This window comes from Triticum dicoccoides, chromosome 1B (assembly GCF_002162155.2).
Source record: "Triticum dicoccoides isolate Atlit2015 ecotype Zavitan chromosome 1B, WEW_v2.0, whole genome shotgun sequence".
In the NCBI taxonomy this organism is placed as follows: Eukaryota; Viridiplantae; Streptophyta; class Magnoliopsida; order Poales; family Poaceae; genus Triticum; species Triticum dicoccoides.
Genome location: NC_041381.1, coordinates 565,035,249 through 565,088,540, shown reverse-complemented (window position 1 = coordinate 565,088,540; position 53,292 = coordinate 565,035,249). Strand labels below are relative to the sequence as shown.

At 46.4% G+C, this 53,292-nt stretch overlaps 1 protein-coding gene across 1 annotated transcript; it reads right to left on the bottom strand.

The window, feature by feature from the left end:
* Positions 1 to 2,282: 2,282 nt before the first annotated feature.
* Positions 2,283 to 6,792, bottom strand: LOC119348794 (cytochrome P450 98A1). The gene is made up of 3 exons (XM_037616780.1): positions 6,193 to 6,792; positions 3,795 to 4,189; positions 2,283 to 3,207 (listed from the first exon to the last, which is right to left on the bottom strand). The coding sequence occupies exons 1-3, from the start codon at positions 6,686 to 6,688 to the stop codon at positions 2,560 to 2,562; spliced, it is 1,539 nt and encodes a 512-aa protein (XP_037472677.1). The 5' UTR covers positions 6,689 to 6,792; the 3' UTR covers positions 2,283 to 2,559.
* Positions 6,793 to 53,292: the final 46,500 nt, after the last annotated feature.

Below are 53,292 nucleotides of genomic sequence, written 5' to 3'. Positions count from 1 at the left end.
GCCTCCCGGGTCGCACGCGCGTGCGGCTCCGGAGGCCCCCCATCCCTCCGCGGCAGAGCTCCAGATCCGTGGCTCCTCGGCCGCTGCCGCCGCCGGCGCCGGCGGTGGTGGCGGCGGGCAGGGGTGGCGCGCCCCGACGCACCTCCTTCGCGCGGGGGAGCTGCGTCTAGCGGGCGGCGCGCTGCCTAGGCGCGGGCGGCGTGGTCTGGCGCGGCGTTCTTCTCGCGGGCGGTGCGGGGGCTCGCGGTGCGGTTGGAGGCACTGCGGGGGCACGACGAGGGCGTTCGCCGGATCCTGGCGAGGAGCGCTACTGGTAGGTGTCTGCAGGTGGAGCGGCAGCAACGGCGGTGCCGGCGGCGTTGGATCAGCCATGGGGCGGTGGCGCCTAGATGGCACTGCCAGGAAGGTGTCCTGGCGTGCAGCGCGCTTCCGGCCGCCTCTGTGTGAGGGGATCGCGGCGATGCCCCGGTGGAGATGGCGCCGGAGTGAGGTTGGAGGGGCGGGCCAGATCCAATCTGGCGGCAGTCTCTCGGTGTCGATGAAGGCCGATGGAGCGGATCTGGCTTTTGCTCCACTTGGAGGATGTGGTTGCTTCTCGACGGTGATGTTGGTGGAGGTCTGGTTCGCGCTCTCTCGGCAGTGCGGGTGGTGTTGGACCACGGCTACGCGGCTTCGGCGGATTTGCTGCGGTGACGGCGGTGCGAGGCTTCAGGACCGGTGCTGCCCGGTACCTCGTCGGAGTGGAGATGCGCAACATTACGGATGAAATCCTGTCCGGTTTTGGCCGGCTGTCGTTGATGGCACCCGCGGGTGTCGTTCCCCTCTCTGGAGGCGACGTCGAGTGTGTCGCCATCTCCCTCGTGGTTGGTGTTGGCAGTTGTCTCCGGGCGAAAGCCTTGGTCCTCTGAAGCAGCATGATGGCGACGTCTGCGACGTCGTTTCTCTGTTGGGAGCATCGTGCGAGGAGACTGAGTTCCTGTTGGCGCTCCTCCGGTGTTCGTCGTGGCCCTGATCGCGCACATCTGGCGCTATGTATGGTCGTCGCGGATGAATCCAAAGGAAGCTGGAGTTGCTGTTCTTGGGAGGTGTTCGGCGTCGATCAAGACGCGGCGAGGTGTTTCGGTTTTGGGCAGGTTTTTCCATGTTGTAGTTGTGTTGTTGTGTGTGGTTGTCTTGAGGATATTCGGATGTTGTGTCGTGCTATGCTTGTTGTTCGCAGCGAGTGATAAATGTCATGTACTAATTTTCTCTCTTTCTATAAAGCTATGGTACGCAATTTGCGTACTCTCGAAGAAAAGATCAGTTTGCACGGGACCACTGCTACTTCGCCTTCGACCCCGGGGCGCCCTTCAGCGGGTACAAGATGAGCGGCTTCGGCTGGGGATGATGGCCATCCACAAGTACATTAAACCCAAGCTATGCATGAAGGGAGGCCAACCAACTATGTCATGTGGCGCAAGTTGGTTGGCCGCGGTGAGAATTTTTTTGGAAAAGAATTTAGATGAAGGCGTGGATTAATTTTTAAATGTATTTTTAGATGAAGGTGAGGACCTCTGATATTTTTTAAATGAAGGGTTATGCAAAGTGGCACTCGCTGGTACGTTGCGGTGGTAATTTTTTTCCTTTTTACTTCTTTTTTTAGACGAACGTGAGGATTTTTTTTTCTGAGATGTTTTTTTAGACGGAGACGAGAACTTTATGTATTTTTTAAAATGAAATTATGCGCACAGTTTTGTTTCAAGCGGCACCATAGGATGGCGCCCCAACCACTAGTGCAGGTCAAGAGCGCCATCACTGCAGTCCCTCACTTGCCTTGGTATTAGATAGCCAAGACAGTGCAAGTTTCTGTATTTTGTGCATTGTACATGCGTGTTGAGTTGGCTGGTACCTGTGTAGCCGTCCTTTGTTTGTGCCTGCTACGTTGCATGTGTGCCAAAATAAATAAATTTGGAGGTTCCAGGAGATGTGCTTGGCCGCCGCCGTGGGAGAGCTTGGCGCGTGCTACCGATTTCATTCCTGTATTCGTTTGAATTGGGAGTTCAGGAAAACACCAAATCCAATTCGGGACCTCAATACAATACAGACATCCAAACGCAACACAGAGGATAAGGACATTTCACTACACTTGGTTCCAAAACAAACACACCCTTAGAGGATAACGATAAACATTGCGGTGAGAGAAGAAACGAAATTGAAATGGAATAGCTTCCCATGAACAACAAAACAAACCTCAGGTCTCCAAAGCTTCTTAGCAGGGCCTAAAATGTGCAATCGGGGCAGAATTTCAGTCCAGAAGAGATATATTATGTGGAGAAATACATTGTCTAGAATGATTTGCTGTGTTAAACTGTTATTAACAGAAAAACAAAACTATTATATCCGAAGGAACACCTAATAAAGGGAGAAACGATCTGCGATCTGCCGTCGTCGCTTTATGAGATTCATTCAAAAGGCAGTCAAACACCTCATCACAATTTACAACAACACGAGCTCCATCCAGCACCTAGCCGAAAGCAGCGAGCGGGGCAACAGCCCAAGCAGAGCAGCACAGGCTGCCGCTCAGATCTCGACCGGGACCCTCTTGTACAGCTCCTCATTCTCCAGGCGTGGCGTGGCGACGGCCTGCAGCGGCGTGCCCATGAAGGTGACGAGCCCGGGGGACTCCATCATGCTGATGTCCTCCGGCCTGGCGCCCTCCGGCAGAGACCACTCGAAGTGGTGCAGCATGTGCCCGATCATGGAGGCGACGAGGTTGATCCCGAGCTGCGCGCCGGGGCACACCCTCCGGCCCGCGCCGAAGGGCAGCACCCTGAAGTCGCTGCCCTTGATGTCGATGCTCTCCTCCAGGAACCGCTCCGGCCGGAACTCCAGCGGGCTGCTCCACACCTTGGGGTCCCGGGCCACCGCCCACACGTTCACCATCACGTTGGCGCCCTTGGGGATGCTGTAGCCGCCGACCTTGACGCTCGCGCTGGCCTTGTGGGGCAGCATGAGCGGCGTCGGCGGGTGCAGGCGGAGGGACTCCTTCACGACGGCCATCAGGTAGGGCAGGTTCTGGAAGTCGGTCTCGGACATGACACGGTCGCGGCCGACCACGCTGTCCAGCTCCTCCTGCAGCTTCTTCTGCACCCTGGGGTTCCTGACCAGCTCTGCCATGGCCCACTCGACTGATATGACTGTCGTGTCCATTCCGGCGGTGATCATGTCCTGAACATAAGAAAGGGGTGGTATTTGGTAAGAGCTAAGAACGTATAAAAAGCCAAATGAGATGATCAGGCTTGAAGTACAGTAAATAGCATATATTGTGTACTTCTATCAGGACTTCCATGGTATTGATTTGCCGGCATGAACAAGTTTATTAAGTTTGGCATGTGCAAGATAGAAATATGAAGAGGCATCCAATGACAAAAATTAATAAATAGCTGAGTAGCCTACAAACTCTTGCAAAGCATTTTTGGTAGTTGTATAATTGTAACGATAAAGCACTACCTAATTCCCAACTCAAAAGTAAACATACATTTTCCAATCCCAGCATCTTACACCAACCTTGAGATAGTGGCATCTCACCTAAATTGATCTACCGAATCTAACTAAACTTAATGAAATTTCTCTTGATCCATAAATCAATCAATTTAATAAAAGCTATATAGCATTTGTGCGAAGAATGGAAGAACTACGAAGGCATTGCTATCTCATTCCATATTAAAAATTAGCAGGGCATCTCATTTGAAACCAAAAGGATAATGGAATATAAGAAGATAAATTACTTAGTTATAAAAGGGCATCCTACATACCCATAGAAGTCCGAAAACTGTGTCATCACTAAGGTCATACTTCTCTCTGAGAGTAAACAGTGCGTCCACAAAGTGCTGTTTGGCACCTCTCTCCTGGAGGGCCTGTGCATGCTCTTCAATGATCTTCTTGGTCAGACGATCTCTCCTCTCATTGTGGGTCTTGTAAAGCTCCTCATTAAGTGGACACAGCCATCTCAAGTACCAAATGTATTCAGCAACAGAGAGAGATGCACCAATTTTGATTCCGTTGTTCACAATAATCTTGAATTCCTGCCCTTCTTCATCAATGTCACCATTTGCATTCATGAACCGCTTCCCAAAAGCTAGCCTTGTTATATTGTTGAAGGACACCATAGCAAGGTGATTCCTCACTACCAATGGCTTTCCTTCATTACCTGAAAAAACATATTAATAGTTAATTTAAAACTCAATAGTCAATACTGTTGGTTAGTGTTTTCAACAACCGCAAAAACCTAAACATTGGCGCAAAGGATCCATGTGGATATCAAGTTGAACACAAGCAAACCCACACACCAGGCACAAATGTTGGCGTTCACTGACAAAGAATGCTACATTAATACTGAAACACACATTGAATATGAAATTAAACGCGATGCCAGATGTATTTGGAAGAAAGAGAAGGGTGAAAAATAAGTTGAAATATTCCTAAAAAGGTTGAAATAACCGGGTCGAGGCAGAGGGAAGCATCAAATGACGTTTAATTCGTCTAGCATATTCCTGATGAGACACCATGCATTTGGAGCATAATGCACAGTACAATAAGTGAAAGCAAGTTGTAATTAGTGTGCGTGCCACTGACCACGGACCAGAGACCATCAATGAGACGTAATAGGAAGGATGTGTTGCCACTTCTTTATGTCTAATGCACACCAAGCATTCCACTTTGCGTACTGAACAAAGATTCCTTGCCATGTCGTCGCGCTAGTACCATGATAAACTATTTCACATACTTGGACTCCACTTGTGATACCAGTTAACTCAATGAAATAACGGTCAGGACTAACTGCTCTCAATCAAATACCAATAACCCATATGGTATAGTAAGACTGCCTAAGGACTAAGGCCTATATTGATTGCAGTCAAACTCACACCTGAAGCTATGATCAATCTGATCCGTTCTAGCACGTATACCATTATACGTCCATTGCTATTAATAAAAGCTCTGTCTGTCGGACATCAACATAAGATTTTTGGGCAGATAAAACATGGGTATTGTTGCCAAGCAGTACAAGGTAAGCTGCTCCTAAACTCACAACATATAAATTTGTCCCAAATTGTACACCAAAACTACATCAGTTCTGTGCCAATATAGAGATACAACCGTTGAATGGGTGAAATTTCAAGATAAGATAAAAATAGCACTCTATAATTCCATATATGATTTGTGTGGCCATGATAGTCAAGTCAAGATTTCCGGCTTGACAAAACAGGTATTATGCTACAAGACAATGCTTGGGCCTCAAAAAGCATAGTGTCATTAAAAATCCCTCATTACCACAAGTCCACAAGTAGTGTGCTTATCATAACACTGACTTACTGGAAGGCCAAAATGTCATACAGTTCTTCAAGTACCAGATCCTCCGCTTGGCACTAGTACACAATAAGACAAACTGTTCTACCAATAAAGGGATCGAGTAGCGTCATGGTCTATTTGTGGCATCGAATTATCTGAACTTACAGTAATGCAGAAAGCAGCAAGCTGTTTTAGCCTGAAGCTTAAATGGCATGTAGAATCAAGATTACTATTACTACCTCCATGTGTACAAAGCCTCATGTGAAGCGCAACCTACTTGTACAACTTGCAACCACCATGATCGTCTTGAGATCTAATCTGAGGAATAATAAAATAAACTCAAGGCTCCCCAACACGTTAGAGCTGACCAATGGTGATTTATTGGTGTCACTGCCTTTTACGTTTAATTAATCTATACCTCAATTAACGATTCGGTACTCTAGCAACGTGCTTGTCATGTGGCTGGCCACTCAACAGGAATGCACCCCATGGAGGCATTTCAACAGACCAGCTCGTCTACTGTACCACCAAATCGGTAAGAGTTAGACATTGTTCCTGCGATCCGTTGCAAATTTGGCCAAGGAACAATCAAGATTAGTACGAAATGACCAAGGAACAGCTACGCATCGTCGGCACCGTCAACACGACGGTCGACCAAACCCACCAAACACGAGGACACCACCTCCACTCGCCTAACATTTCTTCAGACAGAAGATACCTCCCTCCCTGTATTTTGCAGCAACCACCCCCGCTTTCTCCGAAATGGCACGCACACACGCACACTGTCTGTCTTCGAAATGTACGGTGGAGGAAAAAGGGGAAAAAGAAAAGACGAGGGGCGTGCGATCTGGGTTGGCAGCTTACCGGGGCCGGCGGCGGCGCGGTGGACGGACTCGACCATGGCGGTGACCTCGTCCTCGCGGATGGGGCGCAGCGCCTCGAGGCGCTTCTGGGTGAAGAGCTCGAGGTTGCAGAGCTTGCGCACCTTGATGTAGTGCGGGCCGTAGTCGGCCCAGATGAGGTCCTGGCCGTTGCGGCTGAAGCGCTGGGTGGAGCGGTTCCGGGGCCGGTCGGCGAGCTGCTGGTCGTGCTCCTTGAGCACCTCCTTGGCCAGCTCGGAGGTGGAGACGACGACGGTGAGCGAGGAGCCGAACCAGACGGAGATGATGGGCCCGTACCGCTCCGCCCACTCCTGGAAGCAGCGGCACCGCACCGGCTTGATCTGCCGCAGGTTGCCCAGCACCGGCCACGGGCGCGGGCCCGGCGGCAGCCGGCCCAGCCGCAGCCGGTCCAGCAGCGCCAGCGAGATCGGGATCGCCACCAGCGCGATGGCGAACGGGAGCAGCGACGCCACGTCCATTGTGCCTGCCGCGACTCTGCTCTGGGGTTGGTGGAGACGGTGGTGGAGCTGGTGGTGCTCCCGGACCTCGGTGACTTTATACGGTGGAGGAACGGAAGAAAGCCGATGGGAGCGGTTGGTGGTAGGTGAGTGGGGTCCGAGACGCAGGGGCCAGGCAGACTGAACTTCTTCGGCTGCTTCTTCTGAGTTCTAAATTGTGGTACTGCTACTGGTGTATGGCTTCTTTGGATCACAGGATTTGCAAAACAAAGGAATAGGAAAAATGGAGGATTTGATTGCCATGACATAGCCAATTCTGTGGATTTTTTCAGAGGTCAGACCTCATGTGTAAATTCCTTTGGAATCAGCATCTTGAAGACCCAATCCTGAGGAATTTTAATGGCCCAATCCTTTGATCCAAATGCGTTTCATAGGAAACAATCCTGAGAATTGACATCCCATGAAAATCCTCCAATCCAAAGAAGACCGTAGTGGATCAGTAGTGATGGCATCCATGGGATTATCACCATGTTGGTGTTCATTTGTGCCAACCTTCATAAGAAATCATTTGCAAAGAGTTGTGATGTTCGTTTGCAAAGAGGAAAAACAGCTGGTGTCTAAATTACTCTGTTTTTGCAGAGGGTTCACCAACCAACTGCTAGGAGGGAGATACCAGGTGCTGCTGCTGATTTCGTTTCGAGGGCCCTGGAAACTTCGGTGGCCTGGTTGACTAAAAAGCAGCCGGAGATGTCAAGCATCGCCAGACCACTTCCCGTGTTGGTACTGTGATTCTGATTCAGCCATTCAGGTCGCATACACACTGTGTAAAGCGTATATTCAGACCGTAAGAGTAACTCCAACGGGGTGACCCAAATGGACATCGATTTTGTTCGTTTTTTGTCCGTTTGGGTCTGCTCGTTCCCCTGTCCGCATCCATTTTTTCATTTAGGTCGGCATGTGTGCCCAACGAGAGGCGGACGCTTTTTGCATGTTCGTCTCGACATTTCCTCGAACACGTAGCATGTAGGGTAGCTCGCACTGGGGTGCACGTTGACCATGGCCGGGGCAAGTTGTGTTGAGTAACGTGATTGTATTAGGAAACATTATTAGAAGGGAGAGAGGGATTTGGTGGAATAGTCGTTGTATTGCTTGAGCCTCGTGGGCATATATATATATATATATATATATATATATATATATATATATATATATATATATATGAGTACAATGATCTACTTGGAGTACAAGACAAGCCAGAACAAATCCTAGTCTATCTCGTCTTTCCTAATAAACATTATACTCAACATCCCCCCGCAGTCACAACGGTAGCGACGCAGACGGTGAGACTGGAGAAGAATCCGAAGGCAAGCCGACGGACAAACCCCCACAGTCGTAAAGGTCGACGCATCGCGGAGTCGTGGCTGGAGTGGCAACCGACGAGGTTGCTCAAGCAAGGCGATAGCCCTTTGTGCCGTTTGTCGAGGTAGCCGAGAGCGTGGGTGGTGGAGCCGTGGTCGAGGTAGCCGTGCGAAGAATGCCGTGGTCGATGTCGAGTCAGGGTGGCCGGTGTCGAGGAAGTCGTCGTGGAGCCGCGGGCGCAAGGGGGCGCCGAGTTAGCATGGGCGCAGTGGTGTCGAAGTAGGGGTGCATCAGGAAGATGATGTTGTTGACGACGCGTCACGGCGGGTTTGCCAAGCCCGGGGACACATCGTGGACGAAGGCACGCACTGGTGTTGCCAGCACCGGGCATGCGTAGACTGACGAAGACGAAGTTGACGAAGCGCCGCGCCAGGCTTGCCAGGCCCGGGGACACGTCATGGACGAAGGCACGCGGCGGTGTTGCCAGCACCGGGCATGCATAGACTGGGACCTGCACAAGCTGTACGCCATGTCGAAGAAGTCAGAGAGGCCAGCAGAGAACGACTCGACGACGGTTGCGGCGCCAATCGGCGCGGGGCCAATGTCGCCCGCGGTTGTCGAAGTAGATGAAGCGGTCGGGGTAGATGATGGCGACGCTGGCGACGGGCTGGTGTGGGATGAAGACGAACGGGGTGGACGGGCGGCGGCGGCAGCTACGGGGGTAGCAGCGGCGGCGACTGAAGAAGAGCGGCGGCGGCGGTTAGGTTATGAGCGTGGCGGCAATGCTCGAAGTAGGCGAAGAACCCTGACAGCGTGACGAAGACCGGCGCGGACGGTGGCGTTCCCGCGCCAAAGGAGGTGGTGCGGCGCATGCCACAGGAAGTCGACACGCAGGGACGACGGTGGACCGCGGGTCGCAGCCTACGGCCCGAAGGGGCGATGCAGCGGTGGTGGGCAGGTCGGGGCGACGACGGAAGACCTCGAGACGGTCGCAGGGACCGCGCGCCGCGGTGCTACAACCCGAAGGGGCGGCGCAGTGGCAGAGCGTGGGGTTGTGCAACCGCGTGGACGGCCTCGAGACGGCGGCGTGGACCGCGTGCCACGCTCGCTACGACCCGACGGGGCGACGCAACGGCGGCGCGAGGGTCGGTGCAGCCACAGGGACAGCCTGGAGCGGACGGCCTCGGTGCGGCGGTAGACCGCGGGCCGCGACACTATGGCCCGAAGGGGCGACGCAGCGGTGACGCGGGTCGGTGCAGCCGGGAGAAGAACCACGGGGCGGCGGCGCTGCGGCCCGACGGGGCGACGCAGCGGCAGCCCGTTGCTCGATCGGCGGAGGGGCGCGCTGAACTCGGAGACGATCTTCACGGGACCTGCGGAGGCGCGCGTAACTGACGGGCCAGGTCGGTCGCGCGGCGTAGATGAGGCGGATCGCGACGGCGAGCGGGTGATCAAGCCGATCGCGCGCGAGGTCGGGGACGCCGCTCGGTGGAGACGGGGTGGTGGCGGAGTCCGAGATGAAGCCGGCGACGACGGGCGACAGGGCGGCTATGATTGGCCGCCGCATGGCGCGAGGCCGCCGGGTCGGATGATGCAGGAGTCCCGGTTGGAGCAGGGCGACGGGCGGGCCGGCGCGCGGACGACGGCCTTGAGGGCTGCCTGTCACGCGAGGCCGCCGGGTCGGTGAAGTAGCCGGCCGGTCGCGCAGATGTCGGAGTAGAGGCGCCAGGTGTCGACGGCGGCGATGGGCGACGCAAACCGATCTTAGATCGGAAAACCAAAAAAGTAGACGCTGATCAAAGCGACCGGCGAGAAAGAGAAAAAACCCGGATCAAAGGATCGAGAAAAAGACTGTCTAGGGCAGCCGACCAACACAACCGACGGACGAACCCTAGGTACGGGCGGCGCGGCCCCCGACGGCGGTCATGGAGGCCGACCGCCCCGGGGGCGGCGCGCGGGTGCGGAAGCGGCGGCGGCCCCGTCCTCGCCTCCGCTGCGCTTGGCCGGCGCTCGTCTTGCCGCATCTGCCTTGTCCCCGCCGCCCGCCCAACCTGGCCTTGCCTGCTCCCGTGCCGCCGCGGAGCCGCGTGCGCCGGCAATGAGAAGCGTGGCCGCGTCGAGCGCGGCGTGGACGGTTGTGCCGTCTCTGGGCCCGGTCAGACACGGAGGACACGAGCTCGCGGTGAGCGTGGCCAAACAGCGGGGCGTCGGGCAGGGGCAGAGCAGCGGCAAGCTGCGGCGTGGAGGGGGCGGCAGCGCGCACGAGGCACGATGAGCTGCAGCGTGAGGCGGGCGGGCGGGTGCGGGGCGTGGTGGCGTTGAGCGCGGCGCGGATGATTGTGCCGTCGCCGGGCGCGGCCGGGCAAAGAGGACAATGAAGGCGGGAGCACAGCGGCGCCGCCGGAGCCGCGCCGTGTGCTGGCCCTTCCTCGGCGGCCTATGGCTGCCTCGTGTTCTGGCTGGGTGGGTGGGTGGTCGTGGTGGGCCAGGGAGAGAAAAGGAGGAGAGAGACGGGATGGGCAAATGGATGGATGGCAAGTGGGCCAGCCGGCACATGCAGTCGGATAGAGGGGGGCGAAGAAGGCACAAAGAACGTCCGTTTTGTGTCCGCTTTTGACCCAAATTTTTCCAGATTTGAGTCCAAAATGGATTCGAGCGAACACCAAACAGACAGCAGGCGGACGCTGTGTCCGTTTAAATTGCCCCGTTGGACTGAATTTTGTGTCCATATGACCCAAACGGACAAAATGAATCGCATCGTTGAAGTTGCTCTAACACGCGTGCATAGATTCAGATTGTATCTTCCTCTGATCCGGTGTGTAGATGGCCATTTTCTCGCGCCTCCTTCCGCTGCCTCCATGGTTGGTGTTTGGTGGGATAGCGATGGGTGTGTGTTACCGTGGGCATGATTTTCTGTGGGGCGAGCGGCTGGATCAGCGGCGTCACTGACTGACTGGTATCCTTTGGCTTTGCGGTTCGGTACGTGGTCTCCTCTGGTGCCCCGAGCCGAGGTGCACGTCCGTTTCGCCCATTCTCTTATCGGTGCCATTATATCTCAGCTCTACTACTCCCTCTATCCTAAAATGCTTGTCAGAAAAATGAATATTTCAAAAGGAGGCACTACTTACTAGTAGAACGCCTGAGCGTTGCTACGGGCTACGATACATATAAATAAATCAAACAAATAATTAAAGGTCGTGACCAAAGTCGAAGCTCATTTCTTTCTTATATGTCCGAGGGTGTTCAGACATCAAACATGCATGTAATGAGTTCCTCAAAATCCAACTCATTTCTTCCTTATATGTCCGAGCGTGTTTGGACATCAAACATGCATCTAATGGGCTCCTCAAAATCCAACCTTTTGGATAGTCCGGGCTCCCCTAAATTCAGCCCATGTGTCTGGGAGAAATGTATATGTCCGGACTATCCGTCATGTTATCGTCAAACATGTGGTCCCAATACAAAAACCCACCCTACAACACACCCTTCTTTTTTTTGTCGGCCCACGCCTTCCCACTCGGTATCCCACCGTAACGAGACATTTCTCGCTGGAGCCCTCTCATCTAAAACCGGTTGACACCCAGCTCGCTTTTGCCATGGTGCCCTGTCTCCTTCATACCGTAGTTTCCCACGGACCGCCAAGGAAGAGCCCCCTGCCAATCGCCCGCTCTCAGCCCTAATCCCCTCCCCCTGCGTTTGTGTCGATCCACCACCGCCATGAAAGGGACGGTGGGTCGAGCATGGGAGGAAATATGCGGCGACCTCCCTAGTAGAGTAACCCTACACCCGAAGGGAGTCCAAGACATAACGGCTAGAGATGAGGACATGAGCAGCTTGCGAGGACGGATCGAACTGGAATAGAAAAAAAAACGGTGCGTGCGAGGTGGGAAGGTGGAGATGAAACGAACGAAATGATAGGAAGGAAGGGAAGCGAACGAAATAGCCTACATACTCCTCTTTGATAGTAGAGATAATGATATATAGATCATATATAATTGAACTGAATTCTACCCGCGCATACCATTTTTTGGAGGGACTTTATCTTGCACAAGTACTGGTTACTGTTGGGAAACGTAGCATGCAATTTCAAAAAAAATCCTATGCTCACGCAAGATCTATCTAGGAGATGCATAGCAACGAGAGGGGAGAGTGTGTCAACGTACCCTCGTAGACCGAAAGCGGAAGCGTTAGCTTAACGCGGTTGATGTAGTCGAACATCTTCTCAATTCAATCGATTAAGCACCGAACGTACGACACCTCTGAGTTCTGCACACGTTCAGCTCGATGACGTCCCTCAAGATCTTGATCCAGCAAAGGTTCGAAGGAGTAGATGAGTTCTGTCAGCACGACGGCGTGGTGACGATAATGCTGATGTGATCCACGTAGGGCTTCGCCTAAGCACCACGACAATATGACCGGATGAGTAAACGGTGGAGGGGGGGGGGCACACACGGCTAAGAGATAATTGTGTGTCCTCCAAGGGGCGCCAACCCCTCCCCCCCGTATATAAAGGAGGAGAGGGGAGGAGGGCCGGCCTAGGGCGCGCCCAAGTGGGGGGAGTCCTACTAGAACTCCCAATGCTAGTCGGTCCCCCTTCCTTTCCAACGGAGGGGAAAGAGGGAAGTAGAGGGAGAAGGAAAGGGGGGTCGCGCCCCCTCCCCCTTGTCCAATTCGGACTCCCTATGGGGGGCGCGCACCACCCCCTGCGGGCTGCCTTGCCTCTCCTCTAGGGCCCATGTGGCCCATTACTTCCCCCGGGGGGTTCCGGTAACCCCTCGGTACTCCGAAAAATACCCAAAACACTCCAGAACGATTCCGGTGTCCGAATACCACCTTCCAATATATCAATCTTCATCTCTCGACCATTTCGAGACTCGTCGTCATGTTCGTGATCTCATCCAGGACTCTGAACAACCTTCGGTCACCAAAACACATAACTCATATAATACATATCGTCATCGAACGTTAAGCGTGCGGACCCTACGAGTTTGAGAACTATGTAGACATGACCGAGACACCTCTTCGGTCAATAACCAATAGCGGAATCTGGATGCTCATATTGGTTCCCACACATTCTACGAGGATCTTTATCGGTCGAACCACAATGTCAACATACGTTATTCCCTTTGTCATCAGTATGTTACTTGCCCGAGATTCGATCGTCGGTATCTTCATACCTAGTTCAATCTCGTTACCGGCAACTCTCTTTACTCGTTTTGTAATGCATCATCCCGCAACTAACTCATTAGTCACATTGCTTGCAAGGCTTCATATGATGTGCATTACCAAGAGGGCCCAGAGATACCTCTCCGATACTCGGAGTGACAAATCCTAATCTTGATCTATGCTAACCCAACAAACACCTTTGGAGATACCTATAGAGCATCTTTATAATCACCCAGTTACGTTGTGACGTTTAATAGCACACAAGGCATTCCTTCGGTGTCCGGGAGTTGCATAATCTCATAGTCGGAGGAATATATATGTATATATGACATGAAGAAAGCAGTAGCAATAAAACTGAACGATCATTATGCTAAGCTAACGGATGGGTCTTGTCCATCACATCATTCTCATAATAATGTGATCTCGTTCATCAAATGACAACACATGTCCATGGCTAGGAAACTTAACCATCTTTGATCAACGAGCTAGTCAAGTAGAGGCATACTAGGGACACAGTGTTTTGTCTATGTATTCACACATGTATTAAGTTTCTGGTTAATACAATTATAGCATGAATGATAAACATTTATCATGATATAAGGAAATATAAAATAACAACTTTATTATTGCCTCTAGGGCATATTTCCTTCAGTCTCCCACTTGCACTAGAGTCAATAATCTAGATTACATCGCCATGTGATTTAACACCAATAGTTCACATATGTATGTGATTAACACCCATAGTTCACATCACCATGTGACCAACACCCAGATGGTTTACTAGAGTCAATAATCTAGTTCGCATCACTATGTGATTTAACACCCAAAGAGTACTAAGGTGTGATCATGTTTTGCTCGTGAGAGAAGTTTAGTCAATGGGTCTGCTACATTCAGAGTCGTATGTATTTTGCAAAATTTTTATGTCTACAATGCTCTGCATAGAGCTACTCCAGCTAATTGCTCCCACTTTCAATATGTATCTAGACTGAGACTTAGAGTCATCTGGATTGGTGTAAAAGCTTGCATCGACATAACTCTTTACGACGAACTCTTTATCACCTCCATAACCGAGAAATATTTCCTTAGTCTTCTTAAGTAACTAAGGATAACTTTAACCACTCCTGGATCACTATCGTACCTCCTTGCTAAACTCATAGCAAGGCACACAACTGGTCTGGTACATAGCATGGCATACTTTATAGAACCTATGACTGAGGCATAGGGAATGACTTTCATTCTCTTTCTATCTTATGCCATGGTCGGGTTTTGAGTCTTACTCAATTTTACACCTTGTAATACAGGCAAGAACTCCTTCTTTGACTGATCCATTTGAACTCTTTCAAAATCTTGTCAAGGTATGTACTCATTGAAAAATCTTATCAAGCATCTTGATCTATCTCTATAGATCTTGATGCCCAATATGTAAGCAGCTTTATCGAGGTCTTTCTTTGAAAAACTCCTTTCAAACTCTCCTTTATGCTTTCTAGAAAATTCTACATCATTTTCGATCAACAATATGTCATTCATATATACTTATCAGAAAGGCTGTAGTGCTACCACTCACTTTCTTGTAAATACAGGCTTCACCGCAAGTCTGTATAAAACTATATGCTTTTATCAACTCATCAAAGCGTATATTCCAACTCCGAGATGCTTGCACCAGTCCACAAATGGATCACCGGAGCTTGCACACTTTGTTAGCACCTTTAGGATTAACAAAACCTTCTGGTTGCATCATATACAACTCTTCTTAGAGATATCCATTTTAAGGAATGCAGTTTTGACATCCATTTGCCAGATTTCATAAAATGTGGCAATTGCTAACATGATTCAGACGGACTTAAGCATCGCTACGGTTGAGAAAGTCTCATCGTAGTCAACCCCTTGAACTTTGTCAAAAATCTTTTGTGACAAGTCGAGCTTTGTAGATAGTAACATTACCATCAGCGTCAGTCTTCTTCTTGAAGATCCATTTATTCTCTATGGATTTGCCGATAATCAGGCAAATCCACCAAAGTCCATACTTTGTTCTTTATACATGGATCCTATCTCATATTTCATGGCCTCAAGCCATTTATCGGAATCTGGGCTCATCATAGCTTCTTCATAGTTCGTAGGTTCATCATGGTCAAGCAACATGACTTCCAGAATAGGATTACCGTACCACTCTGGTGTGGATCATGCTTTGGTTGACCTACGAGGTTCTATAGAAACTTGATCTGAAGTTTCATGATCATTATCATTAGCTTCCTCTCTAGTTGGTGTAGGCATCACGGGAACGGATTTCTCGGATGAGCTACTTTCCAAATTGAGAGAAGGTACAATTACCTCATCAAGTTATACTTTCCTCCCACTCACTTCTTTCGAGAGAAACTCCTTCTCTAGAAAGGTTCTGTTCTTGGCAACAAAGTTCTTGCCTTCGAATCTGTGGTAGATTATGTACCCAATTGTTTCCTTAGGGTATCTTATGAAGACACACTTATCCGATTTGGGTTCGAGCTTATCAGGTTGCAGGCTTTTGACATAAGCATCGCATCCCCAAACTTTAAGAAACGACAGCTTAGGTTTGTTGCCAAACCACAGTTCATATGGTGTCGTCTCAACAGATTTTGACGGTGCCCTGTTTAACGTGAATGCAGTTGTCTCTAATGCATAACCCCAAAACGATAGTGGTAAATCAGTAAGAGACATCATAGATTGCATCATATCTAATAAAGTGCGGTTCTGACGTTCGGACACACCATTACGCTGTGCTGTTCCAGGTGGCGTAAGCTGTGAAACTATTCCACATTGTTTTAAATGAAGGCCAAACTCGTAACTCAAATATTCACCTCCACGATCAGATCGTAGAAATTTAATTTTCTTGTTACGATGATTCTCCACTTCACTTAAATTCTTTGAACTTTTCAAATGTTTCAGACTTGTGTTTCATTAAGTAAATATACCCATATCTATTCAAATCATCTGTGAAGGTCAGAAAATAACGATACCCGCCACAAGCCTCAACACTCATCGGACCGCATACATCGGTATGTATTATTTCCAATAAGTCATTAGCTTGTTCCATTGTTCCGGAGAATAGAGTTTTAGTCATCTTGCCCACGAGACACGGTTCGCAAGTATCAAATGATTCATAATCAAGTGATTCCAAAAGTCCATCAACATGGAGTTTCTTCATGCGCTTTACACCGATATGACCTAAACGACAGTGCCACAAGTATGTTCCACTATTGATAACCCACAAGTTTAGGGGATCATTTGTAGCCTTCTTCGATACATAAGAGTGTCGAACCCAACGAGGAGCTAAAGGCAGAACAAATATTCCCTCAAGTTCTATCGACCACCGATACAACTCTACGCACACTTGACGTTTGCTTTACCTAAAACAAGTATGAAACCAATTTGCAAGAATAAAACCACGAGTACTTTGCAAGAATAAAACTATGAATAAATGCAAGGTAGTAAAAGTGGATAGCTTTTGTCAACAAGAAAGTCATTTGTCCCTAGGCAATTGATAACAAGTACCGGTAATCATTCTTGCAATTTTATATGAGGGAGAGGCATGAGCTAACATACTTTCTCTACTTGGATCATATGCACTTATGATTGGAACTCTAGCAAGCATCCGCAACTACTAAATATCATTAAGGTCGTGAAACCCAACCATAGCATTAAGTATCAAGTCCTGTTTACTCCCATACGCCATAACCCACTTATCCGCGTTTAGGCTGCTGTCACCCTCGCACCACTGGCAATAAGCAAACCATGAACATATTGCAACACCCTACAGAGGGGGCCCCTCACGTTTGCGCGAGACGAAGGGCACCGTAGGACAGCACCATAAATAAAATACACAATCATACCAACCAAGATCACGATTAACCAATAGGACAAAAAAGATCTACTCAAACATCATAGGATAACCATAGATCATTGGGAAATAATATATGGAGTTGAGCACCATGTTTAAGTAGAGATTACAGCGGAGAGAAGGGGTGTTACACCGCTGCATAGAGGGGGAGAAAGTTGGTGTAGATGGTAGCAAGATTGTTGATGAAGATCGTCGTCACGATCGTAGCCTCAGCGGCACTTCGACGCCACCGGGAGAGAGAGGGAGAGAGCCCCCCTCCTTCTTCTTCTTCCATGGCCTCCCCCCTAGATGGGAGGAGGGTTTCCCCTCTGGTCCATGGCCTCCATGGCTGCGGAGGGGCAGGAGCCCCTCCAAGATTGGATCTCCCTCTGTTCTCTTCTATTTCGCGCTCATCAGATTGGCCAAAAACCGTTTCTTATATTCTCGGAGATTCGTAACTCCGATTGCGTAGATCTTTTTACATGATTTTTTTCTGGATATAAGCTTCCTTGCGCCCGAAGTAGATATCCAACCGACGTTCGAGGAGGGCAGCACCCACCACCACGCGCTAGGGGCTTGGGGTGCGCCCTTGTGTATCGTGGTCCATGTGGGCCTCCGTTTGCGGTGATTCCAATTCCCAAAAATCACAAATATTCCAAAATAATTCTCCATGGAGTTGCATCATGTTTGGATTTCGTTTGATATGGATTTTCTGTGATACAAAAATAGGAAACAAACAGGAACTGGCACTAGGCACTGGATAAGTAAGTTAGTCCAAATAAATCATATAAAAAGTTGCCAAAATTATGTAGAAGTTGAATAATATTGGCATGAAACAATAAAAAATTATAGATACGACGGAGACGTATCAACATCCCCAAGCTTAATTCCTGCTCGTCCTCGAGTAGGTAAATGATAAAAAAGATAATTTTTGATGTGGAATGCTACCTAACATAAACTTGATCATATGTCTATTCATGGCATGAATATTAAGATATAAGTGATTCAAAGCAATAGTTTATAATTTGACATAAAGACATCAATACTCAGGCATCCCAACAAACAATCATGTCTTTCAGAATATCAAATGCTAAAGAACGTTATCCCTACAAAATCATATAGCCTTGTCATGCTCTGTCTTCTTAACACAAAGTATAAATCATGTACTACCCCGGTGTTAGCCAAGCAATTGGTTCGTACTTTTTAACACACTTCAGCATTTTCACTCTCACGCAATACATGAGCGCAAGCCATGGATATAGCACTACGGGTGGAATAGAGTATGATGATAGGGGTAAATATAGAGAAGACAAAAAGGTAAGAAAGTCTCACATCAATGCGGCTAACCAACAGGCTATGGAGATGCCCATCAATTGATATCAATGCGAGGAGTAGGGATTGCCATGCAACAAATGCACTAAGAGCTATAAATGTATGAAAGCTCCATATGAAAACTAAGTGGATGTGCATCAAATCATATAATGAAAATTCTCACTAGTATATGAAAGTGACAACATAGGAGACTCTCTATATAAGAAACATGGTGCTACTTTGAAGCACAAGTGTGATAAAAGATAATAACAATGCCCCTTCTCTCTTTGTTTATTTTTTTCTTTTTCTTTCTTTTTTTCTTTTCCTTTTTTTCTTTTTATTTTTTTCTCTCATTGTCCGGAGTCTCATCCCCACTTGTGGGGGAATCATAGTCTCCATCATCCTTTCCTCACTGGGGTACTGCTCTAAAAATGAATAATGATGATCATCACACTTCTATTTACTTATAACTCAAAAGAACTAAAAATTATAACTCGATACCTATGACAAAGTATGACTCATATGAATGCCTCTGGCAGTGTACTAGGATGTGCAATGATCTAGCATAACAATGATATCAAAAAATGGACAAGCCATGGAAATATCATGCTAGCTATCTTACAATCATGCAAAGCAATATGAAAATGATTGCTCAAGCCATCAAACAGAAGCGGTGGAAGTTGCATGGCAATAAATCTCGAAATGGCCATGGAAAAGTCATAATAGGTAGGTATGGTGGTTGTTTTGAGGAAGATATAATAAGGCTTATGTGTGATAGAGCGTATCATAACATGAGGTTTGGATGCACCGGCGAAGTTTGCACTACTTCTCGAGGTGAGAAATGGCAATGCACGGTACCATAGAGGCTAGCAAATTGCGTAAAGGTAAGAGTGCGTATAATCCATGGACTCACATTCGTCATAAAGAACTCATATACTTATTGCAAAAGATTATTAGCCCTTGAAGCAAATTAATACTATGCATGCTCCTAGGGGGGAGGTTGGTAGGAGTTAACCATCGCGCACCCCCGACCTTCACACAAAGATAGACAATCAAGGATAAATTGTGCTCCAACTTTCATAGCATAACGAGAGACTATACGTGCATGCTTTGGGAATCACAAACCTTAACACCAATATTCTTTCTAACCACAACCGTTTACTAGTACTTCCCACATATTCCATCTCTATATCGCAAAACTATTGCAAGGAATCAAACATATCATATTCAGTGATCCACAAGTTTTATGTAGGATTCTTATGACTAACCATGCAATTGACCAATTCCATTTGTCTCTCTAAATAGATATAAGTGAAGCATGAGAGTTCAATTCATTCTACAAAAGATCATGCTCTAACAAATATTAGTGAAGCAAAAGAGCATTCTACGAACATTAGTTTTCTATGTGAAGAGACGGGCAATCCAAACTTCAAATGATATAAGTGAAGCACATGAAGCATTCTATAAAGCCATACTCAAAAGATATAAGTGAAGTGCAATGAGCATTCTATAAATCAACCATGGACTATCTCATACCAGCATGGTGCATAAAAGAAAAATGAAAACTAAATGCAAAAGACGCTCCAAGATTTGCACATATCATATGAACGAAACGAATCCGAAAACATACCGATACTTGTTGAAGAAAGATGGGATGCCTTCCGGGGCAACCCCAAGCTTAGACGCTTGAGTCTCCTTGAATATTTACTTAGGGTGCCTTGGGCATCCCCAAGCTTGAGCTCTTGCCCCTCCTCCTCCTCCTCATATCGAGGCCTCCTCGATCTTCGAACAGTTCATCCACACAAAACTTAAATGAACTTTTAGTGGCGGGGTTAGTGAAAATGGCAATGAAGTCCCATCATGTACTGCTGCAACATTATTGTATAATTATAAACAAACATTACCCACTGTATGCTATCACAATTCTATGGCCCCAAGTCAAGGAGGCTTCAACAATAATTCAAACATACGCAAATAATGAAGCTATAACAGCAATGCGTGAACACATGACAGTCTATAAAGATTTGAACATCCACCATACTTCTGCAACTCTAAAAATTCTGAAAAAATTAGGGAAAAATTAAGCATTTTGTATAGGAAGACAGTGCAAAAAATTTCAGAACCGTCTGACGTTCCAATAAAAAAATTGTAAAATCGAGCACTACAGCCAAAGTTTCTGTTTTGCACCGCACAAACCAACAAGCAATCTACTCATCCTAAAGGCAAATCTTGACACATTATTTTTGTAATACAATGGAATTGTACAAAGGGGATAATTATTTTGGTTGAAAAGTTTCTGTAATTAAGATTCACAAAGTTTTTGTGAGCATGAACAAAGTTCAAGGAGCTCCCCCACTTCAACAATGCTTGTCCCTCTCACTTCCACTTTCCTTTTTGAAAAGTTTTGGGTTCCCCTCTATATCTTTTTTTTGTTTTTAAACTTTATAAAAGCACTCAACAGAAATAAGAGACTCTCTAAAACTTCCGGGTTGTCTCCCTGGCAGCGCTTTCTTTAAAGCCATTAAGCTAGGCATAAAGTGCTCAAGTAATGGATCCACCCGGATCCCAAGGTATACCAAAGCCAATTTGAATTAACAATGATTTGGCATTTAGTAGTGAGCACAAAGCAACATATATCATGCAATGACGCAGTCTAGCTCTCTTCCTATGCATCGGCTTGTCATACAAGAACAATTCATGCACATTAAGTAAAGGCCAATACATAGCATAAGTAGTTTCTTGCAATTTTTCGTGTTGGAAACATAGAGAGGTGGAGATGTAGTTACTCTCTCATAATAATTGCAAGTAGGAGCAGCAAGCACATGCATATTACATTCATCAAAATTATCATGTGTAACGGTAAAAGGCAACCCATCAATATAATCCTTAATAAGAAGAAGCTTCTTCGATATAGTGTAGTTTGGAGAATTCAAAAAGATAATAGGACTATCATGTTTGGGTGCAATAGCAACAATTTCATGTTTAACATAAGGAACAATAGCAATTTTATCCCCAATAGCATAATTCATATTGGCATCTTGGCCACAAGCATAGCAAGCATCAAGTTCATCAAAAAGGGATATTTCAAACGAATCAACGGGATCACATCAATTATCATAGCATTCATCCTTCGGTAAGAACGAAGGGACATTAAACAATGTATGAGTTAAAGAGTTACTCTCATTAGGAGGTGGGCACGGGTAGGTAATCCGCTCTTCCTCCTTTTGTTCTTCGCTCTCCTCATCATCTTTTTCATCCAATGATCTCAAAGTTTTATCAATTCACTACAAAAAAAAGACACATCCGTGACATTTTGGGCTGAACAATTTTTTTGTCATACATATGACACTTCTATGACAATAATTGTGACAAAACCCGGTATCATCATAGATGTGGTGGGCTCCTACTTCTATGACAAAACATCATGACAGAAAATGGGCTTTTCGTCCTGGGCGGGCCGGAGACGCAGCTGCATGACATTCTTTGGGCCGTCCATGACGGAAAAAACCGTGGTAGAAGCGAGGGGGAGGAAAATTTCGGGGAGTTGCCGGTTACGGTGGGAGGTCGGGGGTGGAGCGATGCGCATTTCTCTCGTACGTACGCGCGTGTGTGCGAGGCGTTGGGCTCTAACTGAACCCGAGCGATTGCACTGCAGGCTACGGGTTATTGAATCCGAGCGATTGCACTGCAGGCTACGCGTTACTGAACCCGAGCGATCGATCGATGGCTGTTAACTGAACCCGATGGAGCGATTCCTTCGCTAATGCTGCTAACTAAAGCCGGTCAATGCTGCCTCTAGGATGAACAGTGAGCGTTGGGGGGGGGTGTGGATGAACAGTGAGAGGTGGCGTTGCCTCCGGATGAACAGGAACCCGTGGTGTGGAGGGCTGGATGAACAGTAGATGGTGGAGGGGTGGCCATGGAGGGGTGGTTGAACAGGACCCCGTGGTGTGGAGGGCTGGATGAACAGTAGACGGTGGAGGGGTGCCCGTGGAGGGGTGGTTGAACAGTAGCCGGTGGAGTAGCGCGCGGTGGAGGCTGGATGAACAGGAGCACATGGAGGCTGGAGGAGGTCGACGGTAGCCCGTGGAGGCTGGAGGAGGTCGACGGTGGAGATGAACAGTATCCCGTGGAGTCCCGTTTTGCGGTACGCCACCCCCCCTCGTTTCGACCATAGCGCTCCAACACAAGTCCGTTTCATCCGTTTTGCGGTATGCCACACCCCTCCCGATCAACAGGTCCCCCGTTTCGACCGTAGGAGGTCCGTTTCGTCCATTTTGCGGCCACACCCCTCCCGATCAACAGGACCCCCGTTTCGACTGTAGGAGGTCCGTTTCCTCCGTTTTGCGGTATGCCAGGCCCCTCCCGATCAACAGGACCACGTTTTGAACGTGGCCGGTCGAACACAAGGCCATTTCCTCCGTTGTGCGGTATGCCAGGCCTCGTTTCCATCGCCTATTCCGTCCAAGCCCTCCCGATCGATGAACACGACCACGCATTCCGTTTCGACCCAGCCGGTTGGCTCCCCATGAACATGACGATGACGCTGTTTCTCCGTTCCGATCCAGCCATGTATGTATGCGCGATAGGCATTAGAGACCCTGCCCGTATGTACGTACGTGGGCGTATTTTCTTTCTTGCACCCTCGCCGCTGTACGTACGTGTACATGCTACGTGCGCGCCTCTACTACGACACGTGCGCGCCTCTACATCCACCAGTATATATGTACGTACACGTTCGCGACCAGAATGACAACGGTACGTACGCTTCGACCAGGTGGGTCCCGACTGTCAGGCACTTCCTTGCCTGCGAAGATGTAGCTGGTGGGTCCTAGCAGTCAGGGGGGCGAATCGTTTTTTTTGCCCGGACGCACTTCCTTGCGTGCGAAGATGTAGCTGGTGGGTCCCAGCAGTCAGGGGGGGCGAATCGTTTTTTTTTGCCCGGACGCACTTCCTTGCGTGCGAAGATGTAGCTCGTGGGTCCCAGCAGTCAGGGGGGCGAATCGTTTTTTTGCCCGGACGCACTTCCTTGCGTGCGAAGGTGCAACTGGTGGGTCCCAGCAGTCAGGGAGGAAACATTTTTTTCACGAAATACTGTGGCCCGTCGGGTGGGTCCCCGCTGTCAGGTGGAGGAATAATTATTTTCTACGTAATAATGAGGCACTTCCTTGCTACGGCCATGGACCCAGCTGTCAGCCTCTCCACATATAGTCCACGTCCGATGGAAGTCGTTCCTTGACCACATTGACCACGCCGCGCCGAGAGCACCAGTGCGGTGGAAGATGGCGAGGCCTAGGAAGGGGACGACGGGGAGCCGGGGAAGACGCGGCAGTGGAAGCCCGCGCGGAGAGGAGTACGATGGTTCACTGGTTCGGCTGCGGTGTGAGGCTGCTGTCGCCGCAGGGCCTAGCCAGCGGTGGGAATAGTAGGGGGCGGTGAGGCCTCCGCGACAGCACATCCGGCCATGGGAAGCAGGAGCATGCGGCACGACCGGCGCTGCTTTGGGCGGCTGGAGCAAGAAGACCAGAGGTTGAAGAAGCACTACGGCCGTTGGATGGACATCGTACGGTCACTAGAGCCAGAATCGTTTATATTGACTAAGTTGACAAAGCCCTTCGTCCCCGTCAACTTAGTAGGCCCACAAGTCAGCCTCCCACCAAGGTGGGTCTCAGCTAGCAGGGGGTATTCATTTTTTTGTGCGTAATAAGGAGGCACTTCCGGTGGGTCCGAGCTGACAACAGGGGAACGTTTTTTTCGCAAAATACGGTGGCCCGTCGGGTGGGCCCCAGCAGTCAGGGGCAAACGTTTTTTTCGCGAAATACTGGTGGCCCGTCCGGTGGGTCCCTGCTTTCAGGTGGAGGAATAATTATTTTCCGCATAATAAGGAGGCACTTCCTTGCGGCTGCCGTGGACCCAGCTGTCAGCCTCTTCACGTACAGTATTCTTCCGATGGAATTCGGTCGTTGACCACATTGACCATGCCGCGTCGAGAGCACCATGGCGGTGGACGACGGCGAGGCCTAGGAAGGGGACGACGCGGAGCCGGGGAAGACGCGACAGTGGATGCCCACGAGGAGAGGAGTACGAGGGTTCACTGGTTCGGTTGCGCTGCCGTCGCCGCATAATAACAGGGGGTGTGGGTGAGTGGAGTGGAGGGATGGCCTGGCCAGTGGTGGGAGTAGTATGGAGGCGGTGAGGCCTCCACGGCAGCACAGCCGGCCACGTGAGGCAGGAGCAGGCGGCACGACCGGCACTGCTTTGGGCGGCTGGACCAAGAAGACCAGAGGTTGAAGAAGCACTACGGCCATTGGATGGACATCGTACGGTCACTGAAGCTAGAATCGTTTATATTGACTAAGTTGACAAAGCCCTTTGTACGCTCCAACTTAGTAGGCCCACAGGTCAGCCTCCGAAATGGTGCGCCCCAGATGTCAGGGGAGGAATCATTTTTTGGGCGGCCGAAGCTAAGAATATCCGAGATTGAAGAAGAAGCACGACATCCGTTGGATAGCCATCCAACGGCCACTGCTTCTAGAACCGTGTGTTGACTATAATAAGTTGACAAAGCCTTGCATACGCGTCAACTTATTTTTTTAGGGGACGCGTCAATTAATAGGCCCACAAGTGTGTGGCAGAGAACTTACAGCCCATTTGCGTTTTGTAAGAATGTATAGCCCATTTTTGAATTCTAATGGAATTTACAACAGCCCATTTACAGTTTGTTAAAAGTACAACCCATTTTCTAGCTAGGACAATGATTAATAATTTCAACCAACCGTTGAAGACAGAATTCAATAAAATTTCCCACATTTTGATGGGTTCCGAAATATTTTTATCCCGAAATTTCTATTCAGATTAAATATAAATATTTACTCCCTCCGTTCGGAATTACTTGTCATAGAAATGGATGTATCTAGATATATTTTAGTTCTAGATACATTCACTTCCGGGACAAGTAATTCCGAACGGAGGGAGTATTACGTAAAAATCCAACGAAACATTGCGCACGCAACAATGAAAATTTAAGATTTTCAAAATCCATAAATAATATTTTATAAACTAATTTCGTGTTTGGTGCATTTTTTATAGTTACTGCCCAGTTTTTATAATAACATCCCATTTATTATTTTTAAAGCCCATTTTCCTGTTAAGCCTAATGCATCCCTTCTAGGAAAAATTTGCAGCACAGCGGGGCGGAGAATAACAAGTTGACCTTGCCTGGGTATTCCTCAAAAAGACGCATAGGCGGGCTAGCCATTTTCATCTTGAAAAAAGTAGTATCTGGGCTGGATATCTGGCCTGGGCTAGATGGGCCACAGCCCGCCCAGTTAATACCCTGCTCTCCTCTGAACAACAACGAAATCATTGCCAAGAAAAACTCTGCAGTGCTCACGCCTCAAAAACACAAATACTGCTTGAGTTGCTTGGTCCCAGATGTTGGCCGCACCTTGTGCAATTCTCTCGTTTATATTGACTACATAGGTTGCCAATGGTGTGGGACCGTGATGTCAGGAAACCAAGAGAAAGCAAAAAAAAAGTTATACATAATAAGGAGGTAGTTGCGTACGTACGGCTATGGCCCTAGTGGGTCCCTAGTGTCATCCAGTCAAAATAAAGTCATCTCCTGAATCCTCATGTTCGTTGACCATGTTAACAATGTTCGGCGCCACGGCGAGCACAACAACTCGAAGGACAACGGAGAGGGCCTCGCGGGCCCTACGGAGGTCTGATACAACGCCCACTACTCATTCAGGAAGCCAGGATCATCGGACACCTATGAGCACCTTCGAGAAACTGAGACGACATGAAACGGTAAGGCCGCGCTTGGGAGCTTTGGTTTATTTCAAACCTGTGTTAACATACAAGTGTAATTTACTCGTCATCGGAAGGCCCGAGGTCTGTAAGTAAAGCCGGCGGGTTACGCGTGTAATTTGAGAGAGCAGTGTATATTTTATGAGCATTGCTATATGGGCGACATTACCAGACGATACATGCACGACGTGTGTATCATGCCATCCATGGGCAAGGCTGAAATAGCAGCTAACAGCCGGATTAGCAATCGTCCGAGTGTCGTTCAACGTTTTTATCGTGTGTGAAGTACTTCCGATATTTTACTAGTTGAAATCGACCAACCAAGCGCCTTCGCCCGAGACCATCTGCTTTAATTTACAAACGTCAGTTTTACAAGCGGTTTTGGTTGGAAAATGACGATCCAATCACGGCCTAATATCATGAGTTGGTCAGAAGATCATATGGTTTCACGTCTAACCTACCCGACATGTCGTATAGGCTATGAATGAAACATCGGACGATGAACTTCTTACGCACGGAAACAACAGAAGAGGATGATCTTCTTAACAAGCAAATCACTAGCATTAGATCGACATGCAAAACAATACGAAGCATTATTCTCAGGAGGCACGGTGAACAGTTCGTGATGCCGCATGCCACAACATTCCAAGCTCAACTTTGCAACCAAACACAAGGCCTGGCATTACATAGACAATATTCAGAACAAACTCTTAACACAGGAATATCTTAGCAGAGTAACTATTTACTTCTAAACTGAACACAGGAATAGGAAAAAACACTCGACGCTGCTCACAGCAAGGGCGTCCCACTCAAAAATATCAAATGCATGTCTTCTGGCTAACATCAATGAGCAAATTTTGACAAGGTTTTCCAATTCCAATATATTAAACTAACGTCTTCTTGCTAACATCAATGAGAAAATTTTGACAAGGTTTTCCAATTCCAATATATTAAACTAACGTCTTCTTGCTAACATCAATGATTAAACTTTGACAAGATTTTCCCATTCAAAATATGTAATGCCTATGATCGTGTCCTGTCTTAGCTTCTTGTACTTGTTTGGGCACTTTTTGCCCAGGGCACTCCACGTGTTGTTAAATTGCCAATGGTCTCTGCAGACTAGTCATGTCACCGGTGTCTAATAATACTCTGTAAAGCTTCTTGGTCATTCCTTCTGTAATGTACCGCATCCAGTGACTGCTTCTTTCTGCAAAGTGGAACGACTAACTGGACCCAGTAATGCAACAATTTGCCTTGGACACATTGGCTCCTTTTGTGCAGTTCAACTAAAATCGAAGTCGAAGTAAAACCGAGCTTTAATTTTGATATCCCTGTAAGCAACAATAGGTATAAGGGAAACAATTACTGAGAAATAACGGTTGATGACTTGTCTTAATGGGAAACAAAGCAGGAGAGGAGCAATTCTCCATCAGTGTGATTCATTCATATTGACTCCTGTTTTAACAGAGGCAAAAAAGGAAACAATTACTTGCCGATAAAGGAGGATGAAACAAACGGTGACAGAAAGAAGCGTCTAACTTATCTTGGATGGAGAACAAAGTAGGATAGTAGCATTTCTAAAATGGTAGCATTGATTCATATTAACAGAGACACTCTCTTGAAACAACATTCATTATAAAATGTAATTTACTTTTAACAGTGGCATTGCTTCAATTTTCCGGTGGCATTCTAGCAAAATAGCTGTATGGGACATGCTAGCACCATGTGCGTCCACACGTATAAATGGGTGATGCAGAGTATGTAGCCAAGAAGCATATCTGTGTTGGTCCCATATTTGTTTTCTTTGAACTTTTTTCCTATGTGAGGGCAGCAAATCTAGTCCTGCACAAACTACCCGTTTCTTTCCCTTTTCAACAAAGAGATCGGTTCCTTATAGATGTGTGTACTGGGTTACCCCCTTTTTCCCTTTTCGACCAACAAAGCTGCTGGATAGCCAGTCTATACTACTTTTCCTCCCTCCTTTCCTCATTGAACCACGTCCTAGATTCATGCTCCACCCCACCGCACCTTTCTTTCCTCTTTGAACCAAGACCTAGATTCGACTACAGATCGAAAAAGATCCACATGCAGCTAGAGCAACGACGGTTTCAAAGAAACTTATACCTTAGAGTCGTCGGGATGTGGCAAGGCGTGCGGCGGGAGGCCGGATCTGCCCACACTATGTACGGCAGCGAGGAAGAAGGGGTCGGTGGCCCTCCCGCACAGGCGCTGGGTGAAAGAGAACAGCGCAGCCGGCAGTGGATTGCCTCCCTTGCCGAAGGTGATAGAGTTAAGCTGCACCTCCCCCCCTTCCCGGTGCGACGGGATACGGACGCCTCCTTCACCAGCTGTGAGGGGGGAGAGAGACAAGAGGCAAACGCAGTCTTGTTTAGATCTGGTGAAGAGAGGGTGAGAGACTGTGAATATAGCAAACCCTAGCAAATGAGCGCTGAGCCTCCAGCGTGTAACATATATGTATTGCAGCGAGCGTGTGGAGAGTGCAAACCCTAGCGAACAAGCGTTGAGGCTCCCGCTTATATATATACTAATGTACTACAGACTGAGCTCCGGTGCCTTCACTCCATCTGCTTTTGGCTGTATGACAGGTGAGCCAGCCACATTTTGGCCCCACCTGTCATAAACCCAAAGGCAGGTGCACTAAGTCAATGAAGCTGCGTCCATATAGTACTCTCGTGTGTATACAACTAATATATAGTGGAGTGGTTTTCTTATTCTCTCCATAACAACCATTTTAAATTGTGTAAGTACGAAACGAAACTCTTTATTTAATGTACAGAGGGAGTACTACTTCCAATGAACTAACGATCCACACCCACGCGTCCTAGTTGCACTTCCTGTCCTTCACGTGTGGTACACTACCCTCCCTTAAGTGAACAACCACAGATGCGCCAAATTATCGGAAACATGTGAGAGTGTGTAAAAATAAAGAATTTTAATTTCAATTATCGGAAAGGTTTGAGAGTATTACAAAGTTTGACTTCAGTCAAATCTAATATGCCGAGTAAATAAAAATGGAGGCTACTACGTCCATCCGGGTTTTTAGCCCACACCATTTTTTAAATCAAAGTTAATAGCTGGACAAATAAAATTACAGGGGAGCTGGAGACAAAGTTGTGAGAAGGCTTAGAAATCAATACAAAACTTATGCTCTTAGTACCAACGTCAATCCTTCTTCGAGGAAACATTTGGTTCATAGCCAATTGTGTGATAAAATTGCACCAACGTGAAAGACAACTGCATCTCCAATGCAACCAAGATGAACTGACAAAGGATATCATCTTTGTGCGTAACAAGCAAAGAGAACTGATGGATGACAGCTTGTTTTTCATGGAAAATCGATCAGCTTCACCAGCCGACGCAACCATGAGCATCGATAGTTTGTGGTCTATTTTTTTGTCCTAGTTTTTTTGTTTCTTGTTGCTACATTATATACTTGTGGGAGCTTAGATGTGATATCCTTAAATAACATCTAGATGTGAATTGGACAAACTGATTTTCTAACATACTAAGAAAGAAAACTCGATTAAAAACACGCCCCCGCTTCCACGTCGCGAGAGTCGTCGCGCACACACACACAGACATAGACATGCATATCCGTGTTTACATAAAATTCTATTTCCATCTCCATCTCCAATCATATTTGTACAACTGGCACATTATTCACGTTGTTAATTATATACGCAGCAATATTAACGTACAACATCTCTTGTTTGCGCACGTCCGGACCGCTGCCACGGCCGGTCCTGACCAACCCGAACCCTCTTCATCACCCGCACGTGCTTCCCGCCCGAAACGGTCAGTGCCGCATTCATGCCCGGCCAGAGCGGACGCGACCTCTCACTGGCGCCGACATTGAAGTGGCGCGTCGGCCGAGAGAGCGTCGCCCGCGCCGCTTCCGGGTTCACGCGGCTGCTTCGCGTTCAAAGGTCGCAATAGCCGGCTACAACATGCATGTAAAAAGTTTTTGGGAGTCCGTGCTATAGCTAGCTGTCCTCCCCCAACTCGTAAATCTCTTCCAGTAGTGCTAGTAGTACTCCATGGCGCGATCCATCAACAAGCAGGCAGGAAAGTTATCGTATACTCGGTTTGCGGTGAGTGGCATGCCGAGCGACCATGTGGGGTCGAGCCGTGGAGGAGGGTGAGACACGAACACGACAGACGTGATTTACTGTGTGATTTGACTGCTCCTTAGTGGCCCCTACACGTACTCCCCCTACGTGTATGCAACAGTCACACGTACACATGGAAGCAAATACACGCACGATGCCCTAATGCATGCATGTCCGAGCACACGACGGAACACACACGGTCACGCTAAGTGCTCAACCTACACGTGCATGCACACACATACTCAGTCAGGGTGAGCTAGTGACCGTATAAACACCGGAAAATATATATATTGAGCGCAATGAGCATATTATGAAGTCCACTGACCGTATTTTTACGAATATACAGTGACAGACAGTGTATTTATCTTGTTTGAAATTAATCCATATTAACCGGAGAGGAGGCAGTATGGACTAGCATTACTTGCGCGCGGTGGCTCGCAGGACAAGGAGAAACTTTTGACTAATGCAAGCTCTCCCTCGCTCAGGTAGTGGACGTGTAACAGTTAATTCGGTGTCAGATTGCCAGAAGCATATACTACTAGTGCTACTATTGTTCGACTTCCTGAATAGGCGAATAGCCAAGCGCAAAGTTTAATAATATAGTCTATAAAGGTACGTACTATACTAGTACTAGGAACCGGATGGAGGAGCGTCTGCACTCTTATTATAATTTTAAAATGTGATAAAGCAATCTTCAACACATTTGGTTATCTTCGAGGGTTCTCGCATGTGATAATGGAAGTTGATTGCATGGAACACTCGCCACAATTCTCGCTTAATTATGGCTCATATCCTGTTACAAATAGTAGCGCTCGGTAATATTTCCTCTTTTTTGTTATTCAACATGTAAACAGGTCAGCAAATCTTGCGGCGCATCTTCGTGCGAACTGTGCTTGCTGCACTTTGAATGTGGCCGAGAGTTGGCTTGATGAAACACCTCGCTTCCTACTTCTTTTTTTGAGGGGTACCTCGCTTCCTAGTGACCAGTGTCTTGGTTGATCGTCCTAAGAATGCTTATATATGAATAAAGCTCTCTCATTTACCCGCAAAAAGGAATGAGCCATATTAACCGGAAAGGAGGGAGTATGGACTAGCACTACTTTTTGGTGTGTCCCGTCAACTCGCAGAACGAGGAGAATCTTGCAGGACAAGGTGAAGCTCGCTTACGCCTTTTGACTAATGCAACCTACCCTCGGTGGACATGCATCAGTCCATTCGGTGTCAGATTGCAGAGGCATACACTATAGTACTACCTCCGTCCGGGTTTATTGGTCCCTATTGTATTTCGTGCCAAATTTTGACCATAGATTAAACTAACAAAATGTTCACGCATGTCATCAAACATTATATTTTTGAAAACTATGTTCAAATACGAATCCAATGAGATAATTTTTCTTGACATGCATTAACATTTTGTTAGTTAACTCTTTAGTCAAAATTTGTCACAAACTACAAAGGGGACCTACCCTCGGTGGACATGCATCAGTCCATTCGGTGTCAGATTATCAGAGGCATACACTGTAGTACCCAACATGCGGAGTACCATCATTGTTCGACTTCACGAAGAGGCAAAGAGCCAAGCGCAGTAGTTGTTGGGGAATGTAGCAGAAATTCAAAATTTTCCTACGCATCACCAAGATCAATCTATGGAGAGACTAGAAACGAGAGAGAGGGGAGTGCATCTACATACCCTTGTAGATCGCTAAGCGGAAGAGTTACAAGAACGCGGATGAAGGAGTCGTACTCATAGCGATTAAGATCGCGGTTGATTCCGATCTAAGCGCCGAACAACGGCGCCTCCACGTTCAACACACGTGCAGCCTGGTGACGTCTCCCATGCCTTGATCTAGCAAGGAGAGAGGGAGAGGTTGGGGAAGACTCCGTCCAGCAGCAGCACGACGGCGTGGTGGTGGTGGAGGAGCGCGGTACTCCAGCAGGGCTTTGCCAAGCACTACGAGAGACGAGGAGGGAGAAAGGTAGGGTTGCGCCTTGGGAGAGAGAGACTCATCTGTTGGGCAGCCCCAAAACCTCCACTATATAGGGGGAAGGGAGAGGGGGAGGCGCCCTAGGGTTTCCCCTAGGGGGGGCGGCGGCCAGGGCAGATGGGATCTCCCCTTTGGGTGACTTGGCCCCCAAGCCAGGAGGTGGGAACCCTAGATGGGCCGCCCCAAAACCCCCTGGTCACGTGGGAATAGGTGAGGGGGGCGCACAGCCCCTTAGTGGGCTGGTTTGCCCCCTCCCCTTGGCCCATGAAGCCCCCCACCCCCAACACTTGCCGGGGCTCCCGAAACACCTTTCGGTCATGCTGGTCATCACCCGGTACCTCCGGAACACTTCCGTACTCCAAAACCCTTCGTCCAATATATCAATCTTCACCTCCGGACCATTTAGGGACTCCTCGTGACGTCCGGGATCTCATCCGGGACTCCGAACAACATTCGGTAACCGCGTACATACTTTCCCTATAACCCTAGCGTCATCGAACCTTAAGTGCGTAGACCCTACTGGTTCGGGAACCATGCAGACATGACCGAGACAACTCTCCGGACAATAACCAACAGCGGGATCTGGATACCCATGTTGGCTCCCACATGTTCCACGATGATCTCATCGGATGAACCACGATGTCAAGGATTCAATCAATCCCGTATACAATTCCCTTTGTCTACCGGTATAGTACTTGCCCAAGATTCGATCGTCGGTATGCCGATACCTTGTTCAATCTCGTTACCGGCAAGTCTCTTTACTCGTTCTGTAACACATCATCCCGTGATCAACTCCTTGATCACATTGTGCACATTATGATGATGTCCTACCGAGTGGGCCCAGAGATACCTCTCCGTCACACGGAGTGACAAATCCCAGTCTCGATTCGTGCCAACCCAACAGACACTTTCGGAGATACCTGTAGTGCACCTTTATAGCCACCCAGTTACGTTGTGACGTTTGGTACACCCAAAGCATTCCTACGGTATCCGGGAGTTGCACAATCTCATGGTCTAAGGAAAAGATACTTGACATTTAGAAAAGCTTTAGCATACAAACTACACGATCTTGTGCTAGGCTTAGGATTGGGTCTTGTCCATCACATCATTCTCCTAATGATGTGATCCCGTTATCAATGACATCCAATGTCCATGGTCAGGAAACCATGACCATCAGTTGATCAATGAGCTAGTCAACTAGAGGCTCACTAGGGACATGTTGTGGTCTATGTATTCACACATGTATTGCGGTTTCCGGTCAATACAATTATAGCATGAATAGTAGACAATTATCATGAACAAGGAAATACAATAATAACCATTTTATTATTGCCTCGAGGGCATATTTCCAACAGTCTCCCACTTGCACTAGAGTCAATAATCTAGTTCACATCACTATGTGATTGTAATGAATCGACACCCATGGGGTTTGATCATATCTCGCTTGTGAGAGAGGTTATTAGTCAACGGATCTGAACCTTTCAGATCCGTGTGTGTTTTGCAAATCTCTATGTCATCTCCTAGATGCAGCTACCATGCTCTATTTGGAACTATTCCAAATAACTGTTCTACTATACGAATCCGGTTTACTACTCAGAATAATCCGAATTAGTGTCAAAGTTTGCGTCGGCGTAACCCTTTACGACGAACTCTTTTACCACCTCCATAATCGAGAAAATTCCTTAGTCCACTAGTTACTAAGGATAAGTTTGACCGCTATCCTATGATCCATTCCAGGATCACTCTTATACCCCTTGACTGACTCATGGGAAGGCACACTTCCGGTGTGGTACACAGCATAGCATACTATAGAGCCTACGTCTGAAGCATAGGGGACGACCTTCGTCCTTTCTCTCGCTTCTGCCGTGGTCATGTCTTGAGTCTTACTCAATACTCACACCATATAACACAGCCAAGAACTCCTTCTTTGCTGATCTATTTTGAACTCCTTCAAAATCTTGTCACGGTATGTATTCATTTGAAAGTACTATTAAGCGTTTTGATCTATCCTTATAGATCTTGATGCTCAATGTTCAAGTAGCTTAATCCAGGTTTTCAATTGAAAAACACTTTTCAAATAACCCTATATGCTTTCTAGAAATTCTACATCATTTCCGATCAACAATATGTCAACAACATATACTCATCAGAAATGCTATAGTGCTCCCACTCACTTCTTTGGAAATACAAGTTTCTCATAAACTTTGTATAAATACAAAATCTTTGATCATCTCATCAAAGCGTATATTCCAACTCCGAGATGCTTACTCCAGTTGAAAGTGCAACTATCCCTAGGTGGTTTTGGTAACTCATAACAACATATAGCTCATTGAGCTAATGCTACTCCAAGACATATATTTCAGGAAAGCTCAATGAATGGCATGGCATGGATGATGAAAGTGGATCCCTCAAAATACTAAGGACAAAGGATTGGCTCAAGCTCAAAAGCTCAAGACTCTTCATTTTATATTTCAGTGATCCAAGATCACATTGAGTCTATAGGAAAAGCCAATACTATCAAGAAGGGATGAGGTGTTGCTTAATGAGCCTCTTGCTTCATGTGCTTAGTTATATGCTCCAAAACCCTCAACTACTTTCCCACATCCACAAATGACCTAAACCTAAAGCCAAAATCGGTCACACCGATTCTTTCAATCCGGCGCCACCGATTCCAAAAGTCATAGCCACTGCCACAAACCCTAAGCAAATCGGTCTTACCGATAGGGATCTCGGTCTCACCGAGATGGGGTTGCAATCTCTCTGTTTCCCTTTGTAACGTTTCGGTCTAACCGAAGTGAGCGATCGGTCCCACCGAGATTGCAATGTAAACTCTCTGTTTCCTTTTTGTAACATTTCGGTCTCACCGAAAAGAGCAAATCGGTCCCACCGAGTTTACCTGACCAACTCTCTGGAAAGCTTATTACCAAATCGGTCTCACCGAGTTTGTGTAATCGGTCTCACCGAGATTACGTTATGCCCTAACCCTAACCGAATCGGTCTCACCGAGAGGCATGTCAGTCCCACCGAAAATCACTAACGGTCACTAGGTTTACTAAATCAGTCCGACCGAGTTTAACCATTCGGTCCCACCGAGTTTGGTAAATTGTGTGTAACGGTTAGATTTTGTGTGGAGGCTATATATACCCCTCCACCTCCTATTCATTCGTGGAGAGAGCCATCAGACTAAACTTACACTTCCAACTTACCATTCCTGAGAGAGAACTACCTACTCATGTGTTGAGGCCAAGATATTCCATTCCTACCATATGAATATTGATCTCTAGCCTTCCCCAAGTTGCTTTCCACTCAAACCCTCTTTCCACCAGATCCAAATCCTATGAGAGAGAGTTGAGTGTTGGGGAGACTATCATTTGAAGCACAAGAGCAAGGAGTTCATCATCAACGCACCATTTGTTACTTCTTGGAGAGTGTTGTCTCCTAGATTGGCTAGGTGTCACTTGGGAGCCTCCGACAAGATTATGGAGTTGAACCAAGGAGTTTGTAAGGGCAAGGAGATCGCCTACTTCGTGAAGATCTACCGCTAGTGAGGCAAGTCCTTCGTGGGCGACGGCCATGGTGGGATAGACAAGGTTGCTACTTCGTGGACCCTTCATGGGTGGAGCCCTCCGTGGACTCGCGCAGCCGTTACCCTTCGTGGGTTGAAGTCTCCATCAACGTGGATGTACGATAGCACCACCTATCGGAACCACGCCAAAAACATCCGTGTCTCCAATTGCGTTTGAATCCTCCAAACCCTTCCCTTTACTTTCTTGCAAGTTGCATGCTTTAATTTCCGCTGCCTATATACTCTTTTGCATGCTTGCTTGAATTGTGTGATGATTACTTGACTTGTCCTGAAATAGCTAAAATCTGCCAAACTCTAAAATTGGGAAAAGGTTAAATTTTTATTGGTCAAGTAGTCTAATCACCCCCCTCTAGACATACTTCAAGGTCCTACAAGTGGTATCAGAGCTTTGGTCTCCATTTTCTTTGATTTCCATAGCTTTTGGTGGTCATAGCCTTGGTTTCACAACCTAGGAGAGTATGGCGTCTAGCGAGGGAAATTATCACCGTAGAGGTCCTTACTTTGATGGTACTAATTTTGCTAGTTGGAAGCATAAGATGAAAATGCATATTCTTGGACATAACCCCGCCGTTTGGGCAATTATTTGTATTGGCTTGCAAGGTGAATTATTTGATGGGAGAGAACCGAACCGTGAAGCAAATGCGGAAGAATTAAAGATGCTGCAATACAACGCTCAAGCTTGTGATATCATCTTCAACGTATTGTGCCCCGAAGAGTTCAACAAAATCAGCCGTCTTGAGAATGCAAAGAAAATTTGCGATACTTTGATTGATATGCACGAAGGTACCGAATCCGTCAAGGACTCCAAGTTGGATGTGCTCCAAAGTCAGCTTGACAAGTTCAAAATGAAGGATGGTGAAGGTGTCGCTGAAATGTACTCTAGGCTTGCACTTATCACAAATGAGATTGCCGGCTTAGGGAGTGAAGAGATGACCGACAGATTCATCATCAAGAAGATCCTAAGAGCATTGGATGGAAAGTATGGTACCGTGTGCACATTGATCCAAATGATGCCAAACTACAAAAATCTCAAGCCAACGGAAGTCATTGGAAGAATTGTTGCTCATGAGATGTCACTCAAGGACAAGGAGGAACTTCACAACAAGTCAAGTGGTGCTTACAAAGCCTCAAGTGAAGCCCCCACATCATCAAGTGAGAAACAAACCTTCAATGAAGAATTGAGCTTAATGGTGAAGAACTTCAACAAATTCTACAAGAGTGGAAGCAAAGAAAGAAGCTCCAAGTCAAGGTCTTATCATGACAAGAGATCTTCTAGTCGAGAGCACAATTGCTACAATTGTGGGAAGCTCGGACACTACTCCAATGAGTGTACGGCACCCTATAAAAGAAGAGAAGATTCTCCAAAAAGAAGAAGCAAAAGAGAAGAATCATCACCAAGAGAGAGGAGGAGTAGAGATGATCGTTATGAACGAAGACCCTCACGGAGAAGCAAGGATTCGGAAAGGAAGGACAAGTCATCAAGGAGCTACACAAAACGAAGACATCAAGCTCATGTTGGTGAATGGGTTTCCGGCTCCAACTCCGACAATCACTCCGAGAGAAGCTATCACTCCGACTCCGAACATAATCAAGATGAAGGTGTTGCCGGTCTAGCACTTGTGTCAACCAACTCCTACGACATATTTGATTCACCAAATGAAGGAATTGGAAGATGCTTCATGGCCAAAGGTCCAAAGGTAACACATCCTGAGTATGTTGATTTCAATAGTGATGAAGATGACTTGCTAGTGGATGATGATTTACTTGTTGACAACTCTAGTGATGAATACTATGATGAAACGTCAATTAATCATGCTAATCAAACGAATGACAATGATAAGGAGAAAATTGAGCTTCTAACTAAAGAACTAAACACTCTTAAGTTGGCTCATGAAACTATCTTCGAAGATCATCAAGAACTTTTAAGGGCTCATGAGAAGTTACGCTTTGAAAAGCTCAATCTTGAGCAAGAGCATGAGTTCTTAAAGGAAATCAATGATGATCTCCGCAAGAAAAGTTCTTCTTACATTGCCAAGCGTTTACTCTTATCTACTTACATGCCTCAAGTCAAGTCTAATAACAAGTACAAGAAAGATACTTCCTCTAGTAGTAACAATAATAATGTTAAATCCAATGTTGTTGCTTCTAGTACTTCTCTTGATTCCACTAATGATTCTCTTAGCCAAGTTACACTTGAGAAAGAAAATAGTTTATTGAAGGGAATTATAGAGAAAGGTGTTTACAGGAGCCTTGCCGGGAGTAAGCAATTCGAGAAAATTGTACGCAAGCAAGGAAGACACCGGAAGAATCAATCTGTTGGTTTTGAACGAAAGTTCAATGCCAATGGAGTTGAGTGGGAAGAAGATCAATACCCCAAGACAAAGTTTGTTCCTCAACAAGAGAAGTATGATCCTACTTCTTTCAAGGGGACACAAACTCAAGATGATCTTCCACCACAAGACCACAAGAAGAAAGGCAAGGACAAGCTTCAAGAAGAGATTGATGCATTTCAAGAAGCACCCAAGGCCTTGGTCAAGTGGATTCCCAAGACTACGTCAAGTTCTACTTCATCAAGTACAACTACAACTCCAAGGATTCCCATCAAGATGATGTGGATCCCGAAGAAGAAGAACTAGAGAGTTCTTGAGGGTGACTCCGCCAACATTCTTCACTCATATCATTTTGGCAAGAACAAGTGCAATCAACTTTCATATCTTGCACTAGTTCAAGGAGTCACAAACCCTCATGTTGGTAAGGCAAGGGACAAGGTAACCTAATGTTTTCATGGACATCATCTTGTGTGTGCATCACTCTATGTCTATGGATATTCTTATTTGTTCCTTGTGGGACTAACCCATGTAGGCAAGTTGAAAGTGCAACTCACTCCAAAGGATTGCTCCAAATGATCTACATCAACATTGAGCATCTACATCTTCAACACCTACATGAAGTCATCATCGACAGAACCCAAGGTTAGTTCATCCCTCAAAGGGGGGATCTAACATCTAGGGGGAGCTTAACTCAAAGAATTGAGTCAAAGCAACTCTAATGGTGTGAACACATTAATGCATTATGTAAAAGTGGTAACCCCACTTGAGCTTAAACGATGAGTATGACCTATGATCAAATGTTCTCATTTGACTCCTAAGTCAATATACTCATATATAGATGACCTAGTCATCGCCAATTGTTTGATAGATGCTAGAATTGGTTGTGCATGCTTTGCCACATATTTCAATTGCCATCTTATTTTGTGAGCATGTTGGTGCATATTTTACTCATTCAAGGACATCCACTTGTTGTTTTGTTTGTTTGGATTCTCTTTCTTTGGCCAAGTGGATGGACAAGAATGCCTAAGAACCTTCTTTAGCTATCTATGCTTTTCTCGTCTCAAACTCTATTCATGCTACATCACAAAATTTGATCAAGTCAGATTCGAAGCACTCTGTGTGAGGAGCACTCGGAGTCCCCGATTCGTCATAGACTTAAACTTCCAAAACCTCTTTGTGATTCTCGGTCTGACCGATCCTTCCATTTCGGTCCTACCGAGATCATTAAGTTGATCTGAATTTTCCATCTCGGTGCAACCGATTTGAACTTTTCGGTCACACCGAGTTGTTGTAACTGAACACAGTTATGCATCTCGGTGCCACCGAGTTGTTCCACTCGGTCACACCAATAGGGTTGAGCTTTATATATAGACACAGGCAAAATGGAAATTTCTCCGAAACCCTTCGCCGCGCAATAGCTCGCTCTACCATCGTGGTCTCCGGATCGTCTCCTCGTCGCCAGCAGCCTCCTGTCGCTGGTCTCCGCCGCCGTCCACGGATTTCGTCCCCACCGTTGCCGCCGTAGCAAGTCCACCACCAAGATAGGGTATGGACTTGATCTTTGTGCTATCCACGTCTGATTCCTAGCACATTGTTTTCATATTGATTCTTGCCACGATTGAAACTCTTCTATCCAGCCAAAGTAGTTCATAGATTAGATGTGATTCAAATTTTTAGGGTTAGGTTTCCACCGAAACCATCTCGGACCCACCGAGTTGAAAAACTCGGTCTCACCGATTTGGCTTATGCCATTGCACTAGTGACTCTCGGTCTGACCGAGAATTACTAATCGGTGCAACCGATTTGAGGATTCAGTGAAACCCTAGTAGTCTCGGTACAACCAAACTGAAACTCGATCCAACCGAGATCATCAGTTTAGGTTCCAAAACTGCTTCGGTATCACCGAGTTTGAAAATCGGTGGATCCGAAATGCTTTCTGTGGAAAACTAATACTGAACTTTTGAGTCATTCTTTTGCAAAAACCTCGGCATTTTGTGATGCTCATCTTTTCTATCTCATCTATAACTCGTCACAGGGTCAGCAGTCAGCTTTTCCAGCATGTCAGACCAGAGTGACAGTCAGAACATGCCAGAAGAGCAAATGGACTTGAGTGAAGGCACTAGTCCCTCCAGTACTTCAGATGAAGGGAGCAGAAGTACTCCTAGCAATTTGCCTAAGGCTGCAACTAGGCAAAGGAGGAAAAGAACTTCAGATTCAGAGGATGAAGACTACAAAGCTGAGGAAGATGAGGCTACTTCCAAGAAAGTGGTGCTCAAGAAGGAATATGGCTCAGCAAAAGATATAAAGCCAGGCATGAAGATTAAAAGGCCTGCAAGAAGGCAACCTATGCCCAAGGCCAGAGCATAAACTCAACTGTCTGAAAATCCTAATCCCAAAGAGCCAGCTGATGAAAGCAAGAAGAGGAAGGAAAGGGTCAAGAAGACCATGGCCAGAGTTGTAGGGCAACCTTCCATGATGGAAGAGGAAGAGCTTTCTGCACCAGCACCAAAGGCACCTAAGGTTATGGGTGATGCAATCAGATCTGGGGCTGCAACATCTAAGCCCAAGGAAGCACCCAAAGCTGCCCCCAAGGCCAAGTCTGCACCAAAGAGGAATACTAGGAGTATTCCAGCTGCTGAGAAGAACAAGGCCCCAGTGCCCAATGTTGCTGAGGAGGAAGATGAAGAAGGACAGGTTCTAAGGAAGCTCAAGCCAAAGATACCAGATCACAATGATGCCCATCCTGTGGCTGAGGACATGAACATCAGAAAAGACTCAGGATTAAGGATATGGAGGATGGAAGATCCATATGCCACAAGGAGAAGGACTGCTGTTGATTACAGGTTCCATACAAAGGAATGACAGGACTTCTGTGAGACAATTCTATTGGATAAGAAGCCCATAGTTTGTGACATGAGGTGGTTGACTGGAAATTCATCAAGGAGAATGAACAGCACTATCCTGGAGTGCAAGACAACTTTGTTGCTTGTGGAGTTGCAGATTTTGTTGGGCAAAAGCTCACAAATTGGAATGATGAGCTTATCATGCAGTTCTACTCCACATCACACTTTTACCCAGATGGAAAATTGTTTGGATGTCTGAAGGTACAAGGTACCAATCCACTGTAGAAGAATGGGCAAAACTGATAAATGCCCCAAAGGAAAATGATGATGATCTGGATGTATATGCCAACAAGAAAATGGGACACAATACCATGGCACACATGTACAAGGAGATCCCAGACAAAGCCCTAGAGACTTTCTCTTTTGGATCAGTCAATTTTCTGTTGTCAGGGCTGCCTACCATAAATTGGATTCTGAGGCACACTTTGTTGCCCAAGTCAGGTGACCATAACATGATCAGAGGGCATGCCATCAACATGTTGCATTTATTTGATGTGCCACAAAAATTCAAAGTCATGAGCCTTATAGTTGAAACCATAAAGAGGACTGCAGCAGATCAGAAGAGGAGCTGTGGATATGCCCCTCAGATTCAAGAATTGATAAACTCAAAGATGGGCACAGGAAAATATCAGTTGGATAAGGAACACTTTCCACTTTATCCAGACTTTGAGGACAATGAGGATGTCATGAATGAAGATGATCCACAATCAGTTCAAGCTCAAGAGAAGAAGGAGAAGGCAAAGAGGGAGAAGGCTGCCAAGATGCCAACTCAAGAGGAGGCATCTGAATATTTCTTGAAAACCAAATAGGAGCAGCTTGGTTACTTGATAGCATCATCTCTGAGGATTGAGAAGGGGTTGGCCACCCTAACTCAAAACCAGGAGAGCCTGGAAAGAATCATGGAACAAAAATTCTATGATAGAGATGTCAAGGTAACTGAGATTCAGTCAGTTGTGGAGTAGCTGCAGGATGACATGCAGGAGAGGAAGAGCAAGACTACAACCAATGTGCTTGCCAGAGTGCCCAGAGCCCAGAGGTCAGTAGCTGTGCCAGTGACAGACACTAGAGCAACATCTTCAGCACCAGCCACTGCCCCTTCAGCTCCAGTGCAACTAGCTTCAGCATTAACTCCAGCACCCTCTACATCATCTGAAGCCTTCGTCCGTGGAGTTATCAGGACACCACGAGAAGATCAAGCCTGAGAGTCGATCTAGCACTATGCATTTTCTATGAACTTTTTGGTAACTTTTTGCCAAAGGGGGAGAAAAATGTATAGATCATAGGCTTCGAGAGAGAGGGAGAGAGAGTGTTGCTTTTGTTCTCTCTTGCTTTATTTGGTGGTTTTTCAATCTTTGTTTGCTTTTGGTTGAGATACTATGCTTGTGAGACATTGATGATCATGTGTTTGATCATAAGCTACACTTATGCATGCTTGATATTATCCTATCCATCTTATGTGATCACTCACTATGCTTGGTGATGAGTGCATGTATTCATTGTTTATTATTTTGAGCACTCCACCAAGATGTATGTGACATGGAAGAGTAACCCATGAGCCTAATTCATTGTGCATTTGCAGTCCAAAGCAAATCTAAAACTATGCACAAATTTAGGGGTGCTCTTGCTTATCACATACTTCTCAAAGCGACGATGTTATTTAAATTTTATTATAATTTGTCGAAGCTTTGATCTATATGTTGTCATCAATTACCAAAAAGGGGGAGATTGAAAGTGCAACTATCCCTATGTGGTTTTGGTAATTCATAACAACATATAGCTCATTGAGCTAATGCTACTTCAAGACATATATTTCAGGAAAGCTCAATGAATGGCATGGCATGGATGATGAAAGTGGATCCCTCAAAATACTAAGGACAAAGGATTGGCTCAAGCTCAAAAGCTCAAGACTCTTCATTTTATATTTCAGTGATCCAAGATCACATTGAGTCTATAGGAAAAGCCAATACTATCAAGAAGGGATGAGGTGTTGCTTAATGAGCCTCTTGCTTCATGTGCTTAGTGATATGCTCCAAAACCCTCAACTACTTTCCAACATCCACAAATGACCTAAACCTAAAGCCAAAATCAGTCACACCGATTCTTTCAATCCGGCGCCACCGATTCCAAAAGTCATAGCCACTGCCACAAACCCTAAGCAAATCGGTCTTACCGATAGGGATCTCGGTCTCACCGAGATGGGGTTGCAATCTCTCTGTTTCCCTTCGTAACGTTTCAGTCTAACCGAAGTGAGCGATCGGTCCCACCGAGATTGCAATGTAAACTCTCCGTTTCCTTTTTGTAACATTTCAGTCTCACCGAAAAGAGAAAATCGGTCCCACCGAGTTTACCTGACCAACTCTCTGGAAAGCTTATTACCAAATCGGTCTCACCGAGTTTGTGTAATCGGTCTCACCGAGATTACGTTATGCCCTAACCCTAACCGAATCGGCTCACCGAGATGCATGTCAGTCCCACCGAAAATCACTAACGGTCACTAGGTTTACTAAATCGGTCCGATCGAGTTTAACCATTTGGTCCCACCGAGTTTGGTAAATTGTGTGTAATGGTTAGATTTTGTGTGGAGGCTATATATACCCCTCCACCTCCTCTTCATTTGTGGAGAGAGCCATCAGACTAAACCTACACTTCCAACTTACCATTTCTGAGAGAGAACTACCTACTCATGTGTTGAGGCCAAGATATTCCATTCCTACCATATGAATCTTGATCTCTAGCCTTCCCCAAGTTGCTTTCCACTCAAACCCTCTTTCCACCAGATCCAAATCCTATGAGAGAGAGTTGAGTGTTGGGGAGACTATCATTTGAAGCACAAGAGCAAGGAGTTCATCATCAACGCACCATTTGTTACTTCTTGGAGAGTGGTGTCTCCTAGATTGGCTAGGTGTCACTTGGGAGCCTCCGACAAGATTGTGGAGTTGAACCAAGGAGTTTGTGAGGGCAAGGAGATCACCTACTTTGTGAAGATCTACCGCTAGTGAGGCAAGTCCTTCGTGGGCGACGGCCATGGTGGGATAGACAAGGTTGCTACTTCGTGGACCCTTCGTGGGTGGAGCCCTCCGTGGACTCGCGCAGCCGTTACCCTTCGTGGGTTGAAGTCTCCATCAACATGGATGTACGATAGCACCACCTATCGGAACCACGCCAAAAACATCCGTGTCTCCAATTACGTTTGAATCCTCCAAACCCTTCCCTTTACTTTCTTGCAAGTTGCATGCTTTAATTTCCGCTGCCTATATACTCTTTGCATGCTTGCTTGAATTGTGTGATGATTACTTGACTTGTCCTAAAATAGCTAAAATCTGCCAAACTCTAAAATTGGGAAAAGGTTAAGTTTTTATTGGTCAAGTAGTCTAATCACCCCCCCTCTAGACATACTTCAAGGTCCTACACAAGTCCTTAGAAGGATTGCTGGAGCTTTGCACACTTGTTAGCATCTTTCAGGATTGACAAAACCTTCTAGTTGTATCACATACAACCTTTCCTCAAGAATATCGTCGAGGAAACAATGTTTTGACATCCTATCTGCAAGATTTCATAAATCATGCAGTAATTGCTAATATAATCCCAACATACTCTTAGCATCGCTACGAGTGAGAAATTCTCATCGTAGTCAACTCCTTGAACTTGTCGGAAAACATCTTAACGACAAGTTGAGCTTTCTTAATGGTGATACTTACCATCATTGTCTGTCTTCCCTTTTAAAATCCATCTGTACCCAACAGCCTTACGACCATCAAGTAGTTCTTCCAAAGTCTACACTTTGTTTTCATACATGGATCCTCTCTCGGATTATATGGCCTCTAGCCATTTGTCGGAATTCGGGCTCACCATTGCTTCTCCGTAGCTCGTAGGTTCATTGTTGTCTAGCAACATGACCTCCAAGACAGGATTACATACCACTCGGAAGTAGTATGTATCCTTGTCAACCTACGAGTTTTGGTAGTGACTTGATCCAAAGTTTCATGATCAATATCATCAGCTTCCACTTCAATTGGTGTAGGCGCCACAGGAACAACTTCCTGTGCCCTGCTACACACTAGTTGAAGTGACGGTTCAATAACCTCATCAAGTCTCCACCATCCTCCCACTGAATTCTTTCGAGAGAAACTTTTCCTCGAGAAAGGACCCGTTTCTAGAAACAATCACTTTTGCTTCCGGATCTGAAATAGGAGGTATACCCAACTGTTTTTGGGTGTCCTATGAAGATGTATTTATCCGTTTTGGCTTCAAGCTTATCTGGCTGAAACCTTTTCACATAAGTGTCGCAGCCCCAAACTTTTAAGAAACGACAGCTTAGGTTTCTCTAAACCATAGTTCACACAGTGTCATCTCAACGGAATTACATGGTGCCCTATTTAAAGTGAATGCGGTTGTCTCTAATGCCTAACCCATGAACGATAGTGGTAATACGATAAGAGACATCATGGTATGCCCCATATCCAATAGGGTGCATCTATGATGTTCGGACACACCATCACACTATGGTGTTCCAGGCGGTATTAGTTGTGAAACAATTTCCACAATGTCTTAATTTTGTACCAAACACGTAACTCAGATATTCATCTCTATGATCATATCATAGACATTTTATCCTCTTGTCACGACGATCTTCAACTTCACTATGAAATTACTTGAACCTTTCAATAATTCAGACTTGTGTTTCATCAAGTAAATATCCTCAGTATCTACTCAAATCATCTGTGAAGTAAGAACACAACGATATCCACTGCGTGCCTCGACACTCATTGGACATCACACATCAAAATGTATTACCTCCAACCAGTTGCTCTCTTGTTCCATCTTACTCAAAACGAGGATTTTCAGTCATCTTGCCCATGTGGTATGATTTGCATGTCTCAAGTGATTCAAAATCAAGTGAGTCCAAACGATCCATCTGCATGGAGTTTCTCCATGTGTACATACCAATAGACATGGTTCGCATGTCTCAAACTTTTGAAAAAAAGAGTAAGTCCAAAGATCCATCAACATGGAGCTTCTTCATGCGCTTTATACCAATATGACTTACATGGTAGTGCCACAAGCAGGTGGTACTATCATTACTATCTTATATCTTTTGGCATGAACATGTGTATCACTATGATCGAGATTCAATAAACCATTCATTTTAGGTTGAAGACCATTGAAGGTATTATTCAAATAAACAGAGTAACCATTATTCTTCTTAAATGAATAACCGTATTGCGATAGACATAATCCAATCATGTCTATGCTCAACGCAAACACCAAATAACAATTATTTAGGTCTAACACCAATCTCGATGGTAGAGGGAGAAGGTGATGCTTGATCAAATCCACCTTTGGAAACACTTCCAACACACATTGATATCTCACCTTTAGCTAGTCTCCATTTATTCCATAGCTCTTTTATTTCGAGTTACTAACACTTAGCAACCGAACCGGTATCTTAATAACCTAGTGCTACTAGGAGTACTAGTAAAGTACACATTTAATTCAATGTTTATCCAATATACTTCTATTAACCTTGCCAGCCTTCTCATCTACCAAGTATCCAGGGTAGTTCTGCTTCAGTGACCGTTCCCTCATTATAGAAGCACTTAGTCTCGGGTTTGGGTTCAACCCTGGGTTTCTTCACTGGAGCAGCAACTGATTTGCCGTTTCATGAAGTACCCCTTCTTGCCCTTGCCCTTCTTGAAACTAGTTGTTTCACTAACCATCAACAATTGATGCTCCTTCTTGATTTCTACTTTCGCGGTGTCAAACATCACGAATATTTCAAGGATCATCATATCTATCCCTGATATGTTATAGTTCATCACGAAGCTCTAGCATCTCGGTGGCAATGACTTTGGAGAAACATCACTATCTCATCCGGAAGATTAACTCCCACTCGATTCAAGTGATCGTTGTACTCAGACAATCTGAGCACAAGCTCAACGATTGAGCTTTTCTCCCTTAGTTTGTAGGCTAAGAAACTCGTCGGAGGTCCCTCTCGACGTGGGCACGAGCCTGAAATCCCAATTTCAGCTCTTGGAACATCCCCTATGTTCTGCGACGTTTCAAAATCATCTTTGGTGCCTCAATTCGAAACCGTTTAACATTACTGAACTATCACGTAGTCATCAAAACGTGTATGTCAGATGTTCGCAACATCCACAGACGATGTTCGAGGTTCAGCACACCGAGTGGTGCATTAAGGACATAAGCCTTCTACGCAGCAATGAGGACAATCCTCAGTTTACGGACCCAATCCGCATAATTGCTACTATCAACTTTTAACTAAATTTTCTCTAGGAACATATCTAAAATAGTAGAACTAAAATGCGAGCTACGACATAATTTGCAAAAACCTTTTGACTATGTTCAGGATAATTAAGTTCATTTATGAACTCCCACTCAGATAGACATCCCTCTAGTCATCTAAGTGATTACATGATCCGAGTCAACTAGGCCGTGTCCGATCATCACGTGAGACGGACTAGTCATCATCGGTGAACATCTTCATGTTGATCGCATCTACTATACGACTCATGTTCGACCTTTTGTTCTCTTGTGTTCCGAGGCCATGTCTGTACATGCTAGGCTCGTCAAGTCAACCTAAGTGTTTCGCGTGTGTAAATCTGGCTTACACCCGTTGTATGTGAACGTTAGAATCTATCACACCCGATCATCACGTGGTGCTTCGAAACAACGAACTTTCGCAACGGTGCACAGTTAGGGGGAACACTTTCTTGAAATTATTATGAGGGATCATCTGATTTACTACCGTCGTTCTTAAGCAAATAAGATGCATAAACACGATAAACATCACATGCAATCAAAAGTGACATGATATGGCCAATATCATTTTGGTCCTTCTGATCTCCATCTTCCGGGCTCCATGATCATCATCGTCACCGGCATGACACCATGATCTCCATCATCGTGTCTCCATGAAGTTGTCTCGCCAACTTATTACTTCTACTACTATGGCTAACGGTTTAGCAAAGAATTAAAGTAATTACATGGAGTTATTCAGTGACACGCAGGTCATATAATAAATTAAGACAACTCCTATGGCTCCTGCCGGTTGTCATACTCATCAACATGCAAGTCGTGATTCCTATTACAAGAACATGATCAATCTCATACATCACATATCATTCATCACATTCTTTTGGCCATATCACATCACATAGCATACCCTGCAAAAACAAGTTAGACGTCCTCTAATTGTTGTTTGCATGTTTTACGTGGCTGCTATGGGTTTCTAGCAAGAACGTTTCTTACCTACGCAAAAGCCACAACGTGATATGCCAATTGCTATTTACCCTTCATAAGGACCCTTTTCATTGAATCCGATCTGACTAAAGTGGAGAGACTGGCACCCGCTAGCCACCTTATGGAACAAGTGCACGTCAGTCGGTGGAACCTGTCTCACGTAAGTGTACCTGTAAGGTCGGTCCGGGCCGCTTCATCCCACAATACCATTGAAACAAGATAGGACTAGTAATGGTAAGCATATTGAACAAAATCAACACCCACAACAACTTGTGTTCTACTCGTGCATAGAATCTACGCAATAGACCAAGCTCTGATGCCACTATTGGGGAATGTAGCAGAAATTCAAAATTTTCCTACGCATCACCAAGATCAATCTATGGAGAGACTAGCAACGAGAGAGAGGGGAGTGCATCTACATACCCTTGTAGATCGCTAGGCGGAAGCGTTACAAGAACGCGGATGAAGGAGTCGTACTCGTAGCGATTCATATCGCGGTTGATTCCGATCTAAGCGCCGAACAACGGCGCCTCCGCGTTCAACACACGTGCAGCCTGGTGACGTCTCCCATGCCTTGATCCAGCAAGGAGAGAGGGAGAGGTTGGGGAAGACTCCATCCAGCAGCATCATTACGGCGTGGTGGTGGTGGAGGAGCGCGGTACTCTAGCAGGGCTTCGCCAAGCACTACGAGAGACGAGGAGGGAGAGAGGTAGGGTTGTGCCTTGGGAGAGAGAGACTCATCTGTTGGGCAGCCCCAAAACCTCCACTATATATAGGGGGAAGGGAGAGGGGGAGGCGCCCTAGGGTTTCCCCTAGGGGGGGCATCGGCCAGGGCAGATGTGATCTCCCCTTTGGATGACTTGGCGCCCAAGCCAGGAGGTGGGAACCCTAGATGGGGCGCCCCAAAACCCTCTGGTCACATGGGAATAGGTGAGGGGGGCGCACAACCCCTTAGTGGGCTGGTTTTCCCCCTCTCCTTGGCCCATGAAGCCCCCCCAACACTTGCAGGGGCTCCCGAAACACCTTTCAGTCATGCTGGTCATCACCCGGTACCTCCGGAACACTTCCGGACTCCAAAACCCTTCGTCCAATATATCAATCTTCACCTCCGGACCATTCCGGGACTCCTCGTGACGTCCGGGATCTCATCCGAGACTCCGAACAACATTCGATAACCGCGTACATACCTTCCCTATAACCCTAGCGTCATCGAACCTTTAGTGTGTAGACCCTACGGGTTCGGGAACCATGCAGACATGACCGAGACAACTCTCCGACCAATAACCAACAGCGGGATCTTGATACCCATGTTGGATCCCACATGTTCCACGATGATCTCATTGGATGAACCACGATGTCAAGGATTCAATCAATCCCGTATACAATTCCCTTTGTCTACCGGTATAGTACTTTCCCAAGATTCGATCGTCGGTATGCCGATACCTTGTTCAATCTCGTTACCGGCAAGTCCCTTTACTTGTTTCGTAACACATCATCCCGTGATCAACTCCTTGATCACATTGTGCACATTATGATGATGTCCTACTGAGTGGGCCCAGAGATACCTCTCCGTCACACAGAGTGATAAATCCGAGTCTCGATTCGTGCCAACCCAACAGACACTTTCGGAGATACCCGTAGTGCACCTTTATAGCCACCCAATTACGTTGTGACGTTTGGTACACCCAAAGCATTCCTACGGTATCCGGGAGTTGCACAATCTCATGGTCTAAGGAAAAGATACTTGACATTTAGAAAAGCTTTAGCATACGAACTACACGATCTTGTGCTAGGCTTAGGATTGGGTCTTGTCCATCACATCATTCTCCTAGTGATGTGATCCCGTTATCAATGACATCCAATGTCCATGGTCAGGAAACCATGACCATCTGTTGATCAACGAGCTAGTCAACTAGAGGCTCACTAGGGACATGTTGTGGTCTATGTATTCACACATGTATTGCGGTTTCCGGTCAATACAATTATATCATGAATAATAGACAATTATCATGAACAAGGAAATACAATAATAACCATTTTATTATTGCCTCTAGGGCATATTTCCAACAGTAGTACGAGTAGTACTACTACTAGAACCGCATGGTGGAGCGTTTGTACTCTTATTTCTTCTTATCTCTGATAAAGTACACGTTTATTCCGGAGAAGGGCGGAAAACGGCAGCCCAACATCAACATGGAATGAATGATATCGATCAACCAACCATGCTCGAATATATCTTGGCCTCCATGCGAACCCGTCTGCGTGTTCTTGCTCCTCGTCTCTCTCAAGGAACGGCGGGTTGGCTCTTTGCCGTCAATTGAGATCGGTTTGCTCACACTCCTGTCCCACATGTCAGTGATATGCCAAGGGGAGGTGCGTTGACCGACTGGCCATACGCGTATTTGGTTTTGAACCTTCATACTACTCCTCCCTCCGTCACAGTTTACAGGGCGCCCTTCATTATGATGCATTTCTCTCAATGCATTTCCACCACCAGAGAGACTTTAGACACGTTTGGTTTAATGCTCAATTAATTAGGGCGTGGTAACCGCAATCAAGTCTACAATTTTCTCTCCATGTAACTACGGAGTGGAGTAATTGTATGCATGTGTGTACGCATTATTCCCTCTACTAGTAATAGACGCCGTGCTATAACTACCAATGCTATTTTTCAGGCCGATCGCTAGTCGCCTTGGTCCCACAGATCTTTTTTCTTTTTTCTGAAGCGCACTGTATAAACAGTGACGGATGGAGTAGTATGAGCGGATTCAAAGAAGAGCGTATTGATGGTTGCTTCTTCAGAGCAACTTATAGTGGGAAAGATGGGGCTTACGATTTGACTGCTCATTACTCACTATTAATGCGGAGCAACGACCGGGCTGAGTCTCCCATGCGGTTGTGCACTACCCCCTTGGTTCTTAAATATACTCCGGAGTATATTTGTCTTTCTAGAGATTTCAAAGAGTGACTACTCAAATATTTGTCTTTTTAGAGATTTCAAATGGACTGGCACATACGGATGTATATACATATTTTAGAGTGTAGATTCTCTCATTTTGCTCCATATGTAGTCACTTGTTGAAATCTCTAGAAAGACGAATAGAATATTTAGGAACGGAGGGAGTACACGTACGAAGCAAAAGGAGTGAATCTACACTCTAAAATATGCCCGTTTGAAATTTGTAAAAAGACAAATATTTAGGAACGAAGGAATATAATTTTGTGCATGGCACATGGACCCAGATGATGAAGAGGCTTCTGGCAATGCTATCAAGCTTCCATCATTTGTTTACATAATTGACGTACTATATAAATAATTTTCCAGCGAGACATGAAATTGTACAATGGTGTGAGCTTTCAGCTTCTGTTTCGCGTGTCTTGCCATCGATGCTCTTTTGGAAACAATAAAAAACTAACTTCCTTGCTAATGCATGTCAATTATTAGCAGATCAGAGCTAATAATTACATTACAACTGAAGACAGAGTTGTGAGAAGGTGTTAAATTAAAATTGATCCATGCTTTCATTGGCAGCAATGTCTCCCCAGCTCTGTCTAAATCAACAAGGCATGTTGGGAAAAAAAGTAGCTGTCTGGAGCATGCAACATTCCAATCATTTTGTGCAGTTCCACTAAAATAGAGCTGAGCGTCCCTGTTCCAAAGATATTAAGTGTGATTACGATAATAGAGGACTGCTGATGAAACAATAAACACATAAATAGAAGACGATCACCTTTGCAGTCTCTTTTAAGACTAACTAGGTTGAGAAGATTAGGCTCGGAGTTGGATGAGGAGGACAGAGCAAAACCAATATCCCTTTATGCAGTCGCACTGAAATGTAGAGACGTTGCCCATGTGACATTTTTAGTACAACTGCACAAAACACTCTTAAGAAAAAAGTGATTTGTGCAATTCACCAAAAGGTCGCAATAGTAACGAGGTGAAATGGATAGCCCTGTTTGCAAAAAAGAGGTAGAAAGGAAACAGTTACTGGCCAATAACAATTGATGACACATGCGACGACAAAAAAGAAGCATATTCCTTGCCCTAAGGGAAGATAACAACATGGTTGTGTTTGTCTAAAACGGTGTGAGGACGAGAATGCAATATGGAAAGTACGCTGGACGAGCTACGTTTTGGGCAAAGAACTATGGAAGATCCACATGCAGCGACGTGGGAAGATGGGCAGTGGAGCAAGGCCGGAGGGGATACCTGGAGGTCGTCGGGATGTGACTAGGTGAGCGGCGGCGGGCAGAATCTTCGAGCAGGTGGCGTAGGCCCTGCTGCGCCGGAGCTTGGTCAGAGAGAACATCATGTACCGCAGATCGGGACGTGCTTCCTCGGCGCCGTCGAATGGAGAAACGAGGCACTTCCTCCCTTTCCCCCGGCGGACGGGATGCGGCCGGATCAGTGACCAACAGTGAGAGAGAGAGAGAGGCCACCGCACTCCCTTTCCCCCGGCGGACAGGATGCGGACGGATCAGTGACCAACGGTGAGAGAGAGAGAGAGGCCACCGTAGCCTTGTGTGGGATACTCTGAAGAGCGACAAACCAGGCATGCAAGGCTCCATTGTATATAGTGAGCGGACTACCTTTTTCTCCATAAAAATCGTTTTATATTCTGTGTACGTGCCATTGAGCGCTATAACTTTATTTAAAAATAACCCGGCAACACGTCAAGTCGAACTTTGTTTCGTGCAGGTGTGGTACACGACCTCCCTAGGTAAAAAACCGCTACAGGCATTCAAATTAGCACGTGGGCTGCCATTTCGTAAAGAAATGAGCTCCACCGTGTACCCGCGCGGGTGTGGCTGGGCACGAAGCGTGAGTACGTGCACGGTGGACCTATTCTCTTGTTGTATACGTACACCACCTACGTGGGGTTGTGTGAGAGAGATACAAACCTAGAGAGATATAGTGTGTGGGTTCTTGAGA

Excerpts from the sequence above, each read along its gene's own strand:
- LOC119348794 (XM_037616780.1), bottom strand. The coding sequence starts at position 6,688 with ATGGACGTGGCGTCGCTGCTCCCGTTCGCCATCGCGCTGGTGGCGATC. Across the intron at positions 4,190-6,192 it reads CCGCGCCGCCGCCGGCCCCG|GTAATGAAGGAAAGCCATTG; the intron begins GTAAGCTGCCAA and ends ATGTTTTTTCAG. Across the intron at positions 3,208-3,794 it reads CAGTTTTCGGACTTCTATGG|GACATGATCACCGCCGGAAT; the intron begins GTATGTAGGATG and ends TCTTATGTTCAG.